The sequence below is a fragment of the Helianthus annuus genome, chromosome 5 (assembly GCF_002127325.2).
Source record: "Helianthus annuus cultivar XRQ/B chromosome 5, HanXRQr2.0-SUNRISE, whole genome shotgun sequence".
Lineage (NCBI taxonomy): Eukaryota > Viridiplantae > Streptophyta > Magnoliopsida > Asterales > Asteraceae > Helianthus > Helianthus annuus.
The window spans coordinates 32832234-32904322 of NC_035437.2; the positions used below are offsets into that span (position 1 = coordinate 32832234).

At 40.6% G+C, this 72089-nt stretch overlaps 2 protein-coding genes and 1 long non-coding RNA gene across 3 annotated transcripts; 1 reads left to right on the forward strand and 2 right to left on the reverse strand.

The window, feature by feature from the left end:
• Positions 1-25011: 25011 nt before the first annotated feature.
• On the reverse strand, positions 25012-25737 carry LOC110942910. Its single transcript, XM_022184673.1, has one exon. The coding sequence runs from the start codon at positions 25735-25737 to the stop codon at positions 25012-25014; it is 726 nt and encodes a 241-aa protein (XP_022040365.1).
• Positions 25738-28616: 2879 nt separating this feature from the next.
• Positions 28617-36454, reverse strand: LOC110940315 (2-methoxy-6-polyprenyl-1,4-benzoquinol methylase, mitochondrial). Its single transcript, XM_022181868.2, has 9 exons — positions 36306-36454; positions 31032-31135; positions 30831-30957; positions 30690-30751; positions 30450-30608; positions 30202-30346; positions 30041-30112; positions 29051-29159; positions 28617-28897 (listed from the first exon to the last, which is right to left on the reverse strand). The coding sequence occupies exons 2-9, from the start codon at positions 31123-31125 to the stop codon at positions 28796-28798; spliced, it is 870 nt and encodes a 289-aa protein (XP_022037560.1). The 5' UTR covers positions 31126-31135; positions 36306-36454; the 3' UTR covers positions 28617-28795.
• A 167-nt stretch (positions 36455-36621) lies between these two features.
• Positions 36622-38061, forward strand: LOC110940316. The gene is made up of 3 exons (XR_002592992.2): positions 36622-36826; positions 37732-37785; positions 37871-38061. It is a non-coding gene; the product is annotated as an uncharacterized LOC110940316 (long non-coding RNA).
• The last annotated feature ends 34028 nt before the right edge of the window (positions 38062-72089 follow it).

Sequence of the window (72089 nt, forward strand, 5' to 3'; positions counted from 1 at the left end):
ACATCATCGAGAAGAGAGGGAGATCGAGATGCATGTGTTGTTTGGTTGTGTTATTTGGAGTTATAAAGATGGTGAAAATAAAAAATTACACCATGTCACCATGCCACGTTGGATAAAATGTCCATGTTAGCAAAAAGAACTAACCCAGTTAATGTTTATTTAACGACGGGGTGACACAATAACCTAAGTGTTAAGTTAGGAGTGGTGTGCGCCAAAGTCAAAGTTGAGAGTGCCAGCGGCCAAATGGCAATAGTTGAGGGTGTTTAAATCCATTAACCCTTATTTTTACCAGTAAACAAGAATAAGAATTATTAAAATATTGTTAAAATGAGGTTTGTTAATAAGAATTAGTGTGAACAAGGATTTCTACATATTAAGATGAACACATATACACATACGGTGTACGATTTTATTAAATAAGAATTTTAATTCCAACAGCTAATTCGTCAAAGAAAACTGTTGACGACCTCATATCCGGGTTCCTCGCGGCCGGTTTTGGCGAAATTTTGATTGATTTTAATTATAAAATTCATTTCCTTCTTCATTCAAAATAGAACCTTTATAATTCCTTTTCTTTAAAAAAGTTCTTTTAAAGCCATTATAAATCCTTAAACCCTTTATTAATTAAACAGTTTTATTTAAACTCTTATAATTCATAAAAACCTCAATAATTAATCCTTTTAATTCAGTAAACTTCTAATAAAAATCCCTTAATTTTATTTACTCAGCAATTTATTCTAATCCATGTATTTTTCTTTATTTTGTGACAACAATATTTATAACGAGTTCAATTATAAATAACTAACATGCAATCATAAATATTAGGATATATATCTAAATTTATAGTAATCGCCTCTCTTGTGGTACTTCATATCTAGGATAATCACTCTCGTTCTTTTGGACTCTCCACCTTTACTCGTGCGTTATTTCGAGGGATTCTTATACGCAACCAATGTGACTATACTTGACCCATTTTACCGTTTTCACACTTTTGGGTGTAACATGTTATTATATACAAAACACACTTACTTTACATATTCTTATGCAAATGTACAAACAAACAATCCAATACATGCTTACTATTTGTTATGCTTGATTCGTGTTTTCTGGACCATACTTATGTGATGAACTTGTCATTAGCTTCGTACGAGCCTCCATTTAACATGTATAGCGCTATAGGAGTAACGCACCGCCCGTAGACTAGTGGTCATGTTAAATTTTCATTTATACTTGCGTAAACAGAGGGTTGACTTGTAAATCGCATGCTATTTTATACGTTAATCTTGATAACTAGGTTTGCCATGTGGATTGTTCCTTATCATTTTATACTTACATACTACGCACCAAACTTGTATGCTCGCCAATACTTTTGTATTGAACTACACTTTTAAAACATGTTACAGGTTTAGCGATGATGTTGATGTTGCATGGAATCTAATAGGATGCCTAGATACACACTTTAAATTGTATTCTTTTTGTATTGTATTTCATTATTCATGATGTTGTATTTACTTCAAATTCTTGTAATTGATTCTTAGAAATGATATGAAATCTACTATTTAAATACTTGTCACAATTATTAGTGTTATGATGTCTCGAGCAATCTATTTCGTCTCACTCCGATGTTTCCACCATCGTTGGGGTGTGACATAAAGAATAGATAAAATACAGAAGTAAGAACAATAATTAATTTTGTCTAGCATCCCCCTTCAAGCGGAACGGTGGCGGGCGAATTCCATGACGATCACGAAAGAATTCAAACTGAGGTCGAGAAAGACTCTTTGTAAATATATCCGCAACCCGGAGCTTGGTTTGAACAAAGCAAGTGTATAGCTTCCCAGAGGATACAAGTTCTGGAACAAAGTGATAATCTAACTCAATATGTTTAACACGCTTGAGTGATGAATAAAGCACTTTTGTTATCACATAGTAATGTAGGGTGATCAGGAGGCAGGGCATGTAATTCACGAAGTAGGTGAGTAATCTAAACAATTTCAGCAGCAGTGTTGGCCATGACCCGGTATTCTGACTCACAACTTAAGCGAGCAAAAGTGGGTTGTTTCTTAGCACTCCAAGTTACATGGTTTCCACCTAACAAAATCGAGTAACCATAGGTGGAGCGACATGTGTCGATGCATCGAGCCCAGTCAACATCAGAGTAGCCAAGGATGACAGTCTTCATTGGCTTAGAGAAGGTTAGCCCAACGGCCAAAGTTCCCCTAATATACCGAAGGATACGTTTTACATGCTGAAAATGTGTAGTGGTTGGAGCCTGAAGGAACTGTCTGACCTGTTTCACTGTGTCACACCCCAACCAATGGCGGAAACATCGGGATGAGACGAAGTGTGAAGATTGCTAGAGACATCATAACGCTATTTGTGACAATATTTAATAAACCGATTTCATTTCATAGATAAATTGACAAACATACAAGGAAATTCAAATAAAAACATGTTCAAAGGAAATATGTAACAACATAATCAAAATTGATACAACATATTAAACCTAAACGTCTATATGTGTATCTAGGCATCAACGCTACTTCTTTTCATAGCATCGTCATCATCAACCTGTAACATGTTTAAAATACAATTCAATGCAAAAGCAAAGGCGAGTATACAAGTTTAAGCATAAGTATAAGTATAAGTATAAAAGTTTAAAACTAATCCACATGGCAACTTAGTTTATACGAGATCAACCTATCGTGGCATGCAATATTTCTAGCCAACCTCAGTTTACGCAGGAAAGTTTAATTAATTCAACATGACCCAAGTTTAAGGGGGGCGGTGCGTTACTCCTATAGCGCTATACATGTCGAAGGGAGGCTCGTGAGAGCTAATGACTAAAACATATCACATAAGTATGATCCACGTAAGCATCAAGTATCATAACATAGTATTCATGTATAAGGATTGTTTTGTGCATTGCATAAAGAATAAGTTTAAGTGTAGTTTAATAGTAAAACATGTTACACCCCAAAAAGTGGTAAACATAAAAAGGGGGTTGCGAGTATACTCACTAATTTGCATAGGCTTTCTGATTATCCAATGTGACGAAGTTGATGAGGTTAGAAGGTTGAATATGTTCGTGTAGGGATTTGGGAAGTTAAAACACAAGAATAGAGGTATTCGAAAGTAATCATCCTTTAACACCAAGTACTTGTTCTTGACACTATGAAACCTCAAGGGTTAATGTTTTCATGAGTAATATACTCATTAGAATCATAACAAGTCTTATGTCTTAGATGATGTTATTCTAATATCTTGACGAATGAACACAAGTCCATCATCAAGGGTTCGAATAGTATATATATGTATAAGTATCATATGTATTATTTAGTCCAATAATCAAGCATGAGGTAGAAGATAAATCTTCATTTAGGTACCTCTATTGTGTCATAGAATTCATGTAGGAGGTAGGAAAAACAAGCTTCCATTTAGGTACCTCTTATGGTTCACCACTACACTTGATGTAAAAACATACAAGGAGGGTCATGAACTAAGATCAATACAAGAATAAGAAACATCTACACTATGAGAAATCATCAAGAGATGTGGGGATTTTATGTTGGACAACCCAATTTAGTCCACAATCACACCTTTATCAAGCTTGAAGCTTGAACACCACTTATGGGTCAAAAACCCTAAACAAAACATAAAGCATTTAAGGATTAACCTCTGATTTTGTATGTCTCAGCCCCGTTTTTAAGCTTAACTAACCATGGAAGAGGTTATAAGCATAAGGACGTGGGTTTGAGTGAATTAAACTCAACTTTGCACAAGTATAAACAATGTTTAGTAAAGATTAGATGAAATCGGAAATGAACAGTGAACTTTGGAGCCTTTTTGCCGGAGTTCCAGGGACTTATTTACTGTGAAAAACCCATGGAATCGAAGCTAAGGTCGATCCAAGCACATAGGAAAAAGAATGGACTAAACCGGACAAGTATTGAGTGAGTTATGCTCACTTTAGTGAAGGGGTATGCTTCTGTCCGAACTTCAGAACTCAGCTGCGAATTTGGGTGATTTGGGAGTAAGATTTGAGTTTGTAAAGTGGTAAGGAGGCTGAGATTAAGTTGTATTTATAGGGGGAAGAATTAGGGTTAAGTTGGGTTGGCAATTAATATGGTTAGGTGGTTGCTAAACAAATAAAAAAACAAAAATCAACAACCACAAGGGGTTGGCGGTCGCATGGCTGTTAACAGCCGTAATGTTTCTTTTTATTTTGTTTGTTACAAAAAATTCAAGTTTGAATGTGACATAATATAAAAGTTTGACTAACTTACAATATCATACAAAAATTTTGTGGTGAGTGGAGTAGTAATAACAAAAATAAAAAATAACAGAGACTAATTTGGCAGTTATGGTCGTTGCCTAAAGCAGTCATGCATTTCACTATTTTTTTTCTACTTACCTTAGTATGCATTAGATTTTTTTTATTATTATATTTATTAGATTTATTATTATTATTATTATTATTATATTAGAATTATTATTATTAGTATTATATTATTAGAATTTAATCACATATTTAATATTTAACAAGCATGTATAAGTTATGAGTACCAGTATGTCGAGTATCGGTTGCGCGTATGCATTCGAGATTGGTAGCGTATAACCCGAGTATAGCAACACGTATAAGCATGTATAAAAAAATTATAATTTCATTACGATCGAAGTCTCGGGTTTACAATGGTTTGAAACGAAATATGAAATACAAAAGAACAAGCTTTCAAAAAAAATAGAATTAGAAGACACGTTTTCTAATTAAAGAAAGTACGAAAAAGCAGGGCGTTACAGTCTCCCCTACTTTAGGAGATTTCGTCCTCGAAATCTAAGAGGAAGACTTTTGAAAAGATGACATCCAAGGATTCAATCAGAGAGGATAGATGAGACCAGATCGCGCACGGGGTTCGTATAAAAAAACAAAGAATAAAGGAGAATGAGGGGAGTGTAAAAGCGAACGATTGATTCTAAGAGAATTCAAGTATAAGAATGGCATAAGTATCGGATAGACAAAAGTCGGGTGTTAAAGATGACCGCGCTTGCATAATAAAGTATTTTTGAAGGAAAGTTTTGGTAACGATCACCTAGGTAAGGGAATCACCCCTAACTCGTTGGTGAGGTCGTTTTAAGAAAACAAGGAGTGGAGTTAATCGTCAAGGTAAGGAACTCATTCCTATCTCGATGATATGTCTCCATTTTGTGGTTATAAGAAAAAATGTAAATAAAATTACGAGAAATTAAGCATGCTAATAATGTATAATCGTATGAAAAAAATAATAGTATGATGTATGCGCAAAAGTTAAATCTAAAAAAAATGGTTCAAAATTGACAAGAGGGAATTTCATCATAAAAGATCGAAAATAATAAAGCGTAAGTTCGATTAAAACTTGGATGGTTCCAAAACAGAACGTTGACTAACCGAAGTGGTCGAAAGGTCTTTCGAAATTGAGAAGCATGCTTTGGCCTAATAGGTTATATACTCTCGCCGACACGTCGGTTAACGTCATTCACCCTTCCGGTTACTACATGTCTCAATTCAATCGAAAATTCAAGACTCGGCGTGAATTATGAAAATTAAGGAATGGGACTAATCGACGAGATGCGGGTTTCACCCCTAACTTGCCGATTTCGTACCCAAAGTGTGGTTGGTACTCGTCGGGTCAAAATTTAATTACGACATGTTGACGAGGGTCCACTAGAATTTGAAATTTCCATTAGGATGTGGGTTTCACTCCTAACTTAATGGTGAATTTCGTGCAAAAATATAATCAAGAGGGATGAGAGTCGTTTACCAAATTGTGGGTTTCACGCCTATTTTGATAAACTCGTCTCGGTTGTATATTATGAGTGTTTTAGAGTTTAGTGAAATCGAGTAGAATGCATTAGAAAAGGCGCATGTCGAGGAAAATAGAACAAGTATGAACACATAAGGAAGTATGTTAATAATAACACATAAAGAGTCGAACAACGAGACAAGTATTAACACATAATAAAACAAGTATTAACACATATGAATAGCATGTCAAGTATTAACACAAAAGAATAGCATGTCAAGTATTAACACATAAGTGACGTATATGTTTGAAAATCAAAAGGTAATAAATAAGAAGCAAATAAAGTAGCATGCAAGTAGTTTAAGTAAAACGTAAGAATGAAGTTCTAAAACTATAGACTAGGTAAAAGCATTCCTACTTTTCCTAATTCCCTATAGTTATGGCTCTGATACCAATCTGTCACACCCCAACCAATGGCGGAAACATCGGGATGAGACGAAGTGTGAAGATTGCTAGAGACATCATAACGCTATTTGTGACAATATTTAATAAACCGATTTCATTTCATAGATAAATTGACAAACATACAAGGAAATTCAAATAACAACATGTTCAAAGGAAATACGTAACAACATAATCAAAATTGATACAACATATTAAACCTAAACGTCTATATGTGTATCTAGGCATCAACGCTACTTCTTTTCATAGCATCGTCATCATCAACCTGTAACATGTTTAAAATACAATTCAATGCAAAAGCAAAGGCGAGTATACAAGTTTAAGCATAAGTATAAGTATAAGTATAAAAGTTTAAAACGAATCCACATGGCAACTTAGTTTATACGAGATCAACCTATCGTGGCATGCAATATTTCTCGCCAACCTCAGTTTACGCAAGAAAGTTTAATTAATTCAACATAACCCAAGTTTAAGGGGGGCGGTGCGTTACTCCTATAGCGCTATACATGTCGAAGGGAGGCTCGTGAGAGCTAATGACTAAAACATATCACATAAGTATGATCCACGTAAGCATCAAGTATCATAACATAGTATTCATGTATAAGGATTGTTTTGTGCATTGCATAAAGAATAAGTTTAAGTGTAGTTTAATAGTAAAACATGTTACACCCCAAAAAGTGGTAAACATAAAAAGGGGGTTGCGAGTATACTCACTAATTTGCATAGGCTTTCCGATTATCCAATGTGACGAAGTTGATGAGGTTAGAAGGTTGAATATGTTCGTGTAGGGATTTGGGAAGTTAAAACACAAGAATAGAGGTATTCGAAAGTAATCATCCTTTAACACCAAGTACTTGTTCTTGACACTATGAAACCTCAAGGGTTGATGTTTTCATGAGTAATATACTCATTAGAATCATAACAAGTCTTATGTCTTAGATGATGTTATTCTAATATCTTGACGAATGAACACAAGTCCATCATCAAGGGTTCGAATAGTATATATATGTATAAGTATCATATGTATTATTTAGTCCAATAATCAAGCATGAGGTAGAAGATAAATCTTCATTTAGGTACCTCTATTGTGTCATAGAATTCATGTAGGAGGTAGGAAAAACAAGCTTCCATTTAGGTACCTCTTATGGTTCACCACTACACTTGATGTAAAAACATACAAGGAGGGTCATGAACTAAGATCAATACAAGAATAAGAAACATCTACACTATGAGAAATCATCAAGAGATGTGGGGATTTTATGTTGGACAACCCAAGTTAGTCCACAATCACACCTTTATCAAGCTTGAAGCTTGAACACCACTTGTGGGTCAAAAACCCTAAACAAAACATAAAGCATTTAAGGATTAACCTCTGATTTTTTATGTCTCAGCCCCGTTTTTAAGCTTAACTAACCATGGAAGAGGTTATAAGCATAAGGACGTGGGTTTGAGTGAATTAAACTCAACTTTGCACAAGTATAAACAATGTTTAGTAAAGATTAGATGAAATCGAAAATGAACAGTGAACTTTGGAGCCTTTTTGCCGGAGTTCCAGGGACTTATTTACTGTGAAAAACCCATGGAATCGAAGCTAAGGTCGATCCAAGCACATAGGAAAAAGAATGGACTAAACCGGACAAGTATTGAGTGAGTTATGCTCACTTTAGTGAAGGGGTATGCTTCTGTCCGAACTTCAGAACTCAGCTGCGAATTTGGGTGATTTGGGAGTAAGATTTGAGTTTGTAAAGTGGTAAGGAGGCTGAGATTAAGTTGTATTTATAGGGGGAAGGATTAGGGTTAAGTTGGGTTGGCAATTAATATGGTTAGGTGGTTGCTAAACAAATAAAAAAAACAAAAATCAACAACCACAAGGGGTTGGCGGTCGCATGGCTGTTAACAGCCGTAATGTTTCTTTTTATTTTGTTTGTTACAAAAAATTCAAGTTTGAATGTGACATAATATAAAAGTTTGACTAACTTACAATATCATACAAAAATTATGTGGTGAGTGGAGTAGTAATAACAAAAATAAAAAATAACAGAGACTAATTTGGCAGTTATGGTCGTTGCCTAAAGCAGTCATACATTTCACTATTTTTTTCTACTTACCTTAGTATGCATTAGATTTTTTTTATTATTATATTTATTAGATTTATCATTATTATTATTATTATATTAGAATTATTATTATTAGTATTATATTATTAGAATTTAATCACATATTTAATATTTAACAAGCATGTATAAGTTATGAGTACCAGTATGTCGAGTATCGGTTGCGCGTATGCATTCGAGATTGGTAGCGTATAACCCGAGTATAGCAACACGTATAAGCATGTATAAAAAAATTATAATTTCATTACGATCGAAGTCTCGGGTTTACAATGGTTTGAAACGAAATACGAAATACAAAAGGAACAAGCTTTCAAAAAAATAGAATTAGAAGACACGTTTTCTAATTAAAGAAAGTACGAAAAAGCAGGGCGTTACACACTGCATAGGAGATGTCAGGGCGAGTTATGGTTAGATACTGAAGAGCCCCAACTAGAGATCTGTATGTAGTGGGATCACGAAAATGATCCCCAGTGATAGTGAGAGACTCATTTACTGCCAGGGGCGTGTGAACTGGTTTGCACTCAATGAGATCATCACGAGTGAGGATGTCATGAGCATATCTGGACTGACTTAGGAAGAGACCATCTACAGTGCGAGTAACTTCAAGTCCAAGAAAATAACTGAGATCACCCAGGTCTTTAATAGCAAATTCGTCATTGAGGCGTGTAACAAAGGTGGCCATGATGGTCGTATTATTTCCTGTTAAAATTATATTATCCACATATACAAGAAGATATAAAATATGAGAGTCCTGTTTAAATCTGCAAACAAATCCATTATTTAGTAAAAATGTGCTGAGGCGATGGAACCAAGCTCGAGGCGCCTGCTTAAGGCCATAAAGAACTTTATTCAATAAGCAGACATGATCAGGAAAGTGAGGGTTTTCAAACCCTAGTGGTTGTTCCATGTAAACACGCTCAGAGAGACGGCCATGGAGGAAGGCATTGTTAACATCTAATTGATGCACATAAAGAGTTTTCTTTTTTTTTTTATCGAAAGTTAAAATAGTATCAGGCACATGAAGTCTTTTTCTCGTATTATCTATACTTATATTATAACAAAACATCATTATTTTTACCAGTAAACAAGAATAAGAATTATTAACATATTGTTCAAATGAGGTTTGTTAATAAGAATTAGTGTGAACAAGGATTTCCACATATTAAGATGACCACATATACACATACGGTATGATTTTATTAAATAAGAATTTTAATTCCAACGGCTAATTCGTCAAAGAAAACCGTTGACGACCTCATATCCGGGTTCCTCGCGGCCGGTTTTGGCGAAATTTTGATTGATTTTAATTATAAAATTCATTTCCTTCTTCATTCAAAATAGAACCTTTATAATTCCTTTTCTTTAAAAAAAATCTTTTAAAGCCATTATAAATCCTTAAACCCTTTATTAATTAAACAGGTTTATTTAAACTCTTATAATCCATAAAAACCTCAATAATTAATCCTTTTAATTCAGTAAACTTCTAATAAAAATCCCTCAATTTTATTTACTCAAATAACTAGCAATTTATTCTAATCCTTGTATTTTTCTTTATTTTGTGACAACAATATTTATAATGAGTTCAATTATAAATAACTAACATGCAATCATAAATATTAGGATATATATCTAAATTTATAGTAATCGCCTCTTTTGTGGTACTTCATATCTAGGATAATCACTCTCGTTCTTTTGGATTCTCCACCTTTACTCGTGTGTTATTTCGAGGGATTCTTATACGCAACCAATGTGAGTATACTTGACGCATTTTACCCTTTTAACACTTTTGGGTGTAACATGTTATTATATACAAAACACACTTACTATACATATTCTTATGCAAATGTACACACAAACAATCCAATACATGCTTACTATTTGCTATGCTTGATTCGTGTTTTCTGGACCATACTTATGTGATGAACTTGTCATTAGCTTTGTACGAGCCTCCATTTAACATGTATAGCGCTATAGTAGTAACGCACCGCCCGTGGACTAGTGGTCATGTTAAATTTTCATTTATACTTGCGTAAACAGAGGGTTGACTTGTAATTCGCATGCCAGTTTATACGTTAATCTTGATAACTAGGTTTGGCATGCGGATTGTTCCTTATCATTTTATGCTTACATACTACGCACCAAACTTGTATGCTCGCCAATACTTTTGTATTTAACTACACTTTTAAACATGTTACAGGTTTAGCGATGATGTTGATGTTGCATGGAATCTAATAGGATGCCTAGATACACACTTTAAATTGTATTCTTATTGTATTGTATTTCATTATTCATGATGTTGTATTTACTTCAAATTCTTGTAATTGATTCTTAGAAATGAAATGAAATCTACTATTTAAATACTTGTCCCAATTATTAGTGTTATGATGTCTCGAGCAATCTATTTCGTCTCACTCCGATTTTTCCGCCATCGGTTGGGGTGTGACATAAAGAATAGATAAAATACAGAAGTAAGAACAATAATTAATTTTGTCTAGCATCCCCCTTCAAGCGGAACGGTGGCGGGCGAATTCCATGACGATCACGAAAGAATTCAAACTGAGGTCGAGGAAGACTCTTTGTAAATATATCCGCAACCTGGAGCTTGGTTTGAACAAAGCAAGTGTATAGCTTCCCAGAGGATACAAGTTCTCGAACAAAGTGATAATCTAACTCAATATGTTTAGCACGCTTGTGAGAGACATGATTTTGAGTGAGGAATAAAGCACTTTTGTTATCACATAGTAATGTAGGGTGATCAGGAGGCAGGGCATGTCATTCACGAAGTAGGTGAGTAATCCAAACAATTTCAGCAGCAGTGTTGGCCATGACACGGTATTCTGACTCATAACTTGAGCGAGCAACAGTGGGTTGTTTCTTAGCACTCCAAGTTACAAGGTTTCCACCTAACAAAATCGAGTAACCATAGGTGGAGCGACGTGTGTCGATGCATCGAGCCTAGTCAGCATCAGAGTAGCCAAGGATGACAGTCTTCATTGGCTTAGAGAAGGTTAGCCCAAAGGCCAAAGTTCCCCTGATATATCGAAGGATACGTTTTACATGCTGAAAATGTGTAGTGGTTGGAGCCTGAAGGAACTGACTGACCTGTTTCACTGCATAGGAGATGTCAGGGCGAGTTATGGTTAGATACTGAAGAGCCCCAACTAGAGATCTGTATGTAGTGGGATCAGGAAAAGGATCCCTAGTGATAGTGAGAGACTCATTTACTGCCAGGGGCGTGTGAACTGGTTTGCACTCAATGAGATCATCACGAGTGAGGATGTCATGAGCATATCTGGACTGACTTAGGAAGAGACCATCTACAGTGCGAGTAACTTTAAGTCCTAGAAAAAACTGAGATCACCCAGGTCTTTAATAGCAAATTCGTCATTGAGGCGTGTAACAAAGATGGCCATGATGGTCGTATTATTTCCTGTTAAAATTATATAATCCACATATACAAGAAGATATAAAATATGAGAGTCATGTTTAAATCTGCAAACAAATCCATTATTTAGTAAAAATGTGCTGAGGCGATGGAACCAAGCTCGAGGCGCCTGCTTAATGCCATAAAGAGCTTTATTCAATAAGCAGGCATGATTAGGAAAGTGAGGGTTTTCAAACCCTGGTGGTTGTTCCATGTAAACACGCTCAGAGATACGGCCATGGAGGAAGGCATTGTTAACATCTAATTGATGAAGCTTCCAACCATGGATAACTGCCAAGGACAAAACAACACGAATAGTCCAGGCTTTAACAACCGGGATGAATGTGTGAGAGTAGTCCAAACCAGGCATTTGACTAAAGCCTTGAGCTACAAGTCGAGCCTTATATCTTTCGATGGTTCCATCGGACCGATATTTTGTGCAAAATAACCATTTGGATCCAAAAACATTTTGATTACATGGTCGAAGAGGGTCTAAGTGTTGTTAATTTGAAGTGATGAAAACTCTTTATGCATAGCCTCGAGCCAGTGCGGATGTTTGCTGACTGATTTGAACCCCTTGGGTTCACTGTGAGAGAAGAATGCAAACTATAGGTTATGAGAGTCAAGGTGTGCAAGGCTGGCATGATATTTTGGCTTGAATATACCGGCTTTAGCCCGAGTAACCATAGCGTGAGTGTTAGAGATGGTAGCAGAGGAAGGTGAGGGTTCGGTTTGGGCTGAAGGAGCCTCGGCTTGGGCTGAATGAGGCTCATGATGGGCTGGTTGGTTCGGAACAGGGTTGTGTAAAGGTGGGGGTGGGGCGTCTTGGCTTTGGGTATGGGTTGGAGCGGAGGTAGGCGGGTCAATGTGGGCTGGGGAGTGAGGTTGAGTTTGGGTATTAGTGTGCATGGGAGTAGGGAGTCAGTTTGTGCCAGGATAGGTGAAGTAGTGAATTGGGCTGGGGTGGGAGGTTTTGGGAGAAAGTCATCACAGTGGGCACAATGGGTCATGTAGGTTGAAGGTGTAGGTTGTGAAACATTTTTGGATGGTGAAGGTGGTGTAGGAGTGGTGATGTCTGAGAAGGTGTGCCAAGGAAGGGAAGATAGATCCGAGGTGGAGGTATCCCCCTTCAATGGCAAGGTGACTTCGTCAAAGCAAGCATGTCTAGTGATGTTGACACGCGAGGTGGTCGGGTCAAGGCATTTGAAGCCTTTGTATTGAGTGCAATAGCAAATAAAATGCATGGAAAGCTTCGCGGGGCTAACTTATGTGCCGAGTAATCACAAAGATAAGGATAATCACGACAACCAAATACCAGGAAATTATTATAAGTTGGTTGCTTAAAAAATAACACCTCAAAGGGTGATTTGTCATCCAAAATTTTTGTGGATAGGCGATTGATGATGTATACCGCGGTACTAAAAGCATGATCCCAATATGATGGAGAAAGGTTGCTATTGAAAAGGAATGCCAAACCTGTCTCGGCGATGTGCCTATGTTTTCTTTCGGCTCTCCCATTTTGTTGGGGAGTGTAAGGACATGATATTCTATGAAAAGTCGCATATCATCAAATAGTTGTTTCACACGTCGGTTTATAAATTTGGTGCCTCCATCGCTTTGAAAGACTTTAAGTTTCCTTGAAAATTGGGTTTGAGCAAACCGCATAAATGTTGCTAAAATATTAGGAAACTCTGATTTAGACTTTAGTGGATAAAACCAAGTGAAAAGCGAGAAGTCATCCACAAAAATAACATAATATCCATACATCTCAATAGTTAAGACAGGAGACGGGCCCCGTAAGTCACAATGAACCAAATCCAAAGGAAACAATGCACGACTTTCATTAATAGGAAATGGTAAACGTTGTCCTTTAGACATTTCACAAGAAGGACATATTATTAGTTTAGGCAAAATAGACGTGAGTTGCAAAGACCCATTTTTATTTAAACATAAGATAGTATCAAAGGAGATGTGCCCCAAACGAGAGTGCCATAATTCATAAGATGCTCTAGGTGATTTTGTCAAAATTGAGGAAAAAACTTGAGGACCCATATGCAACACATAGAGGCCATCTTCACATCGACCCTGAGCCACCACTTGTTTCGTTGTGTGGTCCTGAATATAAAAATAGGGTTGGGAGAACAAAACATCCAAATGATTGTCAATGGTAAGTTTACTTATAGACATAAGATTTTTCATAAGGTTTGGAACCACCAAGATATCTTTTAGTTTTATATCCTTAGAAATATGAGATTGACCAATATGAGTAATGGGAAGAGAATTTCCATTACCGAAAATTACTGAATGTTCACCTGTGTATGGGGCTTAATTTTTTATGTTCACTGATGGGTTAGCCATGTGGTCTGTGGCACCCGTATCACCAACCCAGTCCGGACCCAAAGTAGTAACATGACATTGAGCATGAAAGGCCTTAGCCAAATCTGAAGGGGTAGGATGGGAGCGATGGGCAAAGTCAAGGAGGTTAGGGCAAGTGTTAGCATAATGACCATCCATGCAACATAGTTGACAGTGGGGGGTGCGACGGCCCCTACTGCGACCACGAGACCCACTGCCTCGAGAGAACCGCCCCCACGGCCTCGGTTATTGTTGGGGCTTCGAGTGATTTGGGTTGAAAAGGCCACATGTGGTGTAGAGTGTCCATGAAGCGACTGTAAAAATAGTTCATGTGATTCTGCCTGAATGAGAAGATCACGGAACCGAGGAGTCGGCTTGGAGGCACGAATGGCAGCAGAAAACGTTTCAAAAGAGGTGCCCAAGCCACAGAGAAACCAATGAATTTTATCAGGTTCATCAACCGGCTAACCAACAACGACAAGTTGATCACAAAGATGTTTAAACTTCCTTCCAAACTCTGAAACAGTAGAGGTACCTTTGGTGATGTGACGAAGCTAGTCACGTAGCTTCTGAACACGTTCAATAGGTATGTTGTTGTAGGCTGATTTAAGAGCAAGCCACATAGCCTGAGTAGAAGTGAGGCCTAGTGTTTCGGCAATAGCTTCTTCAAAGAGTGAGGCGTTGAGGATCATTATTGCCTTCTGATCTGCAGCAGCCCAGGCAGAGAATTGTGGGTTAGCAACATGTTTTTCGCCTTGGGATATTAGTGGTTCAGGGGCAGGAACCAAACCGTCAACATGAGAGACAAGTTCCTGGCAAGATAGCACAGGGAGGATTTGACTGCGCCAACACAAATAATTTGTTGATGAGAGTTTTATTATTAACATGTGCAGTAGTGTGTTCATGGACAGAATAGATTCAGATGATGAAGAGGCAGCCATAAGAGAAGAAAACAGAAAGAAGGAGGAGGGAGAGAGAGAAGGGAGGCGACAGTTTTAGGAAGAAGAAGAGCAGAGTTGGGGAGGGGGAAAGGTAGGTGTGATACCATGTGATAATATGAATAGTCTGTGCTCCCAAGGGTTAGGAGCCAAGGATCTTATACACAAAATAGTTACACTTTGGTACATAAAGAATAGATAAAATACAGAAGTAAGAACAATAATTAATTTTTTCTAACAGTATTAAACAACTTAGACTAATACCTAAACTTTGTTAGGTATTAAATAATAACAGAGTGGTCATTTGTAATAATAGCAAAGTAGGAGGATCACACATGTACACTTGTATTAGGAGGATCACGATGAAGGGTACCGATGATTTGAGAGTTTACTCCTTCTTTGTGTTTCTTTCTTCTCTTTATTAATCAAAGATACGTAACAATGGTATCAGAGCAATCTTTCCTCTCGACCGTTGGTTAATGTTAGGGTAACCACGGTGTTCTACTACATCAATTGAATTAGAGCTTAACAACGATGATTTGAGAGTTTACTCCTTTTCTATGTATTGTCATTTTGTAAAGAACGGATGTTTTACTAATTATGACGTATTATTTATTCAAAAGAATCAAAGAACCTGCTATGCTGTTGTGTGTCACTATATTATGATTAAATTTCTAAATGTAATATTTCTGTAACCGAAAGGTGTGTAGTATTTTGGCTTATAAGGATGGCAAAAGCATAGTCACATGGATCACAGTTTGCTCTGGTATATGGAACAAAAACAGGTACGCGATTTGTGCATTTCTAAAATTCGGTATGAGGAGGGGTGAGTTCATTCAGACGCCTATTCGGTATACGGAACAAAAACGGGTATGTGATTTGTGCATTTTTAAAATTCTGTACGGGGAGGGGTGAGTTCATTCAGAAACCAATTCGGTACACGGTTTGGCGTGCCATATAGTTTGGTGCGTCGTATCATATACAAAACATTTTATAATAGCTTTTTTTTTCCAGAAAATTCCAATTTAAAATAACACATTTTATAATAGATATTTATACATACCTAGGTGTGAATTGGCGTTATTAAAAAATAGTGGAAAAGAAGAGTATGTAACGACATAATCAAAGAGTCGGATTTTAATTTGTGTTACAAAAGTCTAATCGCTAGTCTAAATCAGCCTTTTTCGTTTTCTGTACGCGCATCAGCGCATTCCGGAACGACGAATTAGTCAGTCGGAAATGCGTTTTTATATGATTTGGAACGAATTTAGTGACAATAGGGTACGTCCAATTTTTTCGATCCGAATCGCGAACCCAAACTTCTTGCCACCATTCATGTTTGCAATGTGATTTAAAAATATCATAAGGCATTGTTTTACCTTGAATATTATTCTCTCAATGAATGGTCAAATCCAGATTTTCCTCCTTGTAATCCCAAAAGGATAAAATAAATAGAAAAAGATTGAACTTTTAGGTCAATTTTGCAATCTTAAAAATACAAAATTAGTATGACTCTAAAAAGTAAGTATAACTCTAAAGAGGGTGTTTTGGTGTGTGTAATCCCAAAAAGATTAAATAAATAGAAAAAGATTGAACTTTTGGTCAATTTTACAATCTTAAAAATCCAAAATTACATTTGGTACTGATAATGGGACAAATAGAAAGAAATACATTTTTTCTATAACTACATTGAGCTACTGGACTACACGATTGGTTAGCGAAAGTAGTTGATAGTTCTAATGTAAGACTTATGACACAGATAGACTTAAAAATAATAAAATAAACAGTCTAGACATTAAACTTTTGTAAAATATTACACGATTAAAAATACAAACCAAGTACCATACAATATAGCATTTATAGTTTTTTACCTAGGTATTAGCAGTTGACCCATGCTTACCATGCCCATCATTCCTCGATCTAAGCCTTGCCAAACTTTAATAGCATAGATCTGCACTTGTAGCGGTACTCCACCGAATCGTGCTAACATCCCACTAGTCGTGTAAAATACATATTATTTCCACACCACTATCAATGCTAAACTATCTCCAATAGTGTGCTTCATTTGTACTTTTTAACTCTTCTATATCTTTAGAATATAATATTTGACGTATCTTATATATGCTATTATTCCTATATAACAATTAGCGTAGGTCTTATGAATAGTATGCAGATTGGACAAAAACAGAACGTTATTTACGGTTGTGCCATCCCCTTTTATATTTGTAGAAGGAAATGAGTGACACAGACTAACACAGAAACGGGACGGGAGTGAAGAGAAAGATAGTCCTCCACCAATCTGTAACAACCCGCGTTTCGAAAGTCAAAGTACAAGTCAAAGTCAAAGTCAAAGGAAGAAAAGATTGCTAGTTGCGATCTGTCACTCCTTGCTTAACTAATGATTGTACACCTTGACTTGTAATCGAATTCTATTATTTATTGACTTTAATTGTATTATGTGGAGTATCTATAACAATCGAGGTTTAATCGCATGTTAATCGCTAATCTATTTATCGCTAATCGCATCGCATTCGCAGCTTTAAGTATAGGTTCTGTATATTGTTTTACGTGTGTGTGTCGTTTATGTGTTACTTGTGCATGTTTACTTTATGTTGGTGGTGATTAATCGAAACGCAATCGCAACTCTATCGCAACGCAATCTAATCGCAAACGCTAAACGCAAGTTTATTTATGTTGATTGTATGTTAGATATAATATTTGCGTGGCTATCAATATAATCTATCGCATCGCTTAATTGACACTCTCTTAAACGCATCGCAACGCTCAATGCACGAATCGAAACAATAAAACCCAACACACCACAGCCTTCGATCGAATGGTCATCCCTACGGATGGCCATCCGATCGGGTTGCCATCTGATCCATTACTGCACCGCCTTTCCCCTTTTGGAATCCTATAAATAGCATCTATCACATCACAAACAATGATGTGACAGCTCTCTCTGCGACCCTTCGACTTCTCAGGCCATTTTCCCTCGTTTTCTCGCGATTCTTGTAAGTTTCTTCCTCAAATCTTGTACAACTATCATCTACACACACTTCTTCATCTTTTTCATCAACAAATCTCAACTTTTAACCGTGAAATCAGCGGATTTGAGGTGTTCTAGGATGATGTCATCATGGGGCTCTCATGAACTTCAAGCTTTGACCTCATTCCACCAAGAACAACTCAAAACTGATAAATTTCAACATGATTAAACACTGATTTCACCTAGAACCTAAACATTTTCGAGATTAAGAAGGATTGGAAGATGTTTTCATAACTTTCTTTCAACTCTTTTACACTCTTGAACTCAAAACCGGTGGAATCGGAGCTCATTCAGGCCTTTCACTCATTCCTTCGTAAAGTGTTGGTTTGGGAACTGATTTCTATCAAAGAGACAACCGATTCACGGGTTGAACATGAACAACCGTCAAGAACAGTTAACTAATCAGACTGGGGTGATTCCTACCTCGATCGGAAGAATCGGAATTGATGGGGTTCCCGTTGTTTAACACATTATCATGTCTTCTCGGTCAAACCACAAACTTTTCAAACTTAACAAATTTTACAAATCTAAAAATGACCAAGTCACCAAACGGATTGTCATCCGATCGGATGACATTTGTTCTTCAACACTTGAACTTTTTACAAATTTTCAAAGATAATTAGTTTCTAACGGATTGTCATCCGATCGGATGACCATCCGATCGAATGACTATCCTGCTGTGAACTTGTTCTCCAAGAGATGTCTTGCTGGATAGATCGCTATCCGATCGAACGACCGTTTGATCGAACGACCTGAAAGGTAGAGTTACTTCTCTGTTTTTAAAATGCTACAACGAAAACTTCAAAGCCATCATACACAAACACATCCATCCCAAACGAGTGGCAATCCGACCGAATGGCCATCTGACCGGATGACCATCCGTCCGGATTGGCATCCGATCGGATGACCATTCGTCACTCATTACACTCGTCACCGTTTAACACGCCGTTCATCGCTTATGCTATCGTTATGCAATCAGGTTAACTTTCCAGCGCTCCCTTCAATCCTAGACTGTGTTTATTTATTAAATGCTATCTGTGAGTATACTCGATCCCTTTTTGCTTTACGCACTTTTGGGTGTTACATACGTTACCTATTTCAAATCACAATCGACAGACAACGCAAACACTTTTATACGCTAATCGTTACTGCATGTTATACGTGTTACTCGATGAATGCTTGTATGTTATGTTTACACAGTGATTGTTGCCTGACACCTTAGCAACGATAGTACTATAGTTTGGACTCAGCACCTGTCGTGGACAGGGGTTGTTAAGGGCTTTACTTCACGTGTTCCAGTGGGGATATGTGTTGCCCATTCTACAACTCGCAGTCACGTCTGTGCATATTTCATTGTCGATAACCTACATGCTTCACTCTGCTACATGTTACATGCTGGTTACGCGTAAAACGATTTCGCTATCTATTATACTACTAAACTTGTATGCTCACCTTCACACTATGTGCATTGATCTCTATTTTTAACGTATGTGACAGGTGTTTGAGATGCTAGGATGCTTGCTGTGTGGAATCAAGTAGGGGAGAGTCTAGAAACAAACAAACAATTTAAATTCTGAGTTGTCGAAACAATTTAATTGTCTATGAGATATTATGTCTGTATTAATTGATTTGCTAAGTATGTTATGGTATGGGACGTAACTTTAAATATTTGGTAAAATTAGTTGTTATGGATTTCTCCTGGACAATCTGTTTCGCTCAGTATCGCGCCCCGATGTTTCCGTCATCGGTTGGGGTGTGACACAATCCTTACGGCGGACTCACGGCGGCGCACCGGTGGTGACAGTTCCATCAATGATGTCGGTTCGGTTGTACAAGCGACCGGAGGACGAGGGTTCCATCAGTGATGTCGGTTCAGTGGTGTCCAGGTGGTGTACGAGGTCGAAGGGAGGCGGCGGCAGAATTTGGAACTAGGGTTCTGGCCGGTTACCATATCCCACAGCCGATCTGGCTTCAAGACGATGTCCCCGGCAACATGCAATGGCCGGGCAGTTAGGGTTTCGCCCCAAACAGGTACGTATTTTGACGAACAAGGTTAGACTTGACATCCATTGCTCTATTTCATTGGATGAGTGTAGCTTAGCGGGTCAATTTGTTGTATGTGGTCAGGGGGTGTGTGATGTGGTGCTCTCCGACGTCAGGTGGTAACGGAGTAACAGAAGCAGGTGACAATTGTTGAAAATATTTCAATTAAACAGTAAATTAATATAAACTTTATTAATTACCGAGTTATTGGCTAAACCAGTTTGTTCCAACTTGAGCAAACTGATTAAAGAAAGGTAGAAGAAGACTGTCCCGTTATCGGACAAATTAAAGAACACAAAAAATTAAAACCAACCTAGCGATTAAGAAAGGAGATCATTGAACTGCACGGATGATTCCTGTCCTTAAAGGATTTTACCCACTCATATTGCTGTGAGCTGCAGCGTAAACTCCCAGGATTTAATGCAGAACTTATCCGGTATTCCAACAGCAATGGAAACCAGAAAAACGCAGAAGCTGGAGAAGAAACTGGAGCACACAAAGTTGAGAGGCTGCGAAAAACTGTGTCTCTGAATGGGTAGCAGGAGGCCTTTATTTATAAGCTGTGATCACAACAGAGAATGAGAAAAACGGGGAATGGGATAACTCTCCAGAACCAAATTTGGTTGCTGGAGATAACCCACACGAATTCGAATTACTAGAGATAACCCCCATTGTTTCGAATTCACCTCTATCTCAATCTTATCTCATTCGATCCACACACCTGAACCGGACTCTGGCTAAAAATAAAAGCTCCTCAGCTCCTAGTGAAGTGCAAAGTGCGCCTCAAACGCGCCCATTCGCGAGCTCGCGGCTCGGCTCGGCGCGCGTGTGGGCTTTATCAACTTCTCAACCCATCTAACACTTTGGTGACCCATAAGGAGTAATCCCTTATAAACCACTCAAATTTCACTTCCCTCACCAATGTGGGATGGAGGAAACATACCAACTTGTATGTTCTCCTTTAATATTTCCAACAATCCCCCACCAAGTTGGAATGTTTCCTTTCACTTAGACTGATGATGTCACTAGGTGTCACGGAGATTAAACCCAGTTTATGTTGATAAACAAGAAGAGACAGATTTGATGGTGTCCTATGGAATTAAACCATTAACCTGATAGCCCCCTTCGGTTTACCCCCACACATCACCAGCTGACTTTGCATTCTCACTGAGCGCCAATATGGTTGTGCGCTATAAATCCTTTTCATGACCCTTTAGAAGATAAACCACTAATCTTAACTTGAGGCGACACCACCCCTAGATCATATAGGTGAAGTTTTACATCATCCATGTTGCTTGGATGCCTCCAAAACTTTGTTAAGAGCATTAGCTCACCCTTGTTCTCGGCAACGACATACTATCATACCTCACATGGATCTATCAAAAATTGATAGTACCTTCTATCGTTAAGTGACTTTGTTTTTACCCATTAAACTTGAGAAATAGGAGCACTAAGTTCAAGTTGGGTTTCTATCACTAACGATTCTATTGTGGTTTTAGACCAATGTCTCTCGCGGTATTCACAACCAAATCTCTCGTCAGAGGTTTAGTAAACGGATCTGCCAAGTTCCTACTTGTCTTGACATAGACAACCTTGATGGTACCACTTTCAAGCAGTTGTGTCATATAATTGTGCCGAAGACCTATGTGTCTTGACCTCCCATTATACACTGCGTTGTATACTTTAGATAGTGTGGCCTCAATATCACAATACATGGGAATGGACGGCATTGGAACATCCCACAGACGGATGTCAGTAAGAAGATCTCTAATCCACTCCGCTTCCTTACCAGCCGCAGCTAGTGCTATGAACTCAGCTTCCATAGTTGAGTGGGCAATACACGTCTGTTTCTTGCTCGCCCAAGAAATTGCTTCTCCTGCTAGAGTGTAAATCCACCCACTTGTAGATTTTGAATCACTGGTGTAATCAATCCAGCTTGCATCAGAATAACCTTCGAGTATTCTGGAAGAATACGTGTATGTCAGTTCTAAGTTACTGGTCCTTTTCAGGTATCCAAGTACTCTACCCACTGCCTTCCAGTGTTCTGTCCCTGGATTAACAATATACTGACTCAGTTTGCTTACAGCAAAAGCAACGTCATGACGAATGCAATGCGTTGCATACATCATACTTCCAATAGCACTCGCATACTCTAGTTGAGCCACTGCTCTTCCAGAGTTCACTTTAAGTTTCACACTTGGATCAAATGGGGTATTAAACTCTTTAATATTTAAGTGTTGAAACTTAGTCAGAATTTTCTCTATGTAATGAGATTGACTTAGAGAAATCTGACTTCCAGTTCTTTTCACCTTGATCCCAAGAATGGTATCAACTTCTCCTAGATCTTTCATCTTAAAGTTCGAGGACAAATATTTCTTAGTTTCAGAAATACCTTCAAGGTGAGTGCCAATGATCAACATATCATCAACATAGAGACAAATCACCACTGTATTTAGTATAAATACATCTGTCAGCACTATTATGTCGAAAACCGAAAGCAGTCACAGTGGTATCAAATCTCTCATGCCACTGTTTAGGAGCTTGCTTCAAACCATACATAGATTTAATAAGTCTACACATTTTGTTCTCTTGTCCATGCATCACAAATCCTTCTGGTTGCTCCAAATAAATCTCCTCATTTAGATACCCATTTAGAAATGCAGTCTTTACATCCATTTGATGGGTGTACAGCCCTTTCAAGGCAGACACCGCTATTAGAGTTCCAATAGAACTAATTCTAGCCACAGGTGCATAGGTATCAAAATAGTCGATCCCTTCTCTCTGCCTATACCCTTAGAAACTAATCTCGCTTTATAGGCAGAGATGGATCCATCTGGATGATACTTCCTTTTGAAAGTCCATTTGGATCCAATAGGTTTCTTTCCCTTGGGTAGATCAGCTAACTCCCAAGTTCCATTTCCCATAATGGAATCCATTTCATCATTGACTGCCTCCTTCCACAAAGGAGCATCTCTTGATGACATTGCTTCGCTGAAAGTTTTAGGATCATCATCCAAATTTACAGCGAAAATGACCTCTCTCGTCACTTTCTTTTGAGTTCCCTCAACCAGGTAAGAAAAGAAATCATTTCCATAACTTTTCACTTTTCTAACTCTAGTACTTTTTCTCGGTTCTTCAACTATCGGTGAAGGTTGGACTCTTTTTTCAGAAGTACTAGAAGTTGTGGTGTAATTTGAGTTTTCATCATCTCTAGAAAACTTGTTCTCAAAGAATTCCACATCTTTGGATTCTACAACTGTACCTGATTCGTCACCCAACAATCGATAAGACTTACTATGCGGAGCATATCCAATGAATACACTCTTGAAAGCTCGTTCTCCTAGTTTGAGTGTCTTTGGATCAGGTACGCGATAATAGGCAAGACACCCCCAAACCCTCAAATGTTCTAGGTTTAGTTTTCTTCCTTTCCACAACTCATATGGGCTCGTAGGTATCACATGACTAGTGATCCTATTGTGAACATAACATGCGGTTAACAAAGCTTCCCCCACATATTACGAGGTAGATCCGATTGATTTAACATACAGTTAACCATCTCTACCAAGGTTCGGTTCTTTCTCTCAGCCAAACCATTTTGTTGGGGAGTATACGGTGCAGTTCTCTCATGTATGATGCCTTCCTCTTCGCAGAATGCAACAAACTTTCAGTTAAAGTATTCTCCGCCTCTGTCCGAGCAAAGAATTTTAATGCGTTTCTCTCGTTGTTTTTCAACCACAGCCTTATATACTTTAAATGCCTCAAAAGCTTCGTCTTTTGAATGCAATAAATAAACATATAAGTATCGGCTCGAGTCATCGCAGAAAGTGATAAAGTATCTCTTACCCCCACGAGTAAGGACTCCATTCAGTTTACAAATATCTGAATGAATTAGTTCTAGTAGTGATGTATTACGTTTATGGACACTTGGAAAAGGTTTCTTTATGAATTTTGATTTCACACAAGTTTCGCATTTTTCAAAGTCTTTATCTTTTAATTTTAGTAAACCTTTAGTTTGCATTTTTTCAATGTTTTTAATATTAAACGTTTATGCCATAAAGAAATTGAACAAGCGATATAATCAGAAGACATAATTTCATTCAATTCAAAAACCAACTGCATTACATTGACCAAAAGTAGTACTATCACTACCACTATCACTATCACTATCACTTTCATTCCCAAAACCATCAATTACAGAAACACCCCCTTCATCCAAGTCTTCTTCTTCTTCAATCCCATCTTCAGCTAAGTCAAGGCGATACATTCCACCCGTGTTCGTTGCTTGACCCACATAGATGTTATCTAGAGAAAACTTCACATGGAGATTCTTGAGAACCAGCTTGTAACCATTTCGATCAAACTTATCAGCAGAAACAAGACCCTTGGTGATACCAGGAACATGCAACACGTCCTGAAGGGTAACCACTTGACCATCTTTAAAGTTTAGTCACACTGTGCCTTTACCACGGACTTCTACACGATGTCCATCAGCACATACCACCACTGTTCCTTGAGAACGGGACCATAAGTGAGAAATGAGCTACGATTCCCACAAACATGAACAGTGGCTCCAGAATCCAAAAACCATCCTCTACATGCCACAATGCGTGTATATTGAGAAAGCATGTTAACTTCTCCAAGACCCACATTGGCCACTAGATTGGTGACTTTCTCAACATCAACAGCACTTGTAGAACCAACCGTAGATCCAGATTTCCTTTGAGAGCACTCTCGTGCATAATGCCCGGTTTCTCCACAAACATGACATTTACCAGACCTCTTTGGTTGATGGTTGTTAGTTTGTTGTGACTTCTTGAATTCCTTTTTCTTTGGTGCTATAAACTTCTTATTCTTTGATGCCCATTTTCCCTTTTTGACCAGATCCTCCAGCAACATGATTCACACTCGATCCGACTTTACTTCTTTTGTCCCTGTTGCGCGTTTCCTCCTCAATTCGGAGGTGCTTCAACAGTTTGTCCAAAGAGTAGTCCTCAGACTTGTGCATCATTCTCTTTGAGAAATCTTTCCAATTAGGAGGCCGTTTTGCAATAAAGACCCCTACTTGAAATATTTCTGGCAGCGGAATAGAAAGTGCGGTCAATTTGTTAACAAGAACTTGGAGTTCATGCACTTGCTCCAGGATTAACTTTTCATCAACCATTTGAAAGTCTAAGTACTTGGAAATAAGGTACTTGTTAGTACCTTCTTCATGAGCCTTGTACTTATCTTCCAAAGCTTTCCACAATTCTCTAGTACTTTTTACAGGCGTGTACAAGTCACAGAGACGATCCGAAAGAGAATTTTTGATGTGGCCAAGGCAAAGATCTTCAGCTTCCTTACGGACAAGTTTTTGCTTTGCCAAATCTTGATCTGGGACCTCTCCAGCCTCAAGAGGAGGGTCTTCAGGGATTTCAGGCAAGTTTGGATCAAGGATATAGTAGAGTTTCAGCACAACTAGCATGAACTTAACCTTGTCCGCCCAACGGGTATAGTTCTGACCATCGAATCTGTCCAACTTGACAAACTCTTGATTCATGAATCTCAGATTAGCTGTTGGTAGTTCATAGTCCATTAGTACTGTTGATTAAACACAAATAAAATCCTTTAAGATTGTTGAAAATATTTCAATCAAACAGTAAATTAATATAAACTTTATTAATTACCGAGTTATTGGCTAAACCAGTTTGTTCCAACTTGAGCAAACTGATTAAAGAAAGGTAGAAGAAGACTGTCCTGTTATCGGACGAATTAAAGAACACAAAAAATTAAAACCAACCTGGCGATTAAGAAAGGAGATCTTTGAACTGCACGGATGATTCCTGTCCTTAAAGGATTTTACGCGCTCGTATTGCTGTGAGCTGCAGCGTAAACTCCCAGGATTTAATGCAGAGCTTATCCGGTATTCCAACAGCAATGGAAACCAGAAAAACGCAGAGGCTGGAGAAGAAACTAGAGCACACAAAGTTGAGAGGCTGCGAAAAGCTGTGTCTCTAAATGGGTAGCAGGAGGCCTTTATTTATAAGTTGTGATCACAAAAGAGAATGAGAAAAACGGGGAATGGGATAACCCTCCAGAACAAAATTCGGTTGCTGGAGATAACCCACAAGAATTCGAATTACTAGAGATAACCCCCACTGTTTCGAATTCACCTCTATCTCAATCTTATCTCATTCGATCCACACACCTGAACCGGACTCTAGCTAAAAATAAAAACTCCTCAGCTCCAAGCGACGATACGAACGTGCGCCCATTCGCGAGCTCGCAGCTTAGCTCGGCGCACGTGTGGACTTTATCCACTTCTCAACCCATCTAACACTTTGGTGACCTATAAGGAGTAATCCCTTATAAACCACTCAAATTTCACTTCCCTCACCAATGTGGGATGGAGGAAACATACCAACTTGTATGTTCTCCTTTAATAAACCACTCAAATTTCCTTTCCCTTATAAACCACTCAAATTTCACTTCCCTCAAATTTCACAGAAGCAGGTGACAATATCCAGTAACAGTTGTTGTGAGCAGCAGTGGTTCTTGATGGTGTTCGGGTCGGGATCAACCATGGTCAAACATACTCAACCAACTCAAAGTCTGACAACAGTAGGTCAAGCATGGTCAACAGAGAGGTATAGTCGAACCGGACAACTTATTTATTTAATTTGATGCTTCTAACATGTATACTGTGGGACAAACGAGCATAAGACGACACGAACCGATTAGACATTACTAACACACTAGAAGCGAATGAATATCATAAGACGGCACGAACCAATGGAATCAATAATTAAACATTATCAATATATTACTTCGGGATATAAATAAAGAGATAGGGTCGATGTGGTAGTTAATGAATACAAGGATTATGGGACATTAGACAAATAGGTAATTGATCATCGAGACCTTGAGCAAAAACTTAAATATGTATATTGACAACTCATGACCTTTGGGACATATTTCAAAATCAAAGACATAATAAATGCTTTTGGGATTTGGATGTTAACCAAAGAAATTTGGGCATAGGATTATTTATGGATTACAAATTTACAATCAGAATTATTAATGCAAAGAGTGGAGATATAGAGAAAGCATATATTAGGCTGACTTGAAAATGGTGTGGCAATCCAAGTATGCAGTCATAGAAGCTACGCTCAGCTAAGCTCTTGTTTCATCAGTTTTTGAATAAAGAACAGAAAATCATTCACTTAGTTATAGAACTTGACACACCCTGTTACGATTCAAATTGCAAATCCATATGCTATAGCCAATGTTAAATTTTCTTACTCACAGGATATTAAGTATTAAAATCTTCTTTTACAAATGTGGCTTATTTCTTTTAATACCCCTAATATAATATGCTTATTGATTAATTTGTGCCTTTGCAACTGGAATGAAGCAACAAGTGTTGATTATATGTGGATCTAATACCTACATGTTATTTGCAGAAGCAGAAGAACTTGTAGTTTGTAAGTGAAGATGGAATGAAGAAGTTGTTTGGTTAGACTATTAAATTGAAAAATAAGATTATTAGGACACAAAATTAGACTTTTGTTATCAAGGCAGCACCATATTTGGATTTACATAGGCTTCTAGATGTTGTCGTTTCCTCTTTTGAACCAAATCATATGGTTTTCTCGATTTTCATGATGTTGTATCAAAAAAAAATCTTAGATTTCTTAAAAGAAAAAGCGATGATTGACCTTTGATCAACAAAGTTTAGGAAATCGTTATAAACAGATTGGTCACGAGTGTTTTAGCATAATGTTTTCATACTTTTTTTACTGTATTTAAAGTTGTATTCATCATCTTTGCTTTATTAGCTATCTCCATTGGTAATCTTTGCTTCTTTGCTCATTTTACATTTTTACACCTAATTGTCATACATTACTTAACTATATTTCGGGTCAACTATTGCTCTATAGTTATGAATTTATCATACAATATTTAGTGCTTAATTCACTTACAACTACTATGCTCATAAACACTTTACCACTGAAGAAGACTTTTTATTTGCTTAAGTTGAGTGTTGTACACAATTTCATTGCTGGCACAACATTTGAATTGTATTTGGAAGCTCTATCAATATCCGTTGTTAGAGAGGCTAAATATTAACCTATCAACCTAAATTTAATCTTAACCGTTAGCCACCCGCAAGACGGTGGGAAGCCAATGTTTAAAATACAAATAGCCATGACACTAATCTCGACCCGACCCACCAGCAAGACTTACCAGCATATATATGGTAGCCGCTATACCTATGCAGTTTAGAAGAATTGTAAAATCAGAACCCAGTTTTTGAAAATCTTTACATAAATCGATAAATGAGCCCCGCGCAAGGCGCGGGTGGATAAAACCTAGTTACCATAAGAAAAGGGTTAAAAATAATTTATAAAGATTATGAATTAGCTTTTGTTGAAAACTAAAAACAATATAGTGAATTTAGCATTATTATTACAATTTAATAATAAACAACTATTTATTTTTCAGTTTATGAATATTATTTGTTTTCAATCAAAGTATCAAAACAAAAAAAAAAAACATAAACATGGTATAACATTACAAAACAAAAAATGCCTCTAGAGAACACAAATTATACTTCCCTTGCGATAATGAATTGATAAAGACTGCATAAGCACCTAAATTTTCAACCCAGAATGGATTGCCACCACTCCTCCCACAAGATTTTCATACTCGACCTTTTGAAAACCGGCATCCGCGATCATTGAAGCAAAAACCTCCTAAAAAAGTAAAAAGCACCATGTTTTATAATCAATATCCGACATACAATTCTAAGAGTGGATCGGGTCAAACTTGTTGAGAGTCTCCCCCAAGTTAATGTTTGATGAATGCAAAAATGAGTTAACAATGCTTACGGGTAAAAAAATATATACCTGAGGAGGAAAACGCCGCACGCTCTCCACTAAATACTGATAAGAATCACGATCTCCTGCAACAAGCTCTCCCATAACTGGAATGACGGAGAACGAGTATTGATCATACCTGATTATTAAGCAAACAAAACAATATCAGAGTGAAGAAACACATTTTATTAAATTACCATATTTAGAAAACTAAAAGTAGTCCACTTTTGACTTTAAAAAGTCAACACAATGATCTTTCTTTTTTTTAAAAATCCAAAATGTGTCTATTGTCTATTCTTTTGCTTGAACCAAAGGAAATAGGCATCAATTTAACAATTAAAAACATAAAACGCACTGTCATGTAATTCTATGCATGCAGATGATGTTATGTTCGTTGAAGAGTGGTCAAATACAAACTTGCAATACTTATCGAGAATATTGGGGCGGGGACGGAAAAAGATGGAGGATTGGGGATTAAAAAGGCTTAGAACAATCAGTTTGGCACTTTTGTCCAAATGCATTTGTAGGATGAAAAAGGAAGATGTTTCTTTATGGCTCAAGTGTATTAGGGCGATCAATAACATAGAGAACCGGGATTTTGGTAGAATGGGCAAACAGTCCATAACGGGCCCATGGTCGAAGATCGTTAAAGTAGTGATCCAGTTGGAAAAAGAAGAGTTTTGCAGGTAGAGGACCTGGTTCCATCTGCCGTGAGAAATTTCGCATGGGTGAAATGTTCCTCTAAAAGTCCCGTGCTTCGCGTGGCGTTTAGTACAGAACCGTATTCCTTTACCGACAAATATAGCTACAGGGGTATAATGGTAACTTCTACAGCTTGTAAACGGTGCTCATTGCAGGATGAAACAAACGGCAGATCATGTGTTTGTATCCTGTCAATTTGCAGCAAGTGTTTGGTCTGGGCTATCGAATTGGTGCAAGATGGATCTACAAGGGAAAATTTCGCTAATGGAGATTTTAGGTGTGGTCTCGGAAACAATATATTGTTTTGAAACTACTTACAGCTGCTTGAAAACTGGAGTGTCTACATGGCTAAGTTCAAGGCAAAGGAATCTCCCTCCCTTTTTCAGTACCCTGATCAAAAAGAAAACTATTAACAGAGAACGATTTGTCATTGATGACAAATATTTAAATCAAAATTTTACAGAATATTTATCAAGCACCTGTATGCTTCCGCAAGAACTTTTTCAATATGTGTAACATTCCTAATACCAAAAGCGATGGTGTAACCATCCATTGAGTTATCCTCAAACGTAAGCCTTTCTGCGTCTCCCTCAATCCATGTGAGAGATCCCAAATCTCCAAGCCCTAAACAGTTGGAAGATATACGGTGGTTAATAAACTTGCATTATCTCTCTAACCAATACATACATACATACATACATATACACACGAATAAACGCACACTTACCTCTTTGTTGGGCTCGCTTTCGACCAACGTTTAACATATTTGGATTAATATCACAAACATGTATTTGTGTTTCTTCATGCAAATCATCTTCGAGTGTGTCATCTACGGCTCTGCGGTGGACACTATATATAGTTTCCAGGATCCTGAAAGCAACATCACCTGTGAAGTTTAATAAACATCAACTTCTCTGAAAAGAAAGAAAGTAATTTATAAATTAAAAAAAAAAAAAAAAAAACTAACCTGTGCCACCAGCTACATCGAGATGTTTCATCCCAGGAAACGGACTCAATTTTGAAACCAATCTGGAAAAAAGAGCGGGAATATAATAATACAAGCCTGGTGGCCGAATGATGGAATATGAAATGAAGTTTTGAAGTTTACCTCTCTTTCCACAACCGATGCAGTCCACCACTCATGAGATCATTCATGATGTCATAGTTGGATGCAACTTTGGTGAAGACGTTACCAACTAATTGGCTTTTATCTTCTTCATTTACTTCTTTAAATCCTGCAGTACAACTAACAAGTCAATACCGGGATTTTCTTTTCATAAAGATGTAATGGTCAGTAAGGTTGACGTACCAAAGCTAGTAGCATGGGAATGCAGTGTAGCTGCAGGAGTGAACATGGGCAAAATCTTGCTCCTCAAGCTACGGGCAGCTATTCTGACCGGCATTCTTATAACTCTGTCGGGGTCAACAAACAAGATTAATGTTAAGCCTGAATTTGAGATAGAGAGAGAAACTCGAGAGAGGAAATTATTTCACGTTCAAGCTATGTTCTGTTTTATCCAGGCAAGCAACAGCCCCTATTCCAGCCCTGTTTTATTGGTAAAAAAGGATCAAACGTGGAGAATGTGCGTAGGTTATCGCGCGTTAAACAAGATTATGGTGGCCGGCAGGCATCCCATCCCTAACATTGATGAGCTACTCGACGAGTTATACGGGGCAACGGTGATTTCAAAAATCGATTTGAAATCGGACCATTATCAAATCAGGGTGAGTGATCAAGACGTGGCTAAAACAGCCTTTCGAACTCACTACAGGCATTATGAATTCAAGGTTACGCCTTTCGGTCTATCTAACGCCCCGTCCACTTTTGTTACGAACAGTTTCGTAATAACAGTAGATGATCGAAAGATAGAGAAGAAGAACACAAGAGAAGAGGAAAACTCAATTCAATCGATGGTTAAGTCTGTTACAACGCACACACTATATAGCCACTAACTACCAATAACCCCCTAGACTATACAACAATTACATATAGGCCCCTTTACTTATTTTGACCCGTAACAATACTCTCCCCTTATAAGACTTTTGACCTCAAAAGTCAAAATAATAATAAGATACCCACTAATCACAAGTATCAAAAACAATTGCATGTGCTTTATTCCAACAATGAAGACCACAACAGTATCCGCCGAAGGTAATGCAGTATGAGTTGTCCAAATAATCCGTCATGTCTTCACCTATATTTTGCTCCAACTTCAATAGCATTTGACATTGTTGCATAAAGAAGATCATCTTAATAGCTTCCCTAATCCACAGTTGGAGCACAAGCACACTCAAAAGTTGCAACAACAAACTGATCACTCTGTTGACTTCCCAATTTAGACACCAACCATTTTTTTTACCACTTGACCAGTTCCAATATGCCTTAATACTCCATAGTTTTACCAAACTACCCTCTGCTGTCTTAATACTCCAGAGTTTTAACAAACTATCAGCACCACTAGAAACACAAACAAACTGAGCACCATGACTACGAACCTGAACTATGAAAATGCATGTTCTGCAGCCCTCAAATGTTATAAAACAGTTACCATTAGGACTTAGATATGCAGTATATGTGTGGAAAACCCAATTGAATGATAGGAACCAACTTTCTTGGAACAAAAAACTCATTTTTAATACATATTGCCAACCCGGTTTCCATTCAAACGTTTTTACCCTCGCCAACTCAAACTTATGCTTTTCACTTCTAAGTTTTTTCCACATTTTAGCCAGCACCTTAAGGGCATTTTCTGTTTCTTCTTGAAATCTATACAAGCGAGATGAAAACCCGTATCTAAGGATATCACCAGAATGTAACTTCACATACCATTTTTTCCTTACCTGAATTTTTTCCACAACCACACCTTCCCGATTTAACACAACTAATGGGTCAACTAGAATATTTTCAAGACTTTTCTGCACCATATCAAATCGAGCCTTAAGTCCTATGTTTTCTTGATCATAAAGTATCACAGGGACTGTTGTGCTGTTGTCAACATTAACCCTTTCAAATTCAACACCCACATCTTGCTTGAAAGACTCACTACCATGTAAATTCTTAGAAAAATCAGTTCCTAAAAACTCATTATCACCGAGTTCTTGAACAAAAACAATAGACTCATCACAAATCTCCTTATCTTTAGTGCTTTTATGAACAAAAACAGTAGACTCATCCATTACTTCATCGTCAATCATTTCTTGAACAATGTCGGCTTCTTGAATTTTTCCATTCTTGAAAAACTCATTGTCTTTCATCAATTCTTCAAGAGTGATATTAATATCAAACTCTAAATCTTTGTTATAAAAAGAAGAATTTGGATCAAATGGAGAGAAAGAATCTTGCAAGCCATTAGAATCAATTTTTAAAGCCAATGAAATCACATCTTTCACCTTAGTGCAACTATATTGATGCCATTCGACAAAGATATTCCTAATTCTTGGTTCTAAACCACATATGAACAGGTAGATAGCATAGAAATCAGACATTTCTTCAGAGTTTCTAACCTGATCGAACAATAAGAGGAATGAATCGCAATAATCTCTGACAGTACCTTCTTGCCGTATTGACATAATCTTGTCCAAAGCCAATTCCATGTTGTTTCAATAATTTCTTGATTGCTGGACACTGTTGTGAATCACCAGAACCGATGGTTGAACCGTTTCTTGCCCTAATTCGAAGTCACCCAAATCTGATTGTTGAACCCTAATTCGATTGCTGCAGTAGAACACCGTTGTTACCCGAATCTTAACCCACGGTCGTGAGGAAAGATTGCTCTGATACCATTGTTACGAACAGTTTCGTAATAACAGTAGATGATCGAAAGATAGAGAAGAAGAACACAAGAGAAGAGGAAAACTCAATTCAATCGATGGTTAAGTCTGTTACAACGCACACACTATATAGCCACTAACTACCAATAACCCCCTAGACTATACAACAATTACATATAGGCCCCTTTACTTATTTTGACCCGTAACAACTTTCCAGTCGACAATGAATGATTTGTTTCGTCCTTATTTAAGACGCGTTATACTTGTCTTCTTCGATGATATTTTGGTTTACAACAGTGGTATGGAACAGCATATAGCCCACCTCGGTCAGTCAATGGTTGTTTTCTTGGGGCATGTTATCACAACAGAAGGGGTATATGTGGAACAATATAAGATCTCCGCCATTCAATCACGGCCGATCCCGTTATCAGTCAAAGAAGTCAGTGGTTGTCTTGGCTTAACAGGCGGTCTGTGAAAAATTACGGTTCGATTACAGCTCTCACCAAAAAGGATGGGTTTCTTTGGTCGGAGGAAGCTCTAACAGCCTTTAATAGGCTGAAACAAGCTCTGATGTCTGGCTCCTGTATTAAGACTTCCATGTTTCTCCAAAGCTTTTACCTTTTATTGTGGAGTGTGACGCATCGTCTCGATTATAACTCAAGAAGATCATCCAGTAGCCTATTTTAGTAAAGGTATTTCTCTCTCTAACAGGTTCAAATTGGCGTACGATTGAGGGTTACTAGCACTAGGCCTTGCTGTTCAGAAATGGAATTACTATTTGTGAAGCCGTCATTTTGTTATCCGCACTGACCATTACGCCTTAGAATTCCTGTTAGAACAAAACATTACCACTACTGACCAACAGCATTTACTAATAAAACTGATGCCTTATGACTTTTGAATCACTCATATTACGGGGAAAGAAAACCGCGGGGAGGGGGCAGCAGATGTGTTGTCCCGAACCGAAGGCCCCATTCCAGTGACTTACTAGCGCTCGCTGTCCCTTACTGTATAGATCTCACAGACATCAAAGAGGGCCTCAAGTCCGATACGTTTACCAATGATCTCGTGCACCGGTTAAAGGCTGACCCAGTCTCAAAAACTATTGCACGAAGTGCATTCTACCCCTGTCGCTGGTCGCGGGGGGGGGGGGGGGGGGTGGATTCTGGAAACATTGAAAAGGCTTTCGGATCAATATTTCTGGCCCAAGATGAAGCAAGAGGTACGGGTTTTTGTCCAACATTGCTTAGTGTGTCAACAGAAAAAAAATAAAACTTTATCCCCAGCCGGTTTACTTCGGCCATTACCTGTACCGGAGAGAATTTGGGAAGACATATGTATGGACTTTATTGTTGGGTTACCTACTTCAAATCGATTTGACACCATTTTCGTTGTGGTTGATTGCCTCATCAATTATTTCTGACCGAGACGTCATTTTTCTTCGCAATTTATGGCAAGAGTTGTTCAAGTTATGCCAAACAAAGTTGCAGCTGAGTACTAGTTACCATCCACAAACGGACGGTCCAACGAAGGTGCTGAACCGTTGTTTAGAGGGGCGTATTTGCGTTGGTTTGCTCATAAAACCGGCTAAGTGGAGTTTTTCTATACCTCGGGCTGAATTTTCTTATAATACCGGTTATCATTCCACAACCGGCACCACTACTTGGGAGTCTTATGATTTGCTCGCTGAACAATTCCCTTCTTTCCGCCTTATGGACAAGGCGTTTTACTGAGCTGGAAGTAATGATAGCAACCTGATAAAAGTATATTCGGGTCAACGCAGCTGACTTGGGGCAATTTAAATCCATTTTCGGGTATCTTCTAGACCCATTTAGTCAAAACAATAGCGGGAAGGTGGGGTAATGGAGCAGAAGTTCTCGAGAGGGTTTCCAGTAGCAGTTGGTAACCGTTCCAGAGTAGTATTGGCAGGCTTAGCAGTTATTTAGTTTTCTTGTTCTTGTTTTTACTTTTTGATTATCTTATCATCTTCATTTGTTACTGAATCATCACCGTTAATTGGTTCTTCATCCATCGCCAATCCAATATATTGTTGAATTGCAGGAATTTGGTGGTTAACCGTAGCTCCGATAGGAATCGGTAGCTCTGATACCATTGTTAAGCTTGAATTTGAGATAGAGAGAGAAACTAGTGAGAGGAAACTATTTCACATTCAAGCTTCTGTTTATTGCTCAACTGGTTTAATACCAACTAACATAATGTTAGCTGATGAAGAACTACAATATTACGGAATTAGTCCTCTTAGTTACAAACTTGCCGATTACAACTAGTTCTATTAATGGGTCGTAACAATTAAAGATATTATCATGCTAACTAAAACTATTGAAGTAAAATGACAACATGGCAATACAGAAACAGCAAATAGATCTTGTTACCAGTTCAGCAGTATAAATTGTTAACTGTTACACTTGAAAATACATGCATCAAATGTGGTTCATGCAAACGTTAAATAAGCACCTAAAGATCACAAGATACTCAACTAATCAAAATCTTAAACAAGTTCAATAATCCATAAAAACATATTTAATATTTATTATCACAGTTTACAGACAATTTCCATAAATGTAAACTCTTTGAGACATTTCATCAAACACCTTGCCTGCATAGTGAAAATGATCAAATTTGCAATCCCAAGCTCGTTTATGTACATGGGTTTTAAACTTGAATCAGACTTTTATAATTTACAGAACAAACTACATAAAAATAAATACATCACACCGATCAATTGCATGATTTGAATTTTGTATTATGTGAGACAAAAAGAAGAAATTAAATTTCAATTCGATGAATATACCAGAATTTAATGTCGTCACCGGAGGCTGCAGTAGATCGAGAGCAAGCAGAAATGAAGAATTGCTGTGCTGTAATCGTGGTGATCGGTGAACGTCACCAAACAAACGAACGAAAGAAACACACGTTGTTCAATTTATATTTATATTTACATACTCAAAAATTTGTAACATAAATAGGCAATAGAGGGTTGTAACTTATGCTTAATGGGTTGTATGTGCTTTGTGTGGTTGTACAACAATTTTTCAAAACAATATATATGGCCACCGTCTTTTCTTTCTCTCTTTAAAAAACACTCGTCGTTGGGTTCTATACAGAAGACCTCTAGCAACGCCGTCGTTACCTTGCAGCGGTATAGAGAGTTTCCGACAACAAAGGAGAGGAACCTCTGCATCTGCTACCATGTTTCTGGCAACAGCGACGGTGTCGGCTGCATTTGTGACGGCGTGACCTAGGGTTCTGACCCAGATGCTGCTCATGTAGAAGAATGTTGTACTTGTAGGTGTGGCCATGTTCAAGAACCTTGTAAGTTGCCCACCATGTATTTGATGAAATGTCTCAATGGGTTTTCAAGTTGTTTTTTTTTTTTTTTTACTTTTTGTTTATGTGGGCTTTGTTTTTTTAATCTCTTGAGGGTTTTTGTTTGTAATAGTAGCTTAATTTGAAAAGTGTTTGTGTTAAATTGTTTAGTTTTGGTTTATTGAAGGTGAAATTGGTTTTAGATCTGGTTTTATGTTTATTGAGTTTTGATAATGTTTTTGGGGTACAAAAGGGAAGAAGTTCTTGGTGTAGGTATGGGTGGGATATGAAGGTCAAGATTTGTCGGGTTTGACTACACATGTACAAGAATTGGGACGGTGATGAATCTTTAAGTTAGGTTAGCTTAATGAACTAGAGCGGGTAGTTTCGTTCAAGTGTATAAATGTGATAGCAAGTTTTGTATCACTAATGTGGGCATAATAGTAGAATATTAGTTTGCTTTAGCTTTGCGAAACTGGTTAGAGCGGGTAACCATACTAAGCTTTGGTCAAATAAGTCACCTGAAACTAACAAGCATGACCAAAGTCAAAATCACCAAAATAAAAAAGGTTCGTGTATTGTGATGGTGGTTGCATGATGGTTAGGATGGTGAGTGACGATTGTAACAGTTGAAGCTGGTTATGAGTTGGATATCTTTTTGTACTTTTTTTGTACAAACAGATTTGAAGTTTGTTAGATTATCTTTGCTTAGGTTGTATGGAGTTACCTATTAATTTTTTTTCCTGTTTTCTCGTGGTAATTGTGTTGGTAGATATAAGGACTTGTAACTGGCTTCTTGGTTGTTGGTTATTAGTAAAAGGGCGATTAACTGTGAACATGTTGGTAGCATTGTGATTAAGTTGTTGGTTTGCCAATCCTCTTGACACCAACTTTGTTTTTTCAATTGACAGTTGTGTTCGAGTACAGTCATGATTGTGAAGATTGTTATTCGCTTTGCTCATGAGGTTTGTCTTACTATCTTATGTTTTAATTTATGTCATGTGTGCATGTTGTGTATCTGTTTATGTTTGTCTTTCCATTTATTTGTAGCATGTTTTTAGTTTAGCCGTATATTAAAAGAAAGCAACTTGCACAACGGTGTTATTATGGGTGTTATTAAGAAGGAAGCAACTTCAAGATGTCATCAGTTGTAGGTTTAGAAGAATATGTTTGTTGTCTTGATGTACATTGTTGTCAAAGCCTGTTGGCATGTTTTTTCTTCAAGGATTTGAATTTTTTTTACTGCTTGAGTTGGTATAGTTAAAGGTACTTGAAGATTTTATTGTTCTAATGTCGGTCCTGTTTATGACAAGTTTTGGCTCCTTGAACAAAAGAAAATAAACAAGGAGGTATAGGATTGAAACCTCCAATGTTTTGAGTTTAAACTTGCTTGATTTGAAAAGGATTGTGAAGACATCGTTTATGATGGGCTCAATTACCCCTGCCGCAACGCGGCGGGCCTTTTATCTAGTTAAATTTTAATTTTTATCGTAACTTAGACCTTATTATTATTGTTGTTGTTATTATTATTATTATTATTTGAGTAAACTACAGTTTTATCCCTGGGGTTATATGTAATTGGCGCTCTTACCCCCTAAAACGAAAATTTTGCTGTCTGACCCTCCGACGTTGTCTATTTCTCTCAACATTACCCCCTCTGTCTATTCAACGTTACTCTGACCGCTTAAAATCGATGAAGCTGTAATGAGGTCTAAGTTACGATAAAAAATAATAATAATGAGGTAATGTCTGCTTTAATTCAAAGTATCAAAGATAAGGATGAGTTGGCTAAGTGCAAAGACAAATTGGCTCCATACAAGAATGAGGATGTGTTCAAATGGAAGCTGTACTTAGGGATTACTTGGGTCTTGATTGTGCTAGTTCATTTGCTTAAGTAGTTAAATGTAGACAAATTGTACTTAGGATGAAGATGTAGTTACAGCTGAAGAACTTGAAAATTATGTATACTTTGAGGATCAAGACTTTGAGGTACTCAGACCTAAATTGAACACAAATATGAAAATACTGAAATGTAGCCATATAAAAAACAACCAAACTTTGTCATTACAACAGAATAAAGTAACAAACACAGTCATAACTGTAGAAATGAAAACAAACATGTTGGAACAATTTCTCTACATGGCCCTGCTTGATCTTGGAACGACTCCATCAAGATTGTTGAGCTCCAGTGTTCAACATACATGTCTATCAGGTGGACACCTTGACGCACATGATCAAACATAGCTTCTAAATCAACATCACATTTTAATGTCCTAAGACCAAAATCCAAAGACACGTAAGGTTCCTTGTAATGAATGTAGAATAAGATACCATCATCGTAACCTATTTTCTTAATCATCTCCTCTAAAACATCCATAGTCAATACATGAAAATCTACATGATTAATGTAGTTGATATTTCCATCTAAGTATTCCCTATTTGGGTTTCTACAAAATTACCTCCATGGTGTACCCTTATTGTAAATTGTCTCTGAGTGTCACCTGTAAACAAACATCAACATCAGATTAACACAGCAAAAGGTTCATTTTTTTACCTAACTAAGACCTGTATGCTTGCATGTCACTTACGGTACATCTCGTCTGGTTCGAAATACTGATCTTCAGCTCTAATCTTCCATAATCGAAGATCCATACTGCTAACAACTTGGATTCCGCTTGTAATTATTCAAATGTGCAGGAGCGCCATGTACAGAAATTGATGATCTTGAGAACTAGGTTAACTTCAGGGTTTCAGATTGAGGATATGTGGAACATAAAGGGGTGTAAGTAACCATTAGGGGTGAATTTACCAGCTTGCCCTTTAACCGTCTGAAGATAACGTCCCAAACTAACGGACACAAAGACCAGGGGGGTAACATTTGCCTAAATAGACAACGTTGGGGGATCAGACAGCAAAATTTTCGTTTTAGGGGGTAAGAGTGCCAATCACATATAACCTTAGGGGGTAAAACTGTAGTTTATTATTATTATTATTATTATTATTATTATTATTATTATTATTATTATTATTATTATTATTATTATTATTAGTACTAGTAGTAAAACCCATGTGAAAACATGAGTAGTTTTTAGAAATTTTACATACCACATTTTATTAAACAATGAATCACTATATACAACTTTAAAAGTAGTTAATTCAGTTACGACCAACTTTTTATAATCATCGTTGGTTTTACTCATCGATTTCAGAAAAATCGGTGATTACACAGGTTTCGGATACGCCGCCTTTTCCGTTAGTCACTCGATTGTCGTGCTACTCATCTTCAGTTTACACATCAACATCCTCCGAGATTGTTGACGTACTGCGAGCAAAACCTCTAAGCAGTAACTAAATGCCAGCTTTGTAATGATTAGTAGAATTCAAAGGGTTTAGTACCTGAAGTTTTAAATCAATAGCGGTCACATACAAATCAAGGTGGCACTAAGTCTCAACAAATTATACATAAAATCACCTTACTTGAAAACAGTAAATGCGCTTTCTTGCAATTATATTCCAACATAAAGGTGAGACTGTTATATATCATAAATTTTGAATTTAGTATCGATACAAATCAACAATTACAAACCTTAAAACTCACAAATTTAATCATGTTTTCATGTTCCTAAGTTGTGAATTCGTATCAAATTGATACGAAAATAGATTGAATAAAAGGATCACCTATCTAGAACATCGCAAGTGAATAAGTACAAATACCTTAGAGAGTTCAAGAATCGCGAGGATTGGGCTGCCAAGGTCGACTACCAATTGCTCGTTGGACTACCTAGTGTTTTTAAGCGTCGCGCATTACGCGAGTGGACATCCATCCGAGTTTCTCGAGCATCGTTGAAACATCTTTCACCCTATCTAAAAAATACACAGTTGCATCATCCCGACTAAACAATGTTTGCTGAGACAAAACAGTGTTTGATGCATGACAAAGTTTCGGCATAGATCAAGCTCTTCGATTAAACCCCAATTCACAGTAAAAACTACAAATATAACTAAACCCCGATCACAGTTAGAAAGTTGCCATACGATTGGGAAGCGCCTTTAAGACTTCACATATCTCACTAACAATGAACTCTATGAGTCCATAATCTGAAAAAATATGATTTAAATCCGAAGTTAATCGAACGAAATCAAATTCATAAAACACTTTAGTTCCCCAAACTCCATGTAACACCCCGTGTTTCTGAAAGTCAAAGTCAAAGTTAAGATTGAAGTCAAAGGAAGAAAAGATCACTAATTGCGATCTGTCACTCCTTGCTCAATTACTGTTTTGACTTCTTTGACTGTAATTAGTCTATTTTATGTTTTTACGTTAGTTGTATTATGTGGAGTAATTAATTACAATCGAAGTAATCGAAGTATATTTCTCAATGCGAACCGCTTTACGACTGTGAATAATAGGAAGTAACAATGCGATAAAGTTAATCAAACGCTAATCGAACTAATCTAATCATCATCGAACTCGAAACTCGAATAACACAAGGGTTGGTTATTGTTATACGTGTGTGTGTGCCTTATGTGTTACTTGTGCATGTTTACTTTATGTTATGTGTGGAAATCAATCGAATCGCAATCAAAACCCAATCGAACTCAATCGAAATCGAATTATGATAATTGGTGGCGAAAAGACAGTGCGAAATATAGGTGTTTGTATTGTTAGATATAGTAGTTGGGATTAAAAGTAATTTGAATAGGAAACTCTATCGTATTCTCATCAGTCGCAATCGAAATCGAAATATCAAAAATCGTCGCACCGAACACTCGAATCAGGCAGCTGACCGATCAGGCTACCAGCCGATCGGACAGGCTGTCCGATCTTGCTGCCTGACCGATCGGCCAGCCCTTACCTCATTTGGCATCCTATAAATACCCGTATCATTGTCAAACTTTCTACTTTTGGAAACCTCTGTCCGACCAGCACTCTCAGCTCGCTTTTTCTCAGATTTCTCTAAATTCCGGTAAGATTCCGTCCTATATCTTGTACTTTCTTGATCTACACACACTCCTACACCTTTCTATCTTTCAAATCTTAACTTTTAACCATGAAATCATCAAGATTCAAGTGTTCTAGGTTGATGTCATCATGGGTTCTTGAAGAACTTCATGTTTTGGCCTCAATCCACCAAGAATAACTTGGATCTAACCGATTTCCACATAAACAAACAAAGATCCTTCACGGATCTAATCATATTCACGGTAAAAAGGGATTGAAAGATGGTTTTCCAACTTTCTTTCAACTCTTTTACACTCAATGCATTCAAACCGATAGAGATGGAGCTTGTGCCGACTTACTAGTCATCCTAGTGGTTGTGCGGTTCAAGATCCGGATTCTATCCATGAGGTTCACCGATTTTGGGTTAAACGTTAAACTTCGTCCTGAACAGTTCACCGGCCGGATTTGGGTGATTCCTGTTCGATCAGGGGAACCAAGTAAGAACGAGGGTTCTATGGTTCGACTCGTTCTCAAAATACCTTGATAAAACGTCAAGCAATCAGTACAACCAAGTGTTAGACGAATAGGCTGATCAGGTCAGGGTGTTGTCCGAACGGACAGCCAGACGATCGGACAGTCAGCCAATCGACTGGCCAGCCGATCGGCTAGCACATGGGTCCCACACTTAATCAATTTATTCTTTTGAAGTTGAGTATTGAACGAACTGCTGTTCGATCGGACTACCCTCCGATTGGATTACTCTTCGGATCATGAGATACTATACTTCAACACTTAATCGATTTTTCACATGTTCGACGCACTAGGAGTGCCACCCGATCGAACAGCCGTCCGATCAGGTGACACCCTGCTGAGAACTTGATTTGCTGAAGTACCCAGCCGATCGGGTTGCCGGCCGATCGAACGACCATCCGATCGACCGACCTGAAAGGTAAAGATACTTCAATGTTTTTAAATGCTACAACGAAAACTTCAAAAGTCAAACCATTATACACAAACACATCCTACTCAAAGGAAGAAACAATCCACTCGAATAACCATCCAATCGGACTCCCGTCCGACCGGACAACTATCCGAACGGACTGTCAACCGAACGGTCAACCGTTCGATCGGACTACCGTCCGATCGACCAGCTGTCCGACTCTCCAACACTTGTTTTCCGTTTTTACGCATTGCTTATCGTTATGCTATCAAACTATTCAGGCTAACCCTACTCTCAAGCGCTCCCTTCAATCCATCAACCGCTGTGAGTATACTCGAACCCCTTTTTGATTTCGCACTTTTGGGTGTTACATACATTACTTATACTAAATCATAATCGAACACACTACGCGATACTTTAAATGCTAACCGTTACCGCATGTATTACGTGACTAAATGAATGCTTGTTGTTATGTTTACACATGGAATACTGTCTACCTGCCTTAACGACGATAGTACTATAGTTTGGAATCAGCACCCGTTCACACGGGGGTTGTTAAGGATAATTACTTGCATGGATTACGGTGGTAATCATGTATTGCGAACTGCCTCGGGCAGTCAACCCGCAGTCATTGGTATCGATAGATCCATGTTGATAATTAACATGCTTCGTTTTCCTATGTGTACGTGCTGGTTATGCGTAAACTATTTCAAACTCTATTATGCTATTATCAAACTTGTATGCTCACCTTTACATTCTATGTATTGACTTTTATTTTAACGTATGTGACAGGTGTTTAAGATGCTTAGCTGCTAGGAAAGCGAGGCTAGAATAAAGCTCTAGAGCCCAACAAATAGTTGTCTGTAGTAGTCAAATTAAGGGTCTCTAGAAGCAGATAAACAATTGCTGTCTATTTAAATCTGAGTTGTCGGAACAGAATATTTGCCTGGATTTTGTCTGTAATAATTTATTTGCTGTTTGAGATACGGTATGGGACGTATTATTTAAATTGAATAGTAATGATAATTGTAATGGAAACTTCTGGACAATCTGTTTCGCTCAGTGCCATGCCCCGATGATTCCACCATCGGTTGGGGTGTGACAGATTGGTATCAGAGCCATAACTATAGGGAATTAGGCAAGACTCGACCTAGTCCGGGTCGATGTCTTAGAGACCTAGACTATAATTAGGAACCAACAGACCGAGCATGCATGCTATATCTTGTTATTCTCGCCTACACTACCCTATCACCGCACTCGGATTTTCAATAATGAGAAAGCGATTTAGTCAAGATTAGGTGCGAAAACAGCAAACTCACGACTAAATTGCTTGATTAGTGCTGTTTTATCAACTTATCAATGATCTCTTCATTATTCTTTTTCAATAACGAACACTTGTTTAACAAGGAGAATTATACCAAACCAGGAGTGAAATCCATATTTTGATGAATAATCTCATCTATTTTACTAAAATCAAGGGGAAGTTGTCAAGCCAGGGGTGAAACCCTAACCTTGACGGCTTGTCCATGGATTTTACCCAAAACTCTCACCAAAGTCTCGACGGACTCCAACGACCTGAACTCACAATACGGCTCAAAGGATGCGCGCCGAATGCCCAAGAATCGAGGCAGAGGCCGATCCCGAAAGACGGAATGTGATGACAAGTCCTTGAGAATAGTCGAATCGCGTTGGGTAGTCAATGTCTAATAGCCGTAGACAATCTATTTCTCGATTTTTACATGTTTCAATTCTGAGCCCGCAACTGCTGACTCTGATGACTCGCTGATTTTATGAGATTATATGTGTTTAACTGTTTAATTTTGATACTTGTTCGATTTTTGCACCCACTTCGATTGACACACACGACTCGCACTCCACTTCTATCTCAATACTCTAACAGGTCGCTACAATCTGGACGACATTATGCTATACGCTTATACTATACTACTCGATATATTATACGCGATCACTCGCGAGCTTTGAATGAAAGGTTTCTGTATTTTGACTGCCTCTTTGATTGAATGCCTATGTGCTTCTGTGTTTCTGTGCTTTTGTGCCCTACATGCTTACGTGCCTACGTGCTTATGTGCTTCTGTGGCTACGTGAATTTGTAGTCAAAATAGCCTATGTGTTTATGTGATACATGCTTCAACATGTTCCTAAGCTTTAGTAAGTAGTAGACGTGTGAGGTGAGATTCGATTATGATGTGTCTGAGACCTACGACGATGTCTGTTGCAGACAATGTCGTCATCTAGACACCGAACCCCACTTACTCGTCAAGAAAAGAGAGATAAACGTCTTGCTGCTATCATCGCCAAACAAGTAGCAAAGGCTGTGAGTGAAGTGTATGAGAACATCAGCAAATCATCTGAGGAGTCGAGAACTGAAGCTCCCAAAGATGCTGCCAAAACTGTTTACAGCTTCAAACAGTTCAAGGCATGCGGACCAAAGGAATTCACCAGAGAAGATGGCCCAACAGCTATGTTTCAATGGTTTGATTCCGTCGAAGTCACTCTGCGCCAAAGCGGCTGTCCAGAAAATCTTCGTACCCTAAACGCAACCGGCGTCTTCCAGTCCCGAGCTCTAGACTGGTGGACGACCGAAAGAAACAAACACGGGAATGATGCAGCTTATGAGCTGACTTGGGAAGAGCTGAAAGCCATTATGATGGACGAATTCTGCCCTCCCCATGAACGCCAAAAGCTGGAGGATGAGTTTTGGAACATTAAGCAGAAGGATGGAGACAATGCTGCCCTGACTGCTCGCTTTAAGCAGCTCAGCATTATCTGTCCCGACCAAGTCAAGACGCCAGAGATAGCAATCAAGAAGTACATTCGAGCTCTACTCGACTGTGTTGCCAATTTTGTTCATGCCGCGAAGACCTCATCAATTGAAGAGACTTACTTGTTTGCCGCCGAAATCAACGACAAGCGAGTAAAAGCTGGTTTCTGGGATAAGCCCCCCAAGTCTCTGCATCAAGCTACCACCACACCGACCGCCGACACCGTCACTGCTCAACCATCAAAGTCATCACGCCGCAAGAAGAAGAGCAACAACAGCAGCTCCAATAACAAGAACTGTGCTGTTACTACCACTGCTGCTCCTCTGCAAGCCGTACCGGCTCAGCAGCAGTCCCATCACCGACCAGCACCAGTTACTCATGCACCACCAGCAAAGCGTGCATACACAGGTCCCCAACCGCTCTGCCCGACATGCTCATATCATCATCCGGTGGGCCTTTCCTGTCGTTTCTGCGCTCATTGCAATTTGTACGGTCATTTCACTGCCAACTGTCGCTATGGACCCCGTAACACCGCTACTCCTGCCACTGCTCATCAAGCTCTACTCCCAGCCCCGCAAGGCCAACACACGGCTTAGGCACCCGCGATCAATGCTCGAGTCTGCTTTGCATGTGGTGATCCTAACCACTTTGCAAACATGTGCCCGAACAGGGTTGTGAAGCAAGAGCCCCAGCAGCAGCAACAAGAATCACGCGCCAGAACCTTCAACATCAATGCTTGTCAAGCCCAGGCTGACAACAACGTGGTTAATGGTACGTTCCTTGTGAATGGTATTTATGCATCGTGTTTGTTTGATAATGGAGCCGATAACTGCTTTGTGTCGTTTGAATTCGAGAAGCTCCTTAGTCGTAAGCGCTCTTATCTCCCCTCGTCATTCGAAGTTGAAGTCGCTACTTGAAGAACTGTCGTCGTTAATTCTGTTCTTCATGATTGTACCCTCGAGCTCAACAATCACATCTTCCCAATCGAACTTATTCCGATGCAGCTCAGAAGTTTCGACGTCATAGTAGGCATGGACTTTCTTCGCGAAAACCATGCTGAAGTTGTGTGCTTCGACAAAATGATTTGATTCTCGCTCCCGAATGGTGATTTACTATGTGTCTATGGCGAAACTGCTTCAAAAGGCCTCAAACTTATGTCCTGTGTCCAGGCTAGCAAGTATCTCCGCAAGGAATACAGAGCTTTCTTGGCCAACATTGTAGTAGCGGAGAAGGAAAAGAAAAGGAAGACAAAAGTTAAAGACGTTCCAGTGGTCCGTGAATTTCCTCAGGTCTTCCCTGATGATCTTCCTGGACTACCGCCAAGTCGTGATATCGACTTCCGAATCGACCTCATTCCTGGAGCTAACCCCGTTGCCAAAGCTCCCTACCGACTCGCGCCGTCCGAAATGCGTGAACTCTCGAACCAACTCCAGGAATTACTTGAAAAAGGCTTTATTTGCCCGAGCACCTCTCCTTGGGGCGCGCCAGTCCTCTTCGTTAAAAAGAAGGATGGGTCATTCAGGATGTGCATCAACTATCGGGAGCTGAATAAGTTAACCATCAAGAACCGCTATCCCCTGCCCCGTATCGATGATTTGTTTGACTAACTGCAAGGTGCTACGTGTTTCTCGAAGATCGATCTACGCTCAGGTTATCATCAACTGCGCATTCAGGAAGAAGATATACCCAAAACCGCCTTTCGCCCTCGTTACGGCCACTATGAGTTCGTTGTTATGCCTTTTGGTTTAACCAATGCACCCGCGGTTTTCATGGATCTGATGAATCGCGTGTATAAGCCATTTCTAGACTGTTTCGTCATCGTGTTCATCGACGATGTCTTGATCTATTCTAAATCGAAAGCCGAACACGCGCAACATCTACGCTTGGTTCTCGAGTTACTCCAGGGGAATCAACTCTATGCCAAGTTCTCCAAGTGTGAATTATGGCTGGAGGAGGTTCAGTTTCTGGGTCACATTGTTAATAGTCAAGGTATTCATGTCGATCCCGCGAAGATTGAAGCAGTTAAGAGTTGGATTATTCCAAAGAACCCGACTGAAGTCCGTTCTTTCTCGGACTAGCGGGCTATTATCGACGATTTATCGAAGGATTCTCAAAGATTGATGTACCGCTTACCGCTCTTACGCATAAAGACAAGTCTTTTGTTTGGGGAACTGAACAAGAGTCTGCTTTCCAAACCCTCAAGCATAAGCTTTGCAATGCTCCTATTCTCACATTGCCCGACGGAAACAACGACTTCATTGTCTACTGTGATGCTTCCAACCTTGGTCTTGGCTGTGTTCTCATGCAACGAGACAAGGTTATAGCTTACGCTTCTCGACAGCTCAAAATCCATGAGAAGAACTATACAACCCATGATCTCGAGCTAGGCGCGGTTGTTTTTGCATTAAAGATTTGGCGACACTACCTGTATGGTACCAAGTGTACGATCTTCACCGATCATAGGAGCCTGCAACATATCTTTGATTAGAAGGGACTCAATATGCGTCAACGCCGATGGGTAGAACTTCTCAACGATTACGACTGTGAGATTCGTTATCACCCAGGCAAGGCAAATGTCGTTGCCGACGCGCTCAGCAGACGGAGTTATTTGCTCAGCATTCGTAATACCCAATCCCAATATGATCTCAAAACTCTCATCCGTGAAGCCTAGCACGCCTGTTTTAATGAACGCACCTTGAAAAAGGAGAGAATCTATCATGATGGAGCTCAGCTTGTAAGCAAATCGAATGGGATCTTCTATTTTCTGGACCGAATTTGGATCCCTAAGCCGACTGAATTGCGAAAGATTTTAATGGACGAAGCCCACAAATCCCGGGATTCTATTCATCCCGGTGCCGATAAAATGTACCAGGATCTTCATTACAAGTACTGGTGGCCGGGAATGAAAAGGGATATCGCTCTCTACGTTGGGAAGTGCCTGACTTGTGCAAGGGTCAAGGCTGAACATCAAAGGCCCTCTGGCTTACTCGAGCAACCCCCAATCCCCATATGGAAATGGGAGAGTATAGCTATAGACTTCATAACAAAGCTTCCGCACACGTCATCAGGTCACGACAGCATTTGGGTTGTTGTTGATCGTTTAACCAAATCAGCCCACTTTTTGCCAATACGGGAAGACTACAAGGTAGAACGATTAGCCCGAATCTACACCGACGAGATCATTTGTAATCATGGTACGCCTCGTGACATCATTTCTGACCGTGATACTCGGTTTACCTCGCGATTGTGGGAAATGTTTCAAGCAGCTCTTGGTACTACGCTTAACCTGAGTACCGCATTCCATCCTCAAACCGACGGCCAGACTGAAAGAATGATTCGTACTCTTGAAAACATGCTTCGTTCGTGTGTCATAGACTTCGGTGGTAATTGGGACAAGTACCTGCCGCTAGTCGAATTCTCGTACAACAACAATTATCATACAAGCATCCAAATGGCACCATTCTAGGCTTTATATGGAAGAAGATGTCGATCACCTATTGTGTGGCATGAGATCGGTCACTTGCAATTAACCGGTCCTGAGCTATTGCAAGAAACGACTGACAAAGTCCTCCAAATCCGAGACAACTTGTTGAAAGCTCGAAGTAGACAGAAAAGTTACGCCGATAGAAGACGCAAGCCCCTTGAATTTGACGTTGGCGACTACGTACTCCTAAAGGTATCACCTTGGAAGGGTGTGGTCAGATTCGGCAAGAAAGGGAAACTAGCGCCTCGATATGTTGGACCTTTTAAGATTCTGGAAAGGATCGGAAAAGTCGCCTACAGACTCGAACTATCGGAGGAACTTAGTAACGTCCACCCAACTTTCCACGTGTCGAACCTCCGAAAATGCCTGGCTAAGCATGATTTAATTGTACCTCTCGATGACCTCCAAATAAACGAAACACTGCACTTCGTGGAAAAGCCTGTTGAAATCATGGATCGCCAAACCAAGCAGCTCAGTCGCTCGCGCATTCCTATTGTGAAAGTCCGATGGGAAGGCTAATGAGGCGCAGAGTTCACTTGGGAACTCGAAAGTGATATGAAGGCGAAGTACCCGTAGTTGTTTAAGTGAAAGTCTAGAGAGAGAAAGTTCTCCAACGTGATTCACGGTGTTGTGCAGCTTTCAGCCAAATTCGGGACAAAATTCCCTAAACAAGGGGAGGCTGTAACACCCCGTGTTTCCGAAAGTCAAAGTCAAAGGAAGAAAATATCGCTAATTGCGATCTGTCACTCCTTGCTCAATTACTGTTTTGACTTCTTTGACTGTAATTAGTCTATTTTATGTTTTTACGTTAGTTGTATTATGTGGAGTAATTAATTACAATCGAAGTAATCGAAGTATATTTCTCAATGCGAACCGCTTTACGACTGTGAATAATAGGAAGTAACAATGCGATAAAGTTAATCAAACGCTAATCGAACTAATCTAATCATCATCGAACTCGAAACTCGAATAACGCAAGGGTTGGTTATTGTTATACGTGTGTGTGTACCTTATGTGTTACTTGTGCATGTTTACTTTATGTTATGTGTGGAAATCAATCGAATTGCAATTAAAACCCAATCGAACTCAATCGAAATCAAATTATGATAATTGGTGGCGAAAAGACAGTGCGAAATATAGGTGCTTGTATTGTTAGATATAGTAGTTGGGATTAAAAGTAATTTGAATAGGAAACTCTATCGTGTTCTCATCAGTCGCAATCGAAATCGAAATATCAAAAATCGTCCCACCGAACACTCGAATCAGGCAGCTGAACGATCAGGCTACCAGCCGATCGAACAGCCAGCCGATCGGACTGCTTTTTCTCAGATTTCTCCGAATTCCGGTAAGATTCCGTCCTAAATCTTGTACTTTCTTAATCTACACGCACTCCTACACCTTTCTATCTTTCAAATCTTAACTTTTAACCATGAAATCATCAAGATTCAAGTGTTCTAGGATGATGTCATCATGGGTTCTTGAAGAACTTCATGTTTTGGCCTAAATCCACCAAGAATAACTTGGATCTAACCGATTTCCACATAAACAAACAAAGATCCTTCACGGATCTAAACATATTCACGGTAAAAAGGGATTGAAAGATGGTTTTCCAACTTCCTATAAACTCTTTTACACTCAATGCATTCAAACCGATAGAGATGGAGCTTGTGCCGACTTACTAGTCATCCTAGTGGTTGTGCGGTTCAAGATCCGGATTCTATCCACGAGGTTCACCGATTTTGGGTTAAACGTTAAACTCCGTCCCGAACAGTTCACCGAATCAAGTAAGAACGAGGGTTCTATGGTTCGACTCGTTCTAAAAATACCTCGATAAAACGTCAAGCAATCACTACAACCAAGTGTTAGACGAATAGGCTGATCAGGTCAGGGTGCTGACCGATCGGACTGCTGTCCGAACGGACAGCCAGCCGATCGGACAGTCAGCCGATCGACTGGCCAGCCGATCGGCTAGCACATGGGTCCCACACTTAATCAATTTATTCTTTTGAAGTTGAGTATTGAACGAACTGCTGTTCGATCGGACTACCCTCCGATTGGATTACTCTTCGGATCATGAGATACTATGCTTCAACACTTAATCGATTTTTCACATGTTCGACGCACTAGGAGTGCCACCCGATCGAACAGCCGTCCGATCAGGTGACACCCTGCTGAGAACTTGATTTGCTGAAGTACCCAGCCGATCGGGTTGCCGGCCGATCGAACGACCGTCCGATCGACTGACCTGAAAGGTAAAGATACTTCAATGTTTTCAAATGCTACAACGAAAACTTCAAAAGTCAAACCATTATACACAAACACATCCTACTCAAAGGAAGAAACAATCCACTCGAACAACCATCCGATCGGACTCCCGTCCGACCGGACAAGTGTCCGAACGGACTGTCAACCGAACGGTCTCCAACACTTGTTTTTCGTTTTTACGCATTGCTTATCGTTATGCTATCAAACTATTCGGGGTTAACCCTACTCTCAAGCACTCCCTTCAATCCATCAACCGCTGTGAGTATACTCGAACCCTTTTTGCTTTCGCACTTTTGGGTGTTACATACGTTACTTATACTAAATCACAATCGAACACACTACACAATACTTTAAACGCTAACCGTTACCGCATGTATTACATGACTAAATGAATGCTTGTTGTTATGTTTACACGTGGAATGCTGTCTACCTGCCTTAACGACGATAGCACTATAGTTTGGACTCAGCACCCGTTCACACGGGGGTTGTTAAGGACAATTACTTGCATGGATTACGGTGGTAATCATGTATTGCGAACTGCCTCGGGCAGTCAACCCGCAGTCATTGGTATCGATAGATCCATGTCGATAATTAACATGCTTCGTTTTCCTTTGTGTACGTGCTGGTTATGTGTAAACTATTTCAAACTCTATTATGCTATTATCAAACTTGTATGCTCACTTTTACATTCTATGTATTGACTTTTATTTTAATGTATGTGACAGGTGTTTAAGATGCTTAGCTGCTAGGAAAGTGAAGGGGTATGGTCCCAGATCTCGCGTCAGCATGGACCGCGAGTGACCATTACCCTTATCAAAACCCCCACTAACTAACAACCTACTTGTGCCCATGCGGGAACGCGTCGACACAAGGGTTGATCCAATCTATCTAGTAACAAAGAAGGACTTACATGGAACATGAGAACGGTAGAGTGATGCGACATAGCATCACATGTGGTGTATGAAAACGGAAGTATTCACAGCGATGCGGCATCGCACCGCATCCAGTGAACACTTCTATCAATACAGGAAAGCCTTACCTTAGGCATAGAAGAAGATGAACGTAGCGGTACGGCTGACACCGCACCATACGGACATTTTCGTCACGACAAGGGATGCAGGCAAGACGACGATGCGGCTAGCACCGCATCTCGCGTATTCCTTGATCACAAGTAGGAGACGCGGTAACTTCAGATGTTACCGCACGTAGCGATGCGGCTTGCACCGCATCCTATGTACTCAAGCAAGTGGTACTGACACCACAGTGCAAGTGGCACCAATGGCAGTTACCTGTCAGAGCTACGTAAGCAATGGACTGACGTGGCGTAACCTCCATAACCGACGAGCCTGACACACCTGAAAGGGTGCAGCACGTCGTCAGTCCATCCATCATCAGCCTCCTTCACTCCTCGGCTATAAATACCAACCCCAAACCAGGTTTGAGGTATCTTCTCACAACTCTCTCACGACTACTACTATCTTACTTTGCTTCCCAAGCAAACTACTGATTCTCACGCCGGAGAGTGGTAACAAGGAGCACCCCCCACCCCATCCTCCTTGTTACGAGTCACGGCTTGTTTCCTTGTGCAGGAGATCAACCACCGGTGATCCAGCCAGCGATCCTCGAGAGGAAGGGATTAACCCTTCTTGACGAGACCAGTGTGTTAACCCTGCCCGGTTAACCATTGTTTCATCATTGGCGCCCACCGCTACTCTTAGCATTTTCTAAACTATCCTTTTTCCTCTCTCACGATCATGACTGATCACCAAAACAACACTGCGGATAACCAAAATCCTCCAATCCCAAACCCGGTAGGGGTCAATGCCTCGACCTCCCAACCCGGACACATTGGCACGTCCACACAAAGGAGCCCCTCCTTTATGTTCGGACATGACTTATCACAGTTCCCATCTGTGATCCCACCAGGCACGACCATTCATGCCTGGTACGAGCAGCAGGCAGCTACGCTGACTGCAGCATACAACCGCGCTTGTACTGAAGCGAATATACGAGCTGGGCTTCCCCCAGCACCGCACACCCCTGTTGAGCGTATTTTACAATACGACGGCAGGATACATTCACGCCCGGCTTCAAGAAGCCGACGTGAAGAACGGGGATCGTCTTACTGTTCGGTCCACACCCTCAACGAGGATGATTCCTCATACGGGTCCCACACCAGAGGACTGGTACATACCCGCCTTGGCCCCCATGGCGAAGACAGGAGGCGATCAACCTCCAGACGCGGCCCAGGCATTCAGAGCCGATTGGGCCCACAACCATACACCGAAGGGTACGGTCATACCGACCCTGACGACCATAGCTACCGCGGTGATTCGCATGACACCAGTAGCAGACCGGGAGGACGCAACTATGTTCCTCCCAGTCATCCCCGCAACACATACCTTAGGGCGGCAAAGCGCCCTACGAACGAACCATACAGGCCAAAGGCAGCGGCCGAAAATTCCAAGTTCGGCACGCGGATTGCCAACGCCCATGTCACCACGACAAAGTTCCCATTCAACGTTGGGAAATACAGTGGTTCGACCGACCCGGACGACCACATGAACGTCTTCATGGGCGCGGGCATCAACGGCCAGTGGGATGAACCCACTTGGTGTAATTTTTTTCCCCCAGACCCTTACGGGCCTGGCCAGGGCATGGTTCGACTCTTTGCCAGTGGGATCACTGGATTCATTCGAGGACTTGCGTACCAAGTTCCTCGCACATTTTTGCCAGCAGCGACGCCACGAACGAGATTCGTGTGACGTCATGAACATCTGGCGAAGGAACGACGAATCGCTCGAAGCATTCGTCGTCCGATATAATAAAGAGTGCCTGGAGATAGGTGACGTGGCAGACCAGATGGCACGAAACCACTTCATCCGGGCCGTCAAAGACAGAGAGATGATCATGACCATCTCTGGCAAGGAGGGCTTGCCCAAAAAATGGGAAGATGTCATGACTGCGGTCAAGAAATACGCCCAGACACAGCGGTCACTCGAACCGCATGTGACAAAGGCAAAACCCCAAGCCGAAACATCCCAACAAGGGTCCAAGCGTAACAATAAACGCAACCGGGACGTTGGAAATCGCGATATTTCCAAACCATACTTCCCGCAAACCAACACATCCGACCCAAAGAACTACAACCCCGCCCGAGACAGTCGGGCGTCAAAAAAAGAATCTCGGGACCGCAACTGGACCGAGATCACCATGTCGCCAAGTGAGGTCCTCCTTGCAGACCCACAGTTCTTGCGACCGGCCCAACCAATGAAGTCCAAGAAAAATCAGGACCTCACACTCTACTGTGAGTACCACAAGGACTCGGGCCACACCACCAACAGCTGCATCAGTCTCCGACTGGAGATTGAGCGCGCCTTAAAGGAGGGGAAACTGCAACATCTTTTGCCAGGTGGGCAAAAACCCACCAAGCGCATTACCCTCATGGCGAAGGTACCTCCTCCGGGAAGAGAACCATGCACGTGGCTTCCACCCACATGATCCACGGAGGCAAGGGCAGGCCGCGAAAAGCGGCAAGAAGGCCGGAATGTGACTGGAAGGACGAGCAAGTCGTCTTTCCAAAAGTCCGAGGCGGACCGCGCGATAGGCGCGTCGTCGTCATTTCAGGCCAACTGGCACACTACTGCACCGAGCGTCTATTCATCGACCCGGGCAGTACATCTGATATAATATACGAACAATGCTTCAACCAGTTCGACCAGGAGGACAAAGATCGGTTGCAAGCAGTAGATTACCCGTTAACCGGGTTCGCAGGGGAAACTGTCTTTCCCCTAGGCCAGATTACTTTCCCTGTGCGTCTTTCCAGTGGAAACCGCACAAGGACAGAAGAGGTAAACTTCATGGTTTTACCTCACACCTCCAAATATGACGTACTCCTCGGGAGAGAATCCCAATGAGATTTCAATATGATTACGTCGGTCCCCCACTCTGCGGTTGGTTTCCCAACCGAATCGGGGGTCGCGATAATCTATGCCCGCAGGGACGTCATGATGTCGGACGAAGTACGTCCGACCAAGGTCGCAAGGCCCACCCCCAATGACCAGCCAGAAAAATGGGTTCTCAACGCGAGATACCCAGAACAAAAGGTCACATTGGGTCACGCCTTGTCCCCGACCACCAAAGCGCAACTGAAGCAGCTCCTCTTCAGGAACCAAGACATCTTCGCGTGGACACCCGCAGACATGACCAGGGTCCCACGTGATATTGCGCAACATCACTTGAATACCATGCCAGGTATCAAGCCAGTGATCCAAGGCCAACGCCACCTTGGGTCAGCTAAAAATCAGGCGATGCAAGAGCAGATCGAAGAACTGCTCTCCGCAGGCATCCTGCGGGAAGTTAAATACCAGACTTGGTTGTCCAACCCAGTCATGGTAGAAAAACCGTCCGGGGGCTGGCGCATGTGCGTCGATTACAAAGACCTTAACAAAGCCTGCCCCAAGGATTGTTACGCACTTCCAGAAATCGACGAAAAGGTCGATAATCTCGCACCATTCAGGTGGAAGTGTTTCCTCGATTGCTACAAAGGATACCATCAAGTACAAATGGCAATCGAGGATGAAGACAAAACGGCATTCCGGACTCCCACCGGAAATTACTGCTATACAAAAATGCCGTTTGGGTTGCGCAACGCGGGCTCAACCTACCAAAAGATGATGAACGACACTTTCCGCGGCCAAATAAGCAAAAGTGTCGAAATCTACATGGACGACCTGGTCGTCATGAGCATGGAAGAAGATACCATGCTCACAGATATTGAAAGAACATTCCAAACTCTGCGAAGCGTTAACATAAAGCTCAATCCAGGGAAATGCTCGTTTGGAATGGAAGAAGGCAAATTCCTTGGGTTCATCGTGACTAAAGATGGATTCAAGGTAAACCCGGAGAAAGTCCAGGCGATCGAGCGCATGCCATCGCCTTCATCGATGAAGGATATGCAACGGCTAGCCGGCAGGCTAGCGGCACTCAACAGATTCTTAGCCAACCACGCAGCTAAGTCTTATCCGTTCATCAAGACCCTGCGGAGCTGTTCAAAGAAAGAACAATTCCAGTGGACCGCAGAGGCTGAACAGGCCTTCCGGGAAATGAAGGAGTGTTTGATACAACTCCCAACTTTAACCGCACCACGCAAGGATGAGCCACTCATACTATACCTATCCGCCGCGGACAACGCGGTGGGTGCGGTACTAATTGTGGAGCGAAAGGGGGTTCAAACACCCATCTACTACATCAGCAAGATGCTCAACGACCCAGAGACGAGGTACTCAATAATGGAGAAACTGGTGCTAGCATTAGTGCACGCTTCAAGACGGTTGCGACGCTACTTCGTAAACCACGTCATCACAGTGCTAACCAATTACAGGATCGGCCCGATCCTCTCCAAACCCGACATCTCTGGGCGATTAGCGAAATGGGCCATCGAGCTGGGCGCGCACACGATACACTATAAACCGCGCCCCGCTATTAAAGGCCAGATCTTAGCTGATTTCGCCGCCGAAGTACCGGTGAATCGCATCCAAGAATGCGAAGAAGCACAAACTCCTGCACCAACGCCACCCTCCTCAGAGACATGGGCACTCTTCACAGATGGTGCCTCCAACGACGAAGGGGCGGGTGCAGGTCTGCGACTCGTCAGCCCTGACGGCCAAGAACTTACATATGCAATCCGCCTCGAATTCAAAAGCACAAACAACGAGGCAGAATATGAGGCTCTATTAGCGGGGCTACGTTTAGCAGTCAAAATCGGCGTGCAACATCTGGAAGCCCACGTCGACTCTTTGTTAGTTGCAGGCCAAGTACGCGGCGACTATGCCGCAAAGGGGGATATCATGATCCTCTACCTCGAGCAAGTCCTGCAACTAAAATCCAAATTCGCTTCGTTCAATATTCGCCATATTAATCGAAGCGAAAACAAGTCCGCAGATGCACTATCAAAACTTGCATCTACCAGCTTCCAACACTTGGCAAAGGAGATACGCATCGAAATCCTGCAAAATCCTTCGGTACCCCTGCGCCAAGTCAACGTCATTCAATACGGTTCAACATCATGGATGACACCTATTATCGCATATCTACAATCCGGTGTGACTCCCGAAAGCAAATCAGAAGCACGCAAACTACAATACAAAGCGTGCCATTATCAGATGGGAGACGGTATCTTATACCGCAAATCATACCTCGGGCCACTACTACGATGCGTCAACCCCCAGGATGCCACATACCTCATTCGAGAGATACACGAGGGCATATGTGGCATACACGCTGGACCACGCATGGTAGTGGCCAAAATCATGAATGCCGGGTATTACTGGCCCGGCATGCACCTGGACGCCGTCAAAGAGTTGCGCAAGTGCATCGACTGTCAACGTCATGCTCCAAAAACCTTGCGGCCAAAAAACAACTTAGTCCCCGTCACAACCACATGGCCCTTTCAGAAATGGGCAATTGACGTTGTGGGACCTTTCCCTGACGCTCCAGGTGCGGTTAAATTTATCATAGTGGCGGTTGATTACTTCACCAAATGGGTAGAAGCAAAACCACTCGCCTCAACCACGGCTATGATAACAAGAAAGTTCATTTGGGAACACATCATCTGCCGTTTCGGATTACCAATGTGCATTGTCACCGATAACGGCACCAACTTCGCTGCCGACGAATTTCAAAAATGGCTAGAAGAACTACATATTGAGCACATATTCTCATCAGTCACACACCCGCAAGGGAACGGCCAAGTCGAGAGTATCAATAAAAGCCTAGTCGAAGGGATCAAGGCACGGTTGGGAACGGCCAGGCGTGGCTGGGTCGATGAACTCCCAAGTATCTTATGGGCTCACCGTACAAGCCCAAAAACAAGCAATGGGGAAACACCCTTCAGCCTAGTCTACGGTTCAGAAGCAGTCATCCCCGCAGAAGTAGGTCTCCCCTCTCCTAGAATGTTGGCTATTGCAAAACTAGACAACAACATGGAACGCAGGATCGATTTGGACCTCTTAGAAGAAAGGCGCGAAAACGCTGCCATCAATGAGGCCAAATATAAATCCAAACTTGAAAAGTACTACAACGCGTGACTCGTAACTCAGCCTTGTGGTCGTGGGTTCGGGCCCCACGGTGGGCGCCAATGATGAAACAATGGTTAACCGGGCAGGGTTAACACACTAGTCTCGTCAAGAAGGGTTAATCCCTTCCTCTCGAGGATCGCTGGCTGGATCACCGGTGGTTGATCTTCTCACAACTCTCTCACGACTACTACTATCTTACTTTGCTTCCCAAGCAAACTACTGATTCTCACGCCGGAGAGTGGTAACAAGGAGCACCCCCCACCCCATCCTCCTTGTTACGAGTCACAGCTTGTTTCCTTGTGCAGGAGATCAACCACCGGTGATCCAGCCAGCGATCCTCGAGAGGAAGGGATTAACCCTTCTTGACGAGACTAGTGTGTTAACCCTGCCCGGTTAACCATTGTTTCATCATGTCGTTAGAAATATCGTCCCCCTGCATAACAGTCCAGGGGGGTCGGTGATACACCATACTGCGACCCGGGGAGTATGTGCGGTAGTAATACTCCAATTCAGACTCCCCAGGCTGAATTGGAGGCCCGTCATAACCCGCACCACCAGCAGACGAGCCGCTACCCTTCTCCCCAGCAGGAGACTTCTGCGGCTCAGCATCCTGCTGCCGCACCTCAGCACCAGACTTCTGCTTACCGGCATCTGAAAACCTCAAGTTCAATCCATCACCCTCATCAGGAGAGATCAGATTGTCCGAGGAATCCACAGTGTCAAAAATCCGGTCAGCAGTCGTCTCCACCGTCTTCTCCAAAGGGGGCTCGCGAACCGGCCCAACAAAAGGGGCCGTAGGCTCCATGGGCGCGACCGTCTCCTTCGATACACCCGCACCCGCAGCAGCTGTATGCGGAGGAGACGCAGGGAAGTCGAAGAAAGAATACCCCGCATCTCGGGATTCTGCGATACAAAGAGCATTTAATGAGTTTCCAACCCATTGTACATACAAAACAAGGAAAAGGGATATACTTACCAGCAGCAACTGCAGGTTTCTTCTGCACTGGAGCAACTCTCCTGGTCTGCAGTCTCCGCCTTTTCGGTTCACCACCACCAGCAGCTTTCTGCTCTGGTCCCCTTTTCTCTCCAACAACGGGGGGAACCACAGCAGTTCCACCCGCAACCGCACCACTACCTATAACACCCAAACCCTCAAGGGTGTCAGATACTACGACGTAATCGGTATATCCCCGAGAACAAGATTGATAGGTACCTGCGGCTTCAAAAACTGAAGAAGGGGCAGCTGAGCCTTCAACACTCCCCTTGCCACGACCCCGCACGGTCTTCTTCACCGTTTTCTTCTCCACAGTCTTTTTGGGGACGCGTTTCTCAAACTTCCCCAAATCCGCAAGGACACCTGGATTCACACAATCAACAGAACCAGTCAAAAAGATAAACCAAAAAAAAACTAATGCCACGTAAGACGTACCTCTTGCGTCTCCCGGAACCGGGGCATCCAGCACCGCTTTCGACGGCACGCGGAAGTTCTTCAGAATTTCAAGGTTGAAACCTTTCTTCAGCTCAACCGCAATCAGTTCAACCTGGCCCTTGAAATCGGGCTCAAACATCCTCCACAAGCCAACCGCATCCGCTGATACATGCATGCAGGTTATTACAAAGGCTTAGGAAATAAGGAAAATAACAAAGGGTAACGAGCTTACCACCACCCTGTTCCCGCAACACGGGCCTTTCCTTCCTATCCGGTCTGGAGAGCATCATCCGCAATATCCACAGTTGATCATTATCCAACTTCTTGAGTTCAATAGGCCGCAGCCTAGAGAACCAGTCCACGGTCTTTGCGGAAGCAACAGGAATATCTTCATCAGAAACTCCAACGTTGACATTCCTGAAAGACATGCTAGCATAGACCGCACAGGCTTTCACATAGAAGAACCTCTTCTTCCAGCCTGTCACACCCTTAGGGGGTGTCATCAGCTTCAGACTCCCATGCCTTTGAGTAAACGAGAAAAAACCGGTGTTCACCGTCAACTGGTAGAACCGCCGGAAATTCTCCACTGTAATGGGCAGGCCATGGGCACGGAATGTGTATTCAAAATTCCGAAAGGACTAAGTTGGGAGATATGGAGGTGATAGTACTCCAATACCTCCGCCACAAACACCGTCACCGGCAACCTAAGGTTGCCGTCGTTGAAAAAATCCGCCCACAAGGTTATATAACCGGCCGGAGCATCGGCACCGGTGTCCCCCACCTGTGGATAAGTAGCATTCCAGTCTTTGGCCATCTGCACAGTGGCCATCAGGGTTTTAAAACCACCCTTTGACCACTTCAACACCGGTAACCCACCACCGGGAACGTCAACGTCATCATCTTCGTCTTCATCAGCCGATACTACCGGCTGTTCAGGGTTTTCACCCTCCACATTGTGTGGATTAGACGGTTCAGCCATCAGAAAATATCAAAAATATGGAGGAACGTGAGTCGAAAAACCAAAACCCTCACTGGAACTTCAAGGAATTTCGTCGGAGAAGACAAAGAACAGGTTTTCTCTCACCGGCAAATTTTTGAAATTTCAAACAAGTGAGGGGAAACCACGAACGGTTTCCCCTTATATACCCATCGCAATTAATGCGGAGGGAGAAAACAAATGATCACGTTCAAAAAGAGCGAATCATATGACACCACGTGTCGAGCGCCGTTTCCGCTGACGGTTATCACGCACGCGTGGCCGCCCACGCGCCTGACACAAGAGACGTTCACACTCTTCGCTACAGTGCATTTAATGCCTCGGGCAGTGCAAACGTCCTTTCATTTCAGCACATGCCAGGAAGATCTCACCAACTTCCACCAACTCACACGTGCGTCCAGCCACGTATGCAACAAAAAGCGACTACATTATCCAATTATAAGCGGCATGCGGTTTCTCTGGTATACCGCACCATAACCCATACCGCATGTCGTTTTTTAACATACCCCTAAAAATAGGTAAAAACATATATCTCTACACTATAAGGGGGTATAATACCTATCCGCACTACCCACGAGCACACGTGGAATATGCGGACATGCCACACACGAGCCCGTTCAGGTGTATCAGATGCTCAGAACCAGCGCTGGCCGTTGGACTGAACCGCATCTCAGACACAGGGGAACCGCATTGCCTTCATTCTCTTCAAGCTTCAAATCCCTCCTGTCCGGTTCACAACCGCAGAGGGTACATGAACACCTTCTTTAACAAAAGGAAGGAAGGCAATGCACGCGAACGCACATCAGCAACCCTGTCTCCTGAACCTTCAAGAGCTACATCCGAGCCACACCCGCTTTGAGCAAATGTGGTAATGCAAAACCACAGACACTCACGAGGAGCTACGAACATAACCATAGCTTCCGCAGAGTGGTTGCTACGGAAGAGCCAAGCTCACTCCACATCACCGAACAATGCTACTGCAAAGCAAACTCGGTATTGGAGCGGGAAGGTAAGTGGCTCCAAAACGAACGCAGAACAGCGCTCTAAATAAACCCTCGTCGAACAACAAGCGTCCGAACAGCGGTAACAAGTCTGCTTATGACTTTGTTAGCCCGACTATGGGCCGCATAGAATAAACAATGGTGGGCATACCCTTGCCTATGACCATGTTTATTTACCCATAGTACGAATATACATTGTTCGACCAACCATGGCCAACAATGACGCAACGAGGTAACCGCAAAGAACGTGGGGTTACTAGAGAGCTATGACGATAAACACGAAAACCCAACAAAAAAGGGATCGTCGTCTCATAACTCGATGCTGAACATAGAGCTTGAGCAAAGCACTAGCAAGCATCAACAACTTTTGATCCCAGTCTCAAAGATTGGTCCAAAAGTTTCTTTTCTTCTTCATGCACCAATTCAACAATTGGTATGAAGAAAAGACCACCTTTAAAGGATGGGAAACCTCCACATACCTTCGAACCACCATCTCAGAGGTTGGTTCGAAGTTTGTGCAGCATTACTAACAAGGTCTCCAAGAGACCTTCGGCACAACAACAGGTGGCAGGCCACCTGGTGACATAAATCGGCTGAGAATCTCGCATCAGACGAGATTCCTTCACCGATACGGAAGAGGCGTCAGATGACCCTTCCGGACCTCCAGCTTCATTTACATACAGAAAAGACCACACATGGTCTAGGATCTTCTCCAGACTCCAAACTACCTTCCAAACACCATAGTCCAGTACTCCTCCCACATACACCTTGTATGTGGCAGCAACACTAGACTGGGGGGACTTGAAGGGGTATGGTCCCAGATCTCGCGTCAGCATGGACTGCGAGTGACCATTACCCTTATCAAAACCCCCACTAACTAACAACCTACTTGTGCCCATGCGGGAACGCGTCGACACAAGGGTTGATCCAATCTATCTTGTAACAAAGAAGGACTTACATGGAACATGAGAACGGTAGAGTGATGCGATATAGCATCACATCTGGTGTATGAAAACGGAAGTATTCACAGCGATGCGGCATCGCACCGCATCCAGTGAACACTTCTATCAATACAGGAAAGCCTTACCTTAGGCATAGAAGAAGATGAACGTAGCGGTACGGCTGACACCGCACCATACGGACATTTTCGTCACGACAAGGGATGCAGGCAAGACGACGATGCGGCTAGCACCGCATCTCGCGTATTCCTTGATCACAAGTAGGAGACGCGGTAACTTCAGATGTTACCGCACGTAGCGATGCGGCTTGCACCGCATCCTATGTACTCAAGCAAGTGGTACTGACACCACAGTGCAAGTGGCACCAATGGCAGTTACCTGTCAGAGCTACGTAAGCAATGGACTGACGTGGCGTAACCTCCATAACCGACGAGCCTGACACACCTGAAAGGGTGCAGCACGTCGTCAGTCCATCCATCATCAGCCTCCTTCACTCCTCGGCTATAAATACCAACCCCAAACCAGGTTTGAGGTATCTTCTCACAACTCTCTCACGACTACTACTATCTTACTTTGCTTCCCAAGCAAACTACTGATTCTCACGCCGGAGAGTGGTAACAAGGAGCACCCCCCACCCCATCCTCCTTGTTACGAGTCACGGCTTGTTTCCTTGTGCAGGAGATCAACCACCGGTGATCCAGCCAGCGATCCTCGAGAGGAAGGGATTAACCCTTCTTGACGAGACCAGTGTGTTAACCCTGCCCGGTTAACCATTGTTTCATCAGAAAGCGAGGCTAGAATAAAGCTCTAGAGCCCAACAGATAGTTGTCTGTAGTAGTCAAATTAAGGGTCTCTAGAAGCAGATAAACAATTGCTATCTATTTAAATATGAGTTGTCGGAACAGAATATTTGCCTGGGTTTTGTCTGTAATAATTTATTTGCTGTTTGAGATACGGTATGGGATGTATTATTTAAATTGAATAGTAATGATAATTGTTCTGGAAACTTCTGGGCAATCTGTTTCGCTCAGTGCCATGCCCCGATGATTCCGCCATCGGTTGGGGTGTGACACTCCACATATAAAAAATTAAAGTTGCAGCTTGTACTAAACATTATGAATATACCTAAAAAAGCCTAAGTATAGTATCCTTTAGTTGCAATTTTTACTTGTTTCAGGTTTTAACTTGCCACACCACCAACAGTAAGGTGGGGGTAGGGGGTACAAAATAAGATCTCGGAGTCATATAGTCAAATGAATGCCTGACATAGCTGCAATAGAGGTTGCTAGCAAGATTCCTAGATTCCGGATAATTTTCAGTCAAAATTTCTAATTTCCAGCAAGATTCTAACCAGATTTCTACTTTTATCTAAGGGAAACTACTTTTCTATACCAATATAGTAATGTTTTAGAATTGTTGGTACTAAATAGATGATATTAAATGTCATATAGTAGCTTTTATTTATTGTATTTGAAGAATATTATTATTTTTCAATACATAATATATTTTTAGCCTGTAAAAAACATAAATATATTTTTATTTTTTTCATTTTGCGCTTTTTTTCCTCGGGCCCTCGCTTTTTTGTGCCTTGAGCCTAGGCCCCAAGCAAGGCCCATGCGCCTTTAATAACTATGATTGGCGGTTTAAAAAATTCAAATAGCTGACCAAGAATAGAAGTGAAGATAAACAAATTAGTTACCACATGAATATGTCGAAGCTCAAACACGATGTTTACTTTGTCCGCAAGTAATACTGGTTGTAAATGATAACTTCAAGCTTCTTCCCATGTATCTAACTGTATATGTGTACATGGCTACGGTATTGGTCATAATGTCAAAGTTTGGAACCTAACACAAGAAATTAAATAAAGTATGTTATCATGTATATATATATATAAATGTATATATATATACATGTGTATATATGTGTGTGTATATATATAATGTTAAAACTATTTCCACCTTTTATATGATCTTTCTATAGTATATTGAGATGGGCATGGCTTAGTTAAGTTTCGGTTAAATATTTAAGTTAATCAGTTATGAAAAACTGGTCCAATTCGGTTTACCAAACTTCCAGCTGATGGATTAAAAAAGTTGATTCAATTTTATTAACCAGATAATCTGATATAGTAAAATGGGCTCATTTTTTTAACTAAAAAATAAGCCTGTTATTGTTAAACCAAATGAAGGATCAGTTATTGATGTGTGTCGGTGTGTATATATTTTAGATGTATATTTTTAAGCCCCTTTTTACACTTTTAGCCAAGTTTTAAATTTATAAAACACGATATTCACTAACACTAAACACACATATGGGCAAGTGCACCCATCGTGGACGTAGTATAGTGTTGGTAAGATACCGAGGTCGTCCAAGGACACAAGAGCTTTTAATACCGGTTTATCCTCAACGTCTAATCAAATCAAAAAGTGAGAAAAATGTTTTAAACTAAGAAAAATAAAAACTAACTAAATGCTGAAAAATAAAATAAAATAAAAACAGATAGACAAGATGAATCACTTGGATCCGACACGTGTATTAGTATAACCTTTGATTATTTTTGCACTTTTGCACTTATTTAAGAGATTATCTTAGTTATTGTAGTAGGCCCCTCTTTTGAAGGCGACGTTACCCTCAACCCAGTAGTTTGAGTCAGCAAGGATACAATCCTAAAGGGTCGGATTATTGAAAGATAATGAATTAAGTTATTAATGCAAATTGTGGTAGGCCCCGCTTTTGGCGGTGACGTTACCCTCGGCTAAGTAGTCTGAGTCAGCAGGGATACAGTCCTAAATAGCCGGGTTATAGTATTAATAGTAGTTAACTTATGAGGGGGTCAAAGAGTTTGGATCCCCGCCATCCAATACCTATGGGCATTGAAGGAGATCCTACTAAATTTGACCCAGGTCCCAAGCAGGACCTCTAAACGCTGAACAAGGGCAAGACCCTTACCAAACCGTTCCTTAACCCCCGACCAGGTAGCCAACATACCTCCATATAGACCGTGGAGATATGAATGGTGAAAATCTTTTATTTTATATAGACAGTAAAATAATGCCAAGACACCACGAACAAACGATAAGGAAAGATCACCTTCAACATAAGTAACTAGTTATTAAAGTCATTAATACAAAACCAAATAAAAAGTGCAAAAGATTAAAAATAAAAAGTATTATACTAAACACTTGTCTTCACCAAGTGATGTAAGAGACTTAGGCAAACATGGCCTTGATTGTCAAGAACTCTTACGATCAATCTTGGATCCCGAGACGACTCACACACTCTACGATGGACAATGGATGATGGTGGTGGATGATGGTGTTATGGTGGTGGTGGGTGGTGGATGAGGTGTGAGAGAGGTGGTGTGCCAAGGGATGAGTTGAAATGAAGCCAAGCACTCCTATTTATAGGCTGAACAGAAGCCTGGGCACGGCCCCGTGTCCGCTGGACACGGCCCCGTGCCCGTCTGACACTCTCTCTCTTCATTAATTGTAATTCGCAATTACAATAAATGCACCTGCAGCACTCTGACCACGCCCCCGTGTCCGCTGGGCACGGCCCCGTGGTGGGCAATAGAAGCTTCTACCACTTTGTCTTTTGTGCCAGGGCTGACCATTTTGGACACTGCCCCGTGTTCGCTGAGCACGGCCCCGTGTTGAGCTGGACACGCCCCGTGTCCGCTGGACACAGCCCCGTGTTCAGCTAGGCACAGCCCCATGCTCAGCTGGGCACAGCCCCATGCTCAGCTTTCTTCTTGTTTTTTCTTTGGGAGATGCTGTCGAGGAGTCGGGCATGCCACGTTTCTTCCTTTTCTTTGTATTTATGTTGGATTTGGCTGCATTTTTGCTTCTTTTGTTCATTTAAGCTCTTTTAACTCTGAAAATACAAAAGGAAGACAAAAGCACACTTTTTCCAACATTAGTACTTAAAAAGGGTTAGTTTTATGCCTCATTTGATGTAATTTATATGTTGCATTTTACACACATCAGTTATCTTTTTATAAGATCAAATCTCCTACAAAATATAATCAAGTAATCAACTGTTGGATACTTACCTTCTAGTGTGTTGGGATTTCAAAGTATCAATAGTCTTCCTTATCATTGTCACCTACAAGTTATAGATAATATACACATATTGACAAAAAAAGTAGCCTTAGGAGCTGTCATGTGGCCAAAATTATTTTCTTTAGTTATAATGTATAGATGAATCACCTGTTAATGATCTTCCAGAAGAGGAAAACATCACCAAAAGTTGTAGCCTTGCATTTGACAAACTACTCCACCAAGTTATCTACAATAGGAACTACCATTAAAATGGCAGCCTTATCCATTTGACCATTTAAACCATGCATTAGTGCTTTAAAAATCAATAAGAACCATTTAGACTTTATCCAATTGACCCGTTAGGAAACTAACCTTTTCTACACTATAATATCATTTATCTAGTCTGACCCGTACCCGAAGATCCAGGCAAGTATAAGGTAGTCATTAGTGTTTTACAATTTATCAATAAGAACCATTTACAATATGCATAACACACAAATCATTAGTCCATTTATGATAAAAACAACAATGTAACACCCGTCTAATTTTACTAAATTTAAAAATAATTCACCATTTTAGATAAAAATATCTAATTATAACATAGATTTCATAAGTAAAGTTCGAAAGTATCAAAAGCTTAGTCAACTATCGAATAAGTTAAAACATTCAAAAGTTGTTTATCACATTGTTTACAACCCATAAACAAAGTCTATTAAAGGTTAAAACATAGCGGAAGCTTCACAAGTCGTGTTCGGTTCTTGGACATTTGCTTGGTCACCATCCGTAAGTTTACCATAGTCACCTAAGGTCAAAACCACATCATATGTTAGTTTTGATAACACTAGAATAGATACAAATAAGTTTCATGGGTCAACAAACAAGAAAAAAAAAATTTCTCGGAAGGGGGCATCGCGTGACGCCAAGGGCCATCGCGTGACGCCTAGCCCTTGTTTTCACAGCCTGCTATTTGATCAGTTGCTGCACATTCCCAGCTCAATGTTTATTCAAGTTCCAACTTAAAATTGCCATATCTCATAATCCGTAAGTCCGTTTTTAGTGATTCTTTTTCCTACACGACCGTAATTAAATTACCAACTGACGGGTGGTCCGTAGGACAACTTTAAATGGTTTAAAAAGAATAAAATTCCATGATTTACTTGGTTATTTGCTTGAACTTAGTAACTACGAGTTGTTTGGCTTTGCAGGTACTTAAGTGCATAAAATATGCTTTTATGATGATTAAATGGAAGTTGCAGGAAGTGGAAACAAGTTTGGACTTTGAGAGATCAAATAAAAGAAACAAGGGAGAAAATGCTAGCCGCCGCCGTAGCCTACGGCTGGCACCGTAGGTTACGGCTCCAAAAATCTACACAAGTTCCACCGTAGCTCAGTGTATCAGCGGCGTAAGGTTTCAATAGGGTGCCGTAGCCTACGGCTGGCACCGTAGGTTACGGTGCCATATGTTGGTTTTTGGACTGGACGACACATGTGGGCTTGTGGACGCATGGAGACTTTGAAGTGGGCCGCCAACATAAAGATCCATCACATACATCACATGTGAAAGTGGGCCGACATCTTAAGTCAAATACATGAGTATTGGGGTGGCAAAGTGGAGATGATTGGCTAAGTGTTCAAAGTAATAATAACTCATCAGATCATCATCAATATTTGGTGGCGCATGTGAATTGAGTAGGCAAGCAACACATGGATTTAGGGACACACAAAAGTCTTGCATATCCTATTTATATTAACATGCAGCCAACATCACAAGTGGGAGGCCATTAATTCATCAACAGAAGAGACAAAAGGAGCAAACATACGCTGCTTATGAGACGAATTGGAGGCGGCTTTTGGTGTAAACATCTTGCACGCAGACCAAGGAATCACTCATTGTCATCTTTGACGTGGAGAGTGGGAGCTTTTGTTTCAAAAAGACATGTTATTAATTTACAAGACACAAAGGAAACAGAATACGCAAACCGTAACCTACGGTAATAACCGTAGGCTACGGTTGGTTAGAAACATATGGCAGCGCATGTTTGATTTAATTAAAGTGGACTTTGGGAAGGAAGATCATGTGATTGGAGTCAAGATAACAAATAATTAAATCATCATCACAACATATGGCACGTGAATGAGGAGCAGCTTTTGAGGGGGCTTTTCAATGGATTGACATCATCATTAATTGATATCATCATTCACATATTGGCATCAGCATAGGGTTTGGTGTGGGATTCAAGTCAACAACCAACATCAAATCACACATCATCATCATTAAAAGTTCACGTGAAGATAGTGGAGAGCATATGTAACTTATCGAATTTAATGGCCTTTTTATGGAGTTTTAAGATGTCTCATGAGAGTTTTTTTTTATTCGGTTACCAACCACCTGGATTGTGAACGATTTTGGGAGGAAGTTTTTGAGACTTGGTGGAGGATGGTGGTTCTAGCCATGAATGTCTAAACTCTTTATGGTCATCTTTAGTTGAAAGTTTGTAGAGACAATTGTGCTTGATTTCATATTTCTAGAATGGTAAATTGAATTTATGTTTTATTTATCATGGTGTGTTCTTATTTGCTTGTAAATTGTTGATGCTTATGATTATTCTATTTTGAAACCATACGTTCTTGGTGTCGTTGGCAATCGAGATATCATGGGTAGAACTAGGATCGGGTAAGGGTCAATTGGTCATCGGGTAACAACCTCACGTTCTAGGAATCTGAGTACTTAGTTCCCTTTTATCACAACAAGTAATTGCACATGAACTATGTCTATGTAGTTCTTTCTAGTGAATGATAGCACAAATGTTGAAGCAAACCGAAAACGAAAGATGGTCACTCGTCTCTAATTTGTTTACAACCAAAACACTTCCATTTTGCAATTAGAATAGTAGTCTTAGTTTTAAAAATCAACCAGTCAAACCCACTTTTGAATTTATTTTATTTGCAATCAGATTAATTTAGTCAAGTTAGATATACACTTAGATAACATACATTCCACAAACTCCCGGTGTTCGATACGCACTTACCACTAGCTAATTAGTTGTATTTGGATTAAATTTACGTGTACCACGACAATCACGTCAAATTTTGGCGCCGTTGCCGGGGAGTAGTGCGCAACGTGTGTTATCTTGTGTATTAGTTTGAAAAAAAAAATAAAAAAAACCAAAAAGATTTCTTTTATGTTCATGATTTACACTTGGTAGTTGAGTTGCGTTGTGTAGGATGACAGGGCATTACACAAATTTCAGCTTATTTACGTGTAGATTGTGCGGGGGTCCATGACATCCATGTATTGGTTGCCACGAGGCTCACTACAGGAGGGCACATGGAAAACCGGTGTCTTATGTTTCACAGCTTCCACCTCCATCGTACGTTGACGATTATGAATCAAAAATGGAGGATGACTATTATTCATATGGATACGATCGGGACGAGGAAGTTTATTATGAGATAAGGATGGATGGTCTATGTTTTTGTTGCGGTCGCGATCACACTTTTGATTATGATGTGTGCACGGTGTATTCAGAAGACCCAAAGTATTGGAATAAAAAAATGATGGATGCGCGCATCTATAGACTGTATCAGGGATATCGACAATATCATCCCGAAGAATATTCTGAGCCCGAGGGTGTTTATGTTTATGAGACTGAGGAGGAGAAAGAGCTTGCTGTATTGGAAGTAACTTTGTCCAAACTCGAGCAATATTTAGCAACACCCAACCTATCCGATGAAGACCGAATCAGCTGCTTAGTTTCTAAGTGTCATACTTTAAAATTGAAGATAGAGATAGAAGAACGCCTCTCACCATTACCTGACGATATTAGAGATTATTCTCACATGAAGGAGGAGGTTGTGGAGGATAATACCACACCAATGAGTTCTTTATCTGATGAAGAGTCACTTGTAGATCAGATGATGTGTGCAGATTATGAGGTAGAGCAGGCTGATGGGATGGATATGTGTACCGAACCTCTTCCCATATCAATGATTCAAATTAACAAGTGTGGGGAAGAGGGTTCGAGGAATAAGATGAGAAGGGTGAAACTACCAGACATTAAGGTATATGTCATGAAGTGGACTAGCAAAGCCCGTAGGGGCAGCTTTAACATGCCAAATATACTGACAAATCTATGGAGATGGGATGTAAATTTCCGAGCATTTGTTGGAAATGCTGCGGGTAAGTGTGCATTAAGACCACCATAACGAATATCAGGTATGGTCTGGCTGAAGACCTTTAAACTTAGCGCTCTCGGGAGGCAGCCCGAGGATGTAGAGTATTGTATTTGTGTTTTGTTTTGTTTTGTTTTGTTTTGCTTTGTTTGGTTTTGTTTTGGTGTTGTGTTTGTGTTTTGGCAGGTTATTACGTTTCAACCCTCGCGGATGCAATAATTCAAGTGTGGGGATGTTTGGCAACATCCCTGTTGAGATATCGGCAAATCTAAGAGATGTTTTTGAACCGGTCCGATTACCGCAACTTCATCACTACCAACACTGCTAATTTACTAATCAGGTCGTGTCTTGTTCTCATCTTGTGCACCTTTGTATATATTCATGTTTAAGTTTTTAGTTGGGCGGTTGGGTGGTGTTTTGATGTGTTTAGTTTGTGGGTTGTGAAGGATTGGTGGTGTTTCTAGTAATTAGAATAAAAAATAAATAAAATATAAAAATACAAAAAGAAATTTGGGGTTTGAGAGTATAAGCAATTGTTGACGTTTTTGGTTAAAGCGATCTTTTCCTCAAAACCATACATTGGGACAATGTATCCCAAGTGTGGGGATGGGGGAAATTTTTGAGAAAATTAAAATTTTTGTAAATCCAAGCGAAAAATTGTCAAAAATTTGAAAACTTGATATGGTTCCACTTGACACACCGACACCCATTTCTAGTCTTTTCTTGGTGAGGATTTGAGCCACACATGATTGTTATTGATATTTCATTGTTTGAGTGGCGGTGTATGTTGTGTGTTAATAGAACTTGTGTGTGAATTCTTGTTAAATCCTAGAGTTAGTATGCTTTTGAGAATGATAGGGGACTTTTAGGAAGCCTTGTCTAGAAGTGTGAGAGTGTGGGATTGGTGGGTTGGACCTCATACTTTACATATATGAGCTTGATATTGTGAGGGGTGGGGGTTTGGTCCTTAGAAAGCCATGTTTGAGCCTTACACCATGTTGTGACCCAAACCTACTTCCTACAAAATTTTACCTTTTGAAATGACTCAGTTTAGGAGATTTAGTATGTAGTATTGATGTTCTTGTATATATTGTTGAGTTTGATGTGTTATGAAAAAAAATGAAAAAAAAAATTAAAAAAAAGAAAAAAAGGAAAGAAAAGAAAAAAAAAGAGA

What these genes read in the sequence shown, in the direction of transcription:
- LOC110942910 (XM_022184673.1), bottom strand. Translation starts at nt 25,737, where the DNA reads ATGGACTATGAACTACCAACAGCTAATCTGAGATTCATGAATCAAGAG.
- LOC110940315 (XM_022181868.2), bottom strand. Translation starts at nt 31,125, where the DNA reads ATGCCGGTCAGAATAGCTGCCCGTAGCTTGAGGAGCAAGATTTTGCCC. An exon ending in CGATGTAGCTGGTGGCACAG is followed by an intron (nt 30,609 to 30,689) that starts GTTAGTTTTTTT and finishes TAAACTTCACAG; the next exon opens with GTGATGTTGCTTTCAGGATC. An exon ending in GTTCTTGCGGAAGCATACAG is followed by an intron (nt 30,113 to 30,201) that starts GTGCTTGATAAA and finishes CTTTTTGATCAG; the next exon opens with GGTACTGAAAAAGGGAGGGA.